At 38.7% G+C, this 72,089-nt stretch overlaps 1 pseudogene; it reads left to right on the forward strand.

Annotated features, from left to right (window-relative positions):
* Positions 1–23,694: 23,694 nt before the first annotated feature.
* LOC132421600 (nicotinamide phosphoribosyltransferase pseudogene) lies at positions 23,695–33,737 on the forward strand (annotated as a pseudogene).
* The last annotated feature ends 38,352 nt before the right edge of the window (positions 33,738–72,089 follow it).

A 72,089-nucleotide genomic window follows, 5' to 3' on the forward strand; every position in this document is an offset into this window, starting at 1 on the left:
GTGGTGCTCTGAACCTCCTCTCCTCACATAGCCTGAAACAATGGTCTCTTGACTCTTAGGCAGCTCCAGACTTTTTCCTGGACTCCCTCCCAGCTAGCTGTGTCACACTACCCCCCTTCAGGCTGTGTTCACGCAGCCAACCCCAGTCCTCTCCCTGGGATCTGACCTCCGAATCCTTGATTCTCCGCTCCCAGCCCCCATCCGCCCCAGCAGGTGAGCAGACATGCCTCTCAGGCTGATGAGTGCTGGTCGGCACTGACCCTCTGTGCAGGAATCTCTCCCCTTTGCCCTCTGCACCCCTGTCGCTCTTCTCTCCTCTGTGGCTCCGAAGCTTCCCCGTCCCCCCATGAAGGGGCTTCCTCGTGTGTGGAAACTTTTCCTCCTTCACAGCTACCTCCCAGAGGTGCAGGTCCCATCCTTATTCTTTTGTCTCTGTTTTTTCTTTTGGCCTACCCAGGTATGTGGGGAGTTTCTTGCTTTTGGGGAAGTCTGAGGTCTTCTGCCAGCCTTCAGTAAGTGTTCTGTGGGCATTGTTCCATATGTAGATGTATTTTTGATGCATTTGTAGGAAGGAAGGTGATCTACTCGTCTTACTCCTCTGCCATCTTGAAAGTCCTCTCAGGAATAATTTTCATAGAATCCATTACCGAGGAAAAAAATAGTTAAACAAAAAAAGGTATTCAAATTTTTTCTGGACAAGTAGATTAGAATGCAATAAAGACTTAACTGTAAATAAAGTAAAATCCAAACCATAAAACTTTCTTGAAAGAAAGGGAGTTTGTTTTACAGTTTAATTGATTTGAAGGTAGAAATTGCTGAGTGGGTTCTGATTAGCTTTCTGAAGATGCAAGCAATTGGCAACAATCATACCGATTACAAGCCATTTAGGCAACCTCAATTAAATTAGTGGTAATTCTAAACTACTTCATCTTGCGTAGAGATTGGTTTAATTTTTATGTAAATTCAAATTCTGGCTGTGCAAATCCTAATTGTCTAACAACAAATCAAGCTAGATTATTTTCAATTATCTTTGTGGAAATCTGAAAGCTGCATTCAAAGCTGTGGTAGGCATACACAGAGACAAATATCATCCCTGCAAGAAAATCTTATAAAGAAGACTCAAAGATCAAGCCCATTTTGTTGACTTAACGTGACAAATAGGCAGGCTGAATGAAATTAGAAAGTGACAGATTGAAGATCAGCAGCATTCAAGGGTACCATAGAAAAGAAAATGCACTGGACCAGGAGTTTATAGCTCTGACTTAATTCTGATTCTGCCTTCTACTTACTGTGTAATCTTGAGAAAGTCTCTTTCTATTAGTTAGCTATTACTGTGTGATAAAAAAAAGCCACACACTTTCAATGGATTAAAACAACAAGCATTTATTTCTTACTTAAGAACCTGCAGGTTGGCTGGGGTTTGGCTGATCTTGGCTGACCTCACCTGGGCTTGGCTCCAAGCTATCATCTGAGTCCAGGTCTGCTCCACATGTCACTCATCCTCCTTGGGCAGGTATTAACTAAGGCATGTCCTACCCATGGCTAAAGGCAGGAATGCAAAAGGGCAAGTTCAACCATGCAAGTACATTTCAAGTCCTGGTGTCATGTCTATCTGCCAAATAACTGGCCAAAGCAAAGTACAAGCCAAGCTTAAATTGAAGGGGGAGGGAAGTCTACTTCATCACTATGAGGCCATGACTAGGTGTGGATGACCAATAACTCAAGCTGTCATATTCTTCCCCTTTCCTTGAGCTTCCATATCCATAAACCAAGAAGGGTGGATTTCATAACTATCAGGACACTTACAGTTCTTAACATCATTCTGCAAACGTAGAAGCAATTCCATGAGATTCTATAGTACTATTGATAAACTACTGCCCTGCAGGCTGGATTCAAACATGGTTCAGCTTGTTTGCAGAGAATTTTAAAATAATCTTAACTGGTTGAAATTATTTTTAAAACCAGCGTATTTCACACAAAAATCCAGAATTGAGATGTTTCTTGTACGCCTATAATATTTGGCAATGGTGATACTGACTAACAGCTGCCTCCTTTCCAAAGGGCATGCCTCTCCAGATCATCACTGCCCCCCAACCTGTCCTCTACAGACACAATCCATTGTCTCTTATTTATATTACTTGCTCTAACCCTATGGTCATTTTGTGTTTCTATCTCAGGATTTCAAGTTTGAGCTCTTGCTCTCCTTCTATCACCAGCTACTCACATGCCTAGATAAGTTATTTAACATACCTGGATTATATTTTTCTCATTTGCATATAGAGAAGGGGAATTCTGGAAGTAAGACTTAAAGTAGGGGCTTTCCTGCTCTACTAGTCAAAGACTATAATATATGTGAAGATATGTCATGAGGAAAGGAAAATGATTTATTTCTAGAAGTGACTGAGTGGCTTTTCGAACGAAGATATGCAGACCGAGTTCTGGAAATTGAAAGCCAGCAGGGCAATCAGGAGTGGTGCTTTCACTGTGGGTCTCAAAGGAGCCCAAGAGAGAGAAGGGCAAATTAGAGAAAAACAGAAATTGTTGAGTTGGGCTGAATATCAGCAAGGTTTTCCTAATAGGCAAGTCTTTAAACTGGCATGCTTTCCCAGGAGAAGTGGCAGAAAGTTCTTTAAAATAGGGCTGAACAAAGCATTTCAATAACCCACTGTAAACAAAATTCTCACTTAAACCAGGGTTATTGACTCAAGGATAGGTTGTTTCTTTCAGTCATTTTGTAAGTTGATTTAGGCTAAAATTGAAGAAATAATGAAAAAGATCACATGCTGGGATGGGGCTGGGAGACTGATAAATCCATTCTACACTCACATACATTCTTCAGACCTAATGCAGGTGGTTAAGACATCTCCAAAATGATGATCTATTTTGCACCAGCAATGTGTGTTAAAATGCACATGTACAAAGCATGAATGTAGACATACTGTTTTGTACATTGTTATGAATGTAAGGTCTCAGGCTGTCACCCAGTTTCCCCTATAGAAGGCAGAGATTTTTGTTTTTTTCCTTATCTGCTGCACATATTTTTTGGAGGTATTTTGGGATAATAGTGCTTGTTATTCAATTATTTAAGACACAGTGTTTGCTGACAACTCAATATTCTATTTTTTCCCTCTCTTCTCTTTGAATAGGAAAGCGCAAAATGGGTAAAGGGAAATAACTGGCTTGGCTTGGGAATGGGTGAAGAAGACAAACAAACAAACTAAAAGCAGGGAAGCAAAGCCCCCCATCGCCACCACCCATGCCCATCTCATCAGCCGAAGTATTAAGGGTGACCAAGGAAAAAGCTTACAGAAACACTTTGAAGTGCTATCACAAATACATGCTCTCCTAGAGGATTAACATAATGAGAGCAAGCAGGACCCTGGAATCAGCTCATTGTCATAAAGGGCAAATTTGATTAGCGGCATACAAGAATGTGACCTGATTACATTTATAATAATCCGTTATCCAAAGCTGTACCATATTCATTTATTGAACAAACATTTACTATGCATCAGAGTTATTCTCCTAAAAACTGAAAAGATAGCAAAGGTTGTTTTCTATGCACCCCCACCTCTCCCAGTCCGTTTCTAGCACTTTAAATGCACTAATTCCTCTGGCATTTTTGTGCTGCCAGGTAATCATCTGACATTCATGAAAGTTATCTGATAAATGTGTTGAGGATTAAACAAATTCCACCTTGTGGATCTAGAGAAGGAACTGATGAAAAACAATGATGTGACTCATTAATGAGGACTATAATGGAGAGAATCTAGGTGGGAGGAAGAGGACTATTTCACAGGCGGAGAGTACTTCCGAAGTTTCAAGTCTTCTCTACAGAAAGGTTATCAAAGAATCAGTCCAGGGAATTCATAGAAAAAGGAGACACAAACCACCAAAAAGTGTAAGAAAAGAGGTACACCTCACAAATCTTCCAGAAAGTACAAAATAACAAAACACAATTTTAATTTAGTTAATTGGAGAAAACACTATGAAGCATATGAGGAGCTGGGAGGAAATACGTCCTACCACACATGCTGGTAGACCGTAGATTAGTTCACCACTTTGGAGGCAATTTGGTCACATCTATTATAATGTTAAATGCCTATTTCCCAGGATCTAACAGTTTGACATCCCAGAGTCTACTCTAGAGACACTGATTGGCCCTTAATAGAAGCATGATCAAGCACTTTATATTAGCAAAAATTTGGAAACAACTTAAATATCCATCAATAAGGGAATAGTTCAATTTGGATATCTGTATGTAATCTCCAATTTAAAAATATTTTAAACTAATTTAAATGTATAACAACAAATAAACATGCATGCATATAATAAGCAAATCACCATACAGATCAAACAAAACGTGGCTCTAGGCAAAATTCAGCCCAAGGACCCCCAATATACAACCTCTGCTTCAATAATCATTCAGATCTTTTATACTCTTTAATTCAAAATGCACCTTCTAAAGTGAGTAATACTAAGTAATATAAATTTTTTGAGTATCTGTTAGGTGTAAGTTACTATGTCTAGTGTTTTATAAATATATTTTCTTTTCCTTGCAGAAACCATGCACAACAGCTACTTTTCCAATGGTACAGTTGGGGATTGTTTGGGAATTTCCATTCACAAAGGACAAGCTTTGTCACCAGTCTAATCTTGAAATAGTCTCAGCCAGAGTGGGGCTGAGTTTATGTCCCCAGAGAACAGGATCCACTTTAAATAGCTTTACAACTGAGCAAATCCAGAAAGATGCTAAAGCCATGTATGTGGCTTCTTTCGTTGCGCACACGAAGACTGTGCCTGGGGGAAATGTTAGGTGCATCTCTTATTGGTTGACAAAGATGGCCTTAACATTCCCCTCAGCTTCATCAAACTCGGACAGGCTTTTTCTTTTCTTGACTCTAGGCACTGACCTCCCTTTTCTTGAATAATTTTTTTAAAGAAAAGTTGTAATTAGAAATTCTTTCTCTGCTCCTTCCAGATACAAGTCTTTCTAAAAGCCTCTTGCCACTGGAGACTGTCTTTCTCAAAGACTTGAGAGGCTTTGAGATGTAAACTTTAAGGGAGATAGCACCCCTGTCTCCTAGATTGCATGGTAGGGCAGGAGCCTAACTTTGGTGTACCACTTGTTCCAAGTTGTAAAACTACCTCTTGTCATGCAGATACAAGAAAGTTTACTTTTCCTCCTGGTAAGACCAGTTAGCAAAACCAGATGGCCTATAACTAGCCCCCATCTCTCCCTCACCTACCGCCTTCCCCAGCTCTTAAAAACTCTCTGGTCATTTGCTTCAGTAAAGTTGATTTCAGACTCATTTCTGGCCTCTCTCCCCTACTGTAATCTTCTTCAAAAAAGCTGCCCTTGGGGGCTTCCCTGGTGGCGCAGTGGTTGAGAATCTGCCTGCCAATGTAGGGGACACGGGTTCGAGCCCTGGTCTAGGAGGATCCCACATGCCGCGGAGCGACTAGGCCCATGAGCCACAACTACTGAGCTTGTGCATCTGGAGCCTGTGCTCCGCAACGGGAGGGGCCGCGACAGTGAGAGGCCCGCGCACTGCGATGAAGAGTGGCCATGCTCGGCGCAACTGGAGAAAGCCCTCGTACAGAAACAAGACCCAACACAGCCAAAAATAAATCAATAAATTAAAAAAAAAAAAGCTGCCCTTGCCTGTTTAAGTTTGGTGCAGTATTTTCTTTGACATGATCTATTTTGTATTTTTCAAGTGACTGGGGAAAGCTGAGGGACGTATCAAGGAAAAGCGCTTAAGGGAAAAGGATAGAAGAATTTATTCAATATACAGAAGGCAGCAGCCCCTCGTACCTCTTGTGTCAAGAAAACAAACAAACTTCCCGAAACATATATTAAAGCCAAGTCTGGCAGGTTATATCAAAAGCCACCTTACATTTATTTAGCATTTAATATTATTTAGGTACTTTTGCATTTCGCTGGTCTTTGTTTGACTGTCCAAGTATCACCCATTTTATAAAATCTCTCTTCCAGTTAAGACGTGTTCTTTGAAAGTGACAGAAGAGCTAACTCAAATGGGCTTAAGCATAAACGGAGTTTGTTGTATCAATAATTTAAAAGTGTAGGAGTATTCAGGCTGCTGGGATCTAGGTGCTCAGCAATATCTTCAGTGATTGTTCTCTCTGTTTAGGCCCTGACTTCCTTCCTGCCTCCATTTTTAAGCTGCAGCTCCCTTTGAGGCTACAGTTGCTGCCAACTTCAGGGTTATAGCATATCCAGTGGAAGAAGAGGACGCTTCTCATGTAGTTCCATCCAAAGATTTAGAATTGGCTTATAATTAAACAACCTGGTATCATTTGATCTTCTCTGACCTTGTCAATGAAGAATACAAATGTTGGAAATGGCCTGACCTGAGTCAAATGCTACTCCACTAAAGTCACGAGCATTAAAAGTGAGGAAGAGTAGGTCTGCGTCTTTATTCCAGGAATTTATTCCTACTAGAGGATGGACTTGAGGACCTACTAGAGGATGGACTTGAGGACACGGGGAGGGGGAAGGGTAGGATGTGACAAAGTGAGAGGGTGGCATGGACATATATACGCTACCAAATGTAAAATAGATAGCTAGTGGGAAGCAGCCCCATAGCACAGAGAGATCAGCTCGGTGCTTTGTGACCACCTAGAGGGGTGGGATAGGGAGGGTGGGAGGGAGGGAGAGGCAAGACGGAGGGGCTATGGGGATATATGTATATGTGTAGCTGATTCACTTTGTTATAAAGCAGAAACTAACACACTATTGTAAAGCAATTATACTCCAATAAAGATGTTAAAAAATAATAATAAAATAAAATAAAAATAAAAAAAGTGAGGAAGAGAATTCTTCCAGAAGAAAAGCAGGGTCTTTTGCCCAACAAAAAAGAAATGAAAACTATACTCATCAGGTTACACCAACAAATTTCCACTGCAGATGGTTACAGTCAACTCCACTGATGAACAAAATGTTCTGCTTCCACTCAATGAACATGATATTTTAACTGTACTTCCTTCAAAACATGTGGCTTCATATTACAACTCATTGTGGCTTCCTCAAAACAAAATAAGTTTTATCTTTTTATCCCCAACTCCTGCTACATGTTTGCAGTAGGCAAAGGGTAAATGGACCTTGATAAGTTTCTCAATCTTCCTAAGCCCCAATATTTTCATCCTCCCTGAGAGCAATCATATTCATTTCTATTCAAATATTGATTTATTCATTCAAAACTATTTATTATTTCCAATAACTAAAACTACAACCATGACACCACTAGCAACTAACATTTATTGAGTGTTTACTATGTGTCAGTCAGGATTTGAATTACCTTCTAGCCCCTCTTCTCTCTCCCACCTTATTGCCTATAATACAAAATTGCCTATAATTTCCCTCTTGCTTTTATACTCTTGCTACGCTGGCTTTCTTGTTGTCCCCAGGCAACCAAAGCTCATTCCTATGGCAGAGGCTTACTGAACCCTCTCACCAGAGCATTCTCCCCTCAGTTTTTCACATGGATACATAGTTCCTTTTTGCCGTTCAAATATCGGCTTGAGGATTAGGTCTACAGAGAGGCCATGGTGAACACTCAGTGTACATTATCACCTACTTGAACCCACTTACTCTTCACACATTAACCTTTTTCTTCTTCTTCCTCCTCTTTTTCTTTTCAGTTTCACTTACCACTTCTTAACTTCTCTTGTGAACTTGGTTCTTTTTTCCCCTTTGTTCACCCTCTCCTTGTAATATAAATTCATGAGAGCAAGGATCTCATCTGTCTTGTTTACAGCCATATCCCTAGTACCTAGAAACATGCTTGGCACGTAGCTGCCAACACTCTGTTTTACAAATGCATCTCTTTTAACCCTCATAATGATTCTATAAGGTAGGTACTATTAACCATCCCAACTTTATAGAAGAGAAAACTAAAGCCAGAAAGCTAAGTGCCTTGCCCTAAGTCACACAGTTAGTAAGTGCCAAAGCTAATATTGAACTGGGGAATTCTGCCTCTGGCCCTCAGCTTCGAAGCCAGGGTCCTAAACGTCTGTGGCCAGACTCTGTGCAGAGTGCTTAGCATAGAGGGGTGAACAAAGCAGACAGTGCCCCGTCATTCATGAGCTTACAATCTGGAGGTATCTAGACTTCAACAAGTAATCCAACAAATAACTACAAAATTGCAATTGGATAATAAGTGGGGGAAGGAAAAGCACAGGATTCAATGGGGAACACATAAAAACAAGACCTAATCTATGAGGGAGTCAGGGAATTTAAGACTTTAAGGGTGAGTAGCTTTCAGGCAGGGGGAAGAAAGTGAAAAGGCAGACTACAGATGAGTGGAATGGCACTGGGAAATCCCTGAGGCATTTACCTAGTTCCAGGCAGGAGATAAGAACTGGGGATACAACTGGGGATACCGTTTTCACCCTTGAGGTACGTTAGTTGATTACGTAAAAAAAGAAAACAGATATCAACAGGTATATGAAGCATGATATTAGGAGGACACTTCAAAAGGCCTTTCAATTTTTAAAAGATCAAATAGTCCATAAATAATTGGAAAATAGAGAAATAAAACAATTAATTAAGTCAATTTATAGTTATATATTGAATTTCTCTAGCTACAAACTCAGAATAGACCCTCTTTTAAGGATCCACTGAATATTTGCAAAACATTGCCTTGTATTATTCCAGAACCATACTTTCAGGCAATAAATCAAGAACCAAGTAATGTTACAGTCAACATTCTCCATAATCAATGTCATAAAGCTATAAACTAGTAACACCAGCATAAACAAGTCAATTCAAATAACTTGGAAATTAGAATAATAATAGCTCACATTTACTGAATGTTTACTACATACCTTCAGAGTGCTGAGATTTGCCTTAACCAGCTCATTTAATCTGCACAAAATCTTTATAGATATTGCTATTGTTACCATTTCACAAGTGAATAAGTTTATAACAAGAGAGAGATGATGTAACATGAGCCCAGTTATTCAGCTAGTAACTTATATATGAGGGATTTAAACCTAGCAGCCTAATTACAATGTGTGTGTGTGTGTGTGTGTGTGTGTGTGTGTGTGTGTGTAGCCACTTTGCTATTCTGTCTCTCCAAAGTAGCTTTGGGATTAAAGAAGGAATTTAGGCCACAATGGTATTTAGAGGAGAAAATAATGATAATATAAGCAAAGTAAGAAAAGCAAGAATAATTACTTATGAGCAAAACATGTTGATAATTCTTGAAGGCATATAAGGGGTACATAAGGGTTTATTGTGCTGCTTGTCTATTTATGTATCTATTTGAAAGTTTCCATGATATAAAGTTGTAAATAAAAGAGCAGAGATTAATCAACTAAAAATTATCACTCTTAGCACCAACGATACTTCAAGCTCAACTTTCTCATTGTTCACTCCTTTTTATTATGAATAGTTTTATTATCCAAATCTCTTGTGTAAATAGTTACTCTTTATTAAATACTTACTACTACTGATTCCATATATTATTGTATTTAATTCTCATGACAACATTATGGAATACATATTACTGTCTCCATTTCACAGATGATGGAAAGGGGGCTCAAAAAGTTTCAGGAACTTGCCTAAAAGGCCTCAGTTAGGAATGGAAAAATAGAAATTTGAGCCTGAATTTTTTTTTTTTATCCTGAAGTCTTTACTCTGTATACTATACCACATGACCACAATTATGGAATTATAAACCTTTCGATAGTAGGGCACTTTTTTTTTTTTTTTTTGCGGTACGCGGGCCTCTCACTGTTGTGGCCTCTCCCGTTGCGGAGCACAGGCTCCGGACGCGCAGGCTCGGTGGCATGGCTCACGGGCCTAGCTGCTCCGCGGCATGTGGGATCCTCCCGGACCGGGGCACGAACCCGTGTCCCCTGCATCGGCAGGCGGACTCTCAACCACTGCGCCACCAGGGAAGCCCCAATAGGCACTTTTAAAACTTATTTTTTAAAAATTCCTATAGCATCTAGCTGGCTTTTCATGAATACATACTTCTTGATAGGAATGAGGGAGAGGAAAAATGAAGAAGAGCAGAGTATCTTACTTTACCTTTATATAAACAGTATCAGTAAAAATTTAATCTTTTTTCCAAGATAAACAATTAGTTAATTTGCCCAGAGTTGAACAGTTTATTTTTGATGGGTTTAAAACTTTAGTCCCGTTATTTCAAATTATGTGCAATATCTGGAAGGAACTGTTTCATTCATTGAATGTGACTGCATGATGGCAGCAAAATGACTCTGATCACAATAGAAAACTCTGTAAGATTTCAAGTTTATGATTTTTTAAATTTCTATTAATGTTTCATATTAATCTGAAAAAGTTTTGATTCTCTACTTATTTGTCCTCCCTAGTGCTGAGTCATCTGAAAAACATAGAGTTCGCCCAAGTAACTGATAAAAACTTTATAAGGAAAAACCATTAAGGAATGACCTTAGAGACATTCTTCTAAAGAATTATAGAACACTGGTAATTCACACATCATCTTACCCACAGCCAGAGCAAGAATGACTTTGTCCAAATTTTTAGCTGATTTTTCTGCTAGACTATGTTGATGAAATTCATATCATTTGCAAGTTTGGAAAAACAACTTGAAAATCAGACTGTTAATAAGGTATGATTGGTTCAGAGCAGATCTCCATGGGTATCTAGTGCGTACTGGTGTCTTTTCTGTACACTCACAAGCCTAGCAGTAAATAAGCTACTTGTGACTTTTTCTTTGTGATCGGAATCAGGTTTGTTTGTTTATAAATTTTGAAATTTTTTTTTTAAAAGAAAACTGGCACAATATTAATCTACATTCAAATTCTGATAACTTGTCTATTTTGTAATATGTCTCATGCATTCTGAAATGTATTTCAGTATTTGTGAGAATTAAAGAAAACAAAGCCACCTATCAAAATAGAATTCATTTTTCCTTGCAACCTTCTCATACCATATTCATCTTATGAGTATCATAAAGACTGACTAGAGTCACGTTTTTGCCTTAAATTCCAAAAATATATGCCTTGAATGCTTCCATTTTTCCTACATCCACTGTCATGTCTACTTCATCTGATGGTAAATGTCATTGAAATATCTCATTTTGACACATTTCTCTCTTTCAAGATATATCCTGCAAATATGTGCTTAAACTTTTGCTGTGATGTGGGCAAAGAACACTCTGGCCTTTAAGATATGTACTAGCATTTAAGTGGCTTTAAGATGTTTTAAATGCTATCTGTTCATTATTAATATAAAAAGAATTATAATACCAACCCAGCTAAAAATCCTTTACTAATTCTGTTTAAAGATTAGAAACATTGGCAACCATTCTCTAGCACGTAGCGTCTATTTATTTGTGATTGCTAGAAATTTGAAACAGTCTTAATGTCCAGCACTATAATGTTTAAAATTATAGTTTATTAAAGTAGTGGAACACTGTGTAGAATTTAAGAATAATGAGTTCGCTGTATAAAAATCTCTAGCTCATATTGTTGAACCAAATTGAATCAGGTGAAAATTAAAAATACATATTTACATGCCTGTATGTATATATGTGAGTATACATTTAAATATATCTGAAAGAATAACCCCAAATCATGGGGGTATAAAATTACGAGAAGGGTTTGCTTTCTACCATATTAACTTTTTGTCATTCTACATTTTACCACAAGCATATATTAACCTTATAATTAGAAAACAATATAATTGACTTTTCCTACTTTGGGAAAATGTTATAGATTATTTTTGAATAATTTCACTTCCTACTGAAAGTGTTCTGTTTTCATAGATAATTTGGTATTGTTGACACCGCAGAATTATTTTCTTCTCACAGAAGGACTTTACAAGCCTACGATAATGATAATGGCAAAGAAAATCAACAATTGTAATACTTGATTGACTTAGTATATGCTAAGCCCTCTGTAAGTTATCACATTCAATGCAAAGCATGTTACTTTAGGGAAAATGTTATTATCCATATTTTACAAATAGGGCACAGCTGAGATTCAAACCTTAATCTATCTGATGTCAAAGCTCATGGCCTCACCTCTACTATCCTATTAAACCAAGTCCAATATAAAGTTAACAAGTGCCAAACCAAGAAAAATTTTCCAGAATTCAAGTAAATTTCTTTTACTTCTTTTGGATAAACTTGGTAGAGTTACCAAATAGTCAGAATGAGAAGCATGCTTAATAGAGAAGGGATAAGAATTCCTGTTTGTTCAGGTCTGCAGCCGTCAGATCTGTTTTCTTGATGGAAATGATGAAGCTACAGAGCATCATATCTGCACAAGGCATCCCATTCTCCTCCCAGGGGCCTGGGGAGGCTGAACTGTACTGCACTGTCACATTCTCAGACCAGACCACCCTTTGACTTTCACTCTCTTTAGGAACACCGAAGTCCTTAAGGAAGTCCATTTTCTGTAACCGGTTGGGAGCCTCTAAAGAAAGGTTTGATTTTAAGCAGCTAAGTCATGAGTCTTCTCCTTGACCCCCAATTCCAATATAGCTTATTTATGTAGACAATGCCAAGTTGAAAAGGAGTCTGCCTAGGCATACAGCCATTTAGAATGAATGGTGGAGCCCAGGTTAGTTTACAGGGCTCTGGAATGTAAGGAAATGTGGATGAGTACCACCTGACAACCTTCGAATGAAGCTCTCCCAGATTGGTCTATTTTAATGTCTAGTATTTCTATAGTAGATCTTCTCGGTTACTCCTTATACTCCTTTGAGTTGGGAATCACAATATTTGTCAAGTATGAAGACAGAGTCTTTCTAAAGCTTGGCAAAATGAGACACAGTGTCTAAAAGTGCCAAGAATGTGCTGCAATGACAATTGCATTCTGACTGATAGTACTATTCTTTTGCCAATATATTGTTTATAGTAAAGAGAATATCTTCTCTATACAAGTGGTCCAAAAAATATTTCCCCTGTATAGTTCCTCTCTAAAAACCACATTCCTTGCTACTCTTCTGAATGCCTTCAGCAGAGAGAGAAATGAGAAATTTAGTATCACATAGTGCTTTACATCAGAATTTTAAGCTCCTATGATTGGTCACTTTGGGGTTTGCTCTCTGAAATATTGAGTATCTTTGTTACCAACTGAGCATTCCTTATATAAGTGTAGTCTACATAGACTGGTTAGTTTAAATTCAAAGTCAGACTTTACTGGTCTCTTTGTAACTCTCCTTTGGTCATTTTACTGACTATATCCCAAGGATGATGAGTTAAAATAGAAAATGGTTTAAGAACTTCTTTAAGTTGTCTAGTTAGAAAGGTATTCAGTCATAAAAACATGTACATGGAAATTTGCAGAATATCTGCTTATGAAAGCTGTATTCCTCTGTCCATTAATATTCATCATTTCTTTGAAATAAGCTTAGTGTTTGTTTTTCAAGTATGGTATGACAAAATTCCTTCTATTGGGCCTCAGTCCTCCAACTGGTCTAAAAAAGACTAAAGGGTTACATGTTTGTACTGAAGAAACACAAGACAATTCTAAATATTTTCCTAGATTAGACACTTGCACATTGATGATTTCTAAGATGCAAACAACAAAAATAAAACTGGCTGACAATGAGACTTTGATTATAAATAACTATTGTTTAAGTTGTCTAGCTTATTCTCAGTCTAACGATTTTGAAAAAGCAAAAATGCATGCGTGGGAAGTTATAAGCTATTCTACACTTCTCAGGAGACAATCTTATAAATACACGCTTGGTGCACTTCTTTGAAAACTACCCAGAGTGGAAATAAATAGTATAACTTACGTGGCTCTTGAATGCAAATAAGCACGTTGGTTTAATTTTTAAAACAAATAAAAGAGATTGAAATTGGATAATGTATCACTGGAAAAGCTGTCTAACCTCTGAGAAGATGTGTGTGTGTGTGTATTTCTTTGTGTGTGTTTGTGTGTGCATGCACAGCATATGAGTAAGGGTAGGGGTGTACAACAAAAGTGTAGGTGTATATGTGCCTCTACACACGTAAGCACCAGAATTATGCTTTTGAGAACTTCAACATAAAGACTTTTCCTGCACTTGGACAGCTATGCATTAAAGTGTGAGAAGTGTTTTTTAATATTTTTAAAGATCTGAGATTTGCTTATTTTGCAAGTAAGAGTTTGTTGTGATGCATAAAGCTCTTTTAATCCCATGCAAAGTTGATCAATAAAGAAATAACTATCTCTCTTATCACCCTAGTCTCTTAAACAAGTGAAAATTAAGGCAATTAGAAGTTGATTAATTTGCCAGTAGTCAATTTCCAACTAAAGTTTCTTCACCACTCAGAATAGTTGTATAAAAACACTGTTTAGTCAAATAATTCAGACTGGGGTTTGGTTTGGGGCGTGAGGTGCAGGGAAATGAAGTAGGTTACACTTTAACAAGCTATTGAACTGAAGTGGCTAAATGTCTTCTCTTTAAATCTTAACACTTTCTAGGAATAAAATTCTCAGCTCACAGCTGCCCACCAAGGAGTTATTTCACACCTCTAGTTCTCAGCATCAGGAACTCCCTCCCCAAAGCCTCCATGGTTCCTGAGGTCTGAGCTGGTTGCCTGACCTGACATTTAAGGTCAGCTCTATGGTACCTTGAAAGCCTTCCCGTGGAGGCTTTCAAGAAAAAGCATTCTGACAGAAACATGTAAGAGGGGACTTTTCACATCTTGCACCTAAGATCAATTTCACTGAATTCTTTATGTTCGTTCCCTTTGGACCCTGGAGATAAATTTATCCATTCTACAGCAGCAAGACATTTCACACCTGCTATATGCTTGGCATTTATAGAATATTTACTGGGTGGTTCTGGTTACTCTGCTGCGTAGCAAACAACCCTAAAACTGAATGTCTGAAAACAACCATGTATTATTATCTCTCACAGTCCTGAGAGCTGACTAAGCTCAGCTGGGCAGTTCTCACCAAAGGTCTCTCACAAGGTTGCAGTCACATAGCAGCGGGGGCTGGAGCCACCGCGAGGCTCATCTAGGCTGGGATCCAAGAAGGATTCTTCCCTCACAGATCTGTCCCCCCAGGGTTCCTTGTCCTCCTTCCTTCTCTCCACATGGTCTCACCTCTTCTATGGGCCTCTCCACATGGCTTGGTCTTCTGACACCATGGTGATCTTAGGATAGTCACACTTCTTCCACGGTGTTTGACTTCCAAGAGAAAAGAATGAAAACTGCTGGGCCAGTTGAAAGTTCCCCTCAAAACTGGCACAGTGTCGATTTGGCTGTATTCTATCATTAAAAGGAGTCCCAGGGTCTGCTCAGATTCAAGGGTGCAGAGTGGTAGACTCTGTTTTTTTGTGGGGGAGTGACAAAACCACACTGCCGAAGAGTGTTGGGATGGGAGCTATTGCAATTATCTTTGGAAAAGGCAATATGCCACATTTGGTGTCTCAGGCATGGAGAACAACAGTTCTACTCTATTCATATTCCAGATTGTGTTTTCAAATCCTTAAAGCCTTTGGGAATGGTGTTTCTTCTCTGTTTCTGCCATTTCCCCTCCCTGTTTCTCTTCCATCAAAATTTATTGAGTTTCCACAAAGGGACAGTCTCTCTGTTACAGTCACATCCTTGAATTCAGATAATGGTCTCAGTCACACTTTGTTGTACTAAAAAATTCTATTTTAATGTATCCCTACTCTTTTTTTCTAGAAAAAGGAGAAAACATTATGGTGAATATGGAAGAGAATAAATAATACAGGAATAACCCAGCCATGTTAAGGAGCTAGTCCCTGCTCCTGGTAATGTTGGCTACATGAATGCTAAGAAGCAACCATTGGTCTATTTATTTATTAATGGCTCTGATACTGCTTAGGACTGGAAACACATTGGAGGACAAAACAGACATGGTACATGTGATAGGTTGAGTTACTTCCCCCCCCAATTTATATGGTGAAGTCCTAATCCTCAGTCCATCAGAATGTGACCTTATTTGGAAATAGGGTCATTGCATATGTAATTAGTTAAGATGAGGTCATAAGGATGAGCCTTAACCCAAGATGACAGGTATCCCTATACTATAAAGAGGAGAAATGTGGACACAGACAGATATGCACAGAGGGAAGATGATGTGAAGAGACACGGAGAAGACGGCCGACTACAGGCCAAGGAGCAAGGCCTAGAACAGATTCTTCCTTCACAGTCCTCAAAAGGAACCAACCCTGCCGACACCTGGATTTCAGACTTCTAGCCTCCAGAACGGTGAGACAGTACATTTCTGTTGTTTAAGCCACTGATTTTGTGGTACCCCTAGTAAACTAACATAGTCCCTATGCATAGAGCTTATCAGCCAGACATTAATCAAATAATTCCAAATAAGAGGGATATAATTATAAAATTGAACTAAGGAATATGAAGCAAAGCAATACAATTCTGTGAGAGCAGAGACTAAAGGAATCTCTCCTAGGCTGGTGGGTCACAGAAAGTGTCCATAAGAAAATGATGCTTGAGGTGAGCAATGACGAGTGATGATGAGTAAAGAGGATGAAAAGGAAGACAAGCACGTCCCAAGTCGGGGGGAGGCTGTGGGGTGGGGACAGCATGTGCAAAGGCCTTTGTCAGCTGACACGAAATGCAACTGAGAAACCGAAACAAAGGAAGTGTGCTTTTAGCACAGGGAATGGGAGGGGCAGTAGTGCAAAATGAGGCTGGTAAACTAGGCAGAACACCACACCTTTGCAGGCCTTGTTCAAGACATCTTTCAGTATCACGATCACTGAGAACCCCTTAAAGAGTTATAAGCTGCAGGTGAGATAATCATATTTGAGTTGTAAAAAGACTACTCTCACTCTTTTTGGGAGAACATGTTGGAAAGTGCTCAGACCAGGGACAGGGGAGGAAGATCTGGACTCAAGGAGACTGAGTGCAACGGCGTGTAGGGAGCAGGCTCAGATAGGTGGAAGAGAAGGCCAGCTGAATCCAGAAAAGGGTCAGGGAAGTAGAAAAGGATACCTGTGAGACATATTTAGGAAGAGAAGAGGATGAGATTTGCTGATGGAAGAGATATGGGAACATATGTATATGTATAACTGATGCACTTTATTATAAAGCAGAAACTAACACACCATTGTAAAGCAATTATACTCCAATAAAGATGTAAAAAAAAATCAATATACATGATTATGATGAGAAAATCAGAAAATATAATAAAAAAGTAGAACAATAAAAAAAAAAAAAGATTTGCTGATGGGAGGATTAGAGGTGACCGTGGCTACTTCTTTTTGCCTTCACTCAGGGTAGCTAGAAGAAGATCCATTCTGAGGGAGATGTTTATGGATTTCAGACTGCTCATGTTTTATGGGCATTGCGGAGCTGCAAGCTGAGAAATCAAGAAGGCAATTGAATGTATAGGGAGCTCAAAAAGTGAAGTCTGAGACATAAATTTGAGGGTCTTTAGCAAATAAATGGTGATTACAGCTTTGCATGTGGTTGAGATTGCTACAAAAAAGGGTACGAAGTAGGGAGAGACAAAGGCCTGGAATGGAGAGCTAATTAACTACATTTATTTGATTTTTTTAATTTTCCTATTATTTTTATAAGGAAATGATACTAGAGTTTGTAGCCAATTTCTCTTGACAAATCACTTTTTTAAAACATTGAGGCCTGTGAAACAAACCACACATCTCCAAGTTACAGTACAACCTTGGGCAATTGTTAATCATATGTGTTTTCATTAAAAAAAAAAAAGCAATTGCAGTTTGGTTTTTTCACTTCAGATTACAGAAGGGGAAAATTTTTTTCTTAAGTATTTTAGATAAGAAGAAAGCAAGAATTGATCTTGCTTTTCATAGCTTAAAAAAAAAAAAGCAGGTGGTTTTGTATCTTTAAAAACAACCTACTGTCCATAGGGAGAAAGAGGCCTTATCTGATTACAACAATGATTGGATTTTTTTGTACATACTGACATTTGGTACAGGCACTATCTTTGAATCATTCCAATTCTAGCACCATCACATTATTTGTACGTGTTTATTGCCTCTGTTAAAATAGAAAGATACATGCATGTGCTGTTTCCTTTATAAAGGAAACCCACTGGGTTGTGTCATTGCGTTGGCCCTTAGAAATTGTTAAATTATGTCTTTGTTAGTGTGGAGAGAAAATATATAAGCATGCTTACTTCACCACGCTCTTATGGTTCTCTTATCAAGCTTTCAGATGTTCATAGCTGTTAACTCTAGCTATGAAATGGGCATAGCTGGAAACAAAATAGGGGACTAGAATAATTTTTCAAAAGAGTAAGCAATGATATCCCATCATTGGGCTGGGTTGTTCATACATTTAAGTGAAATATGTGCTGCAATTCTGTATGTGTACTCCATTGCTTTTAATAATGATACCAGTGATAGTGAGAGTAGGGGAAAGTGCTGATTCTCTTTAAATTTGATAATAACTCTCTGTAACTTTATTAATATATCATTATAGCTCAAAATTTGCATACAGTTTGATCCAGCAATTTTATTTCTAGAACTTTAAGAAATTAATCATGAAACTCTGAAACATTTAATCCACAAGAATGTTAATCTCTATTTGGCTCTGAGAAGCAAAAACTTAGAACCATAGAACACAGGTTAAAAATGGTAAGGTCCATCTATATGATGAAATAACTTGCAGCTATTAAAATCAGGATGTCAAAATATAATGAAATGGAAATAGTCACTATATAAGAACATTTTGTAAATACATATATGGAATACCACTTCTGTGCATGCATGTGAAAATGACTATTAAAAAGTTTGAAATTGTATGCACTGAATACTTAATAAGACAAGTCTTAAGTCTGAGTGTTAAATATACAGGTGATACATTTTCATTTTTGTGGCTTTTTTGTATATTCCAATTTTTTCTCAATGAATGTGACTTTTCCATAGATATAGCAAAGAACTAATTTAAAAATATGATTACAGTAACGAAAGAGATACCTATTCCTTTGTCCCTCATCTACTTGCTAATATGTGGCATCCTAAAACTAGGGATTTATTTCTCTTCAATCCTGCAAAAATATTTCCTTGAGAAGAGAATTTACAAAGCAATAATAGTCATTTACATTTCAGTTTAAATAAGCTCATTGGCTCCTTCCAGAAACCTAAGTTTTATGGGTACAAATGAGGCTGCATCACAGGACAACAGGACCCCCAAGAGGAAGGTGAGTTCACTCCCGAAGGCTTACCCTACCTGTGGGAACCTGTGTCTTTTCATATTTTACCAATCTAAGGAGAAGTTGATGTAATTTAGTAATCTTAGAACTCTGCTCAAGGTCTTGGCATTTAACACTTTTAACAATGGATAAAAATGTTTGCAGTTTATTATTTGTTTTTAATCAGATTCAGATGGACGCTTTATCACCTACTACCCTAAATGTGTAATAATAAATACGGATCTAAGATCCATTCCTATATTGCCTAGGCTCTGGCATGTTAATTCTGTTTGTCTTCATTATATGTTTAAAATAACTTGGACTATTCTGAATCTCTTCCTTCTTCTTAGAGTTTTTCACCATTTATTCATTTCCATTGGGAAAATTCATTTTTGAGTAGGATGTCATTCAAACAACCTAAATGTTAGGTTTAGACAGCAGATTAAACTAGAATTAGGCTACATCATTCAAAAACACCCTATTCCTTCTAATACTTTTATTACCACTAATGCTACTATGAAGGAGAAAGCATTTATTGATCTTCTATGATTCAGGTACTTTACCTAATTAGATTACATATTAAATAGTTCACATATATTTATATAAATTAATGTAATTATATAAGCAACCCTTTAAGGTCAGTGATTTATTCTTGTGTGATAGATGAGAAAACTGAAATTTAAAGATTCCAAACAACTTGTCCAACATCACACAGCTAGGAAGTACCAAATTGGATTCAAACCTTGTTCTCATTCAACTCTAAGTTTCCACTTTCATCCAGTGTGCTATGCTAACTATCTAGATTTTTAGAAGAAAAAAAACAGCGACCCTCCACACCACTACTAACATTGGAATCACTACCACTATCACCACCAACTAGAATGTGATGTTGAGGGCCATTTTCAATAATAGGACGCATCACTGTAGCCAAGCTAACTGTTTGCCACTCTCAATACATTTTAATGACAACAGCTTAAAGTCAGTCACAGAGCGTGAGGTTCCTAGCCGACCTGTGCTCTCTAAAGCACTCACGTAGCCCAAAAACCTCTTCGAATTCTCTGACAGCCATCTCCATGTTTCTTGACATATCTGTCACGTCACACTTGAGTTTATTTCCACTATCTATCCTCAGAATCTTTGCAATCAAGTTATTTTAGACAATTGATGACAAACTACCACTCAAGTCACCATTTTGGATGAGTTGAGGCACTTATTTATTTTATCTCTTGGTAGACTTTTTCAGCAGCCTGTAAGTTGATACATATAAATGACAACCTGGGTTGAGTATATTTTCACTGCACTTGACAAGCTCACTGGACCGAAAGACCTCTAGCCCAGGTGGGAATAAGCATGCTGAAAGGTCTAAATTACTTAAACATATTTCCTCTCAATCAGAAATTTGAGTTCTCACCAGGCTTGTTGAATGCAATTGGCCATTTTAGTTAAGGCCCATTGGAAGGAAAGGGAAAATAACATTTTAAAGAATAGATGAATAATCTCATTGATCTCATACCTGTTCCCTCAGACAGGCATTCTCTATTATAGATTTGGTGGGACTGAGAAAGAAGCAATAAGGAGACTAGGGTATAGCCAAAGAAAAAATATAGTTTTATGCACAGTATGTTATATATTTACATATACATATTATATTTTTGTACGTATGTGTGTGTGTATATATATATATGTATGTATATATGAAATTGGGAAATGACTTAGTTGCTCTCTCAAAATACCAATAATACCATGCACTGCTTAAGGAATATTTAAAAGCATAAAGTATATGACCAGCACTTTATTAATAACCACAGCCAACATTTATTAAGCACTTACTATGTACCAGACACATTGTGCTACACAGATGCACACCACTATATGTGTATAACTCTCACAATAGCCCAGTGAGTTCCCATTTCACACGTAGGATAACTGACACTCAGAGAGGGCTAAATAATGAACTCATTCAAATGTACATTGTTAGTAAGTGGCAAAGCCGAGATTATACATACAGGTCTTTTGGCTCTGCAGTGATGATGCTAATCTATATACTATACATTCTCTCTAATGATCCCTGACAGATACCAGAATTTCTCAAGTTGTGGCCTGATGCTATCTCTATCAGATTTACCTGGTATGTGCTAAAACACAATTTCTTTGCTCTTTTATTCACTTTCCAAATTAGAATCTCTGGAAAGCAGGTCCCAAAGATCTACATTTTTTATTTGCTCCAAGAGTGACTTTTCAAAAATGCCAGTATTTGAGATCAAGTGTGGCTAACAGGAGGCTCATGACTGTGAGAATAATACAGTAGAAAGACCGTGGTATCAGAAGTCAGATGACCTGGGTCTTAATTCCACCCTGCAAGTAATAAGTTCTGTGACTCTGGACAAGTTACTTCACCTTTCTGGGCCTGTATTATCCCATCTGTAAAGCAGTGATATTAGATCAGATGCCTACTATAACATTTTGCAAATACTTTAAACAGACCCCCACAATATGGGAAATATTCGTTCTGTTAGGCTCTGCATTGATCAGTCTACTCATAAGTCCTGTTTGCAGGGCCGGCCACTGTATTTCAGAGAGACTTTCACTCTCTGGAGTAGAGTCAAGACTGGCCAGCACCACAGCCAGGCAAGAGCATGTGGGTCCTTCCCTGGCCTTCAACACTCTTCTAGGTTTAATTAAAGATGGGTGAGTGAGGGCTGCCATTCCAAACATGCCAGGGTTGACGCACAGAAGTAGATTTCTTCGGACCAGCAGCATATTTTCATGGAAAACAAGTGATATTTTCTATTTGAGAAAGCAGGGACTTTTAGAACTCACAGCAACAGCTCCCTAATCTATTTGAGCTAAGAGGTAATCATTTCCAACCTCCGAAACCATTCCTGCAAATCCAACAGCATGCATGTCATTTGTGGCTCACACAAATGTACTGGCCTTTAAAAGAGAAGTAAATATGTCCTCAGTGGCTGCTTTGTATTGGCAATTAACTGATCTGCTGCCAGAATCTGGCTTCTGCATATGCAAATGCACGTTCAGCAGCACACCGTAGAATGCAGGGACACATTTCATTTTGCATGCATATTTTGGGAGCCTGGAAGAAAACGTGGTCTTTATTTTAATCTGCAGTGGCTTGTCCAGTGTTTTCCATACAAACATGTTTACTAGATCGGTGTTTGATATTTAGGTCCCAAAATAAACAGTTAATGAATATTGATGTATGTTGAATGCAATCAGAGAAAAGAGCCAATAGACTGTCAGAGTGCATACTCCTACACCCCACCTGTAACAATTAGGATAACAGGACTACACTGCCCCTAGCAAGGCACAGAATCGTTCATTCAACAAACAGCTATCATTGCACATTACGTATGCACCACTGAAATAAACAATGGAGGCTTTTTTTTTTAATTTCAAGGAGGAAAAATTACCCGAAAGTAGAGAATAATGGTTTAAGAGCGTTTATTCAATAAATATTTATTGAGTACATACTTCATGTGTATGAGATACTAATAGAGGCACTGAAGCTTCAAGCAATGAATTTTTTTTTAAAAAGTGTTAAAAATTATTTCTCTTGCAGAGTTCATGTTTAGTCTGAGGAAGACAAAGATTAAATGAATATGAAGTATGATAGACAGTGATGAGTACTATGAAAGAAAGAAAGAGAGAGAAAAAGAAAGAAAGGAAGGGAGAAGGGAACAGAGGTACTGGTGAAAGGTGATTGACTTAAATAAGGTCAGGAAAGTCCAACCGAGAAGATACAATCTGAATGTAGATTTGATGAAGATAAAGAAGTGAGCCATGGGGGTATCAGTGCAAAGAGCGTTGTAGGCAGAGAAAATTTTAAGTGCAGTATTTCTGAAGCAGGTGAATGCCCAGTAAGTTAGAAGAATGGATGGCTAACATAGAGGAAACAAATGTTAAGAAAGGAGTCAGAGAGATAAGAGGATGCCCGATCATCTAAGTCTTTGTAAACCATAAAAAGTTTGACTTTGACTCTGACTGAGATAGGAAGCCATTGGGATTTGAGCAGAGGATGACATCACTGAACTTGTATTTTAAAAGAAAGACATTAGCCATTGAGCTGAAAGTAGACTATAGCAGACAAGAGCAGAAGAAGGAAGTCTGGTGGGTTGGGTTTTGCTATTAACAAGTTTATGAATGATGGAGGCATGGATCAGAGTAGTAGTGGTGAAGTTTGTGGTAACCGGCTGGATTTTGAAAGTCTGTGGAGCTAATATGATTCCTTGGACCATCTAATTTTCATTTTGAAATATCATATACATGTAGAAAAGTATGAAAAACATCAATGTAAAATTTACCAAATAATGTAAAGCAAACATCAAGTATCCCCCAGCCAGGTTAAGAAATAGAACGTTGCCAGCACTCCAGATACTCCACAGAGTTAGCACATTTGAAGAAAGACTGGATGTGCTAAGTAGAAGCATGGAAGGTAAAAAAAAAAGAGCCAAATCAAACTTATAAAGATGAGAATTACAAGAGCTTAAATAAAAAATTCACTAGATAGGATGAACAGCAGAATAGACATTGCAGAATAAAAGATTAATGAACTTTCCAGATGATGTCTTTCATGAAAAGGGATAGAACTACGTTCTTGAGAAATATGATGGACATCTTCCAATAGAAATAAAAACTGCTCCTGCAGGCTCTGTCATTCTCAGAGAAAGTTTCTCTTCACAGTAGAAAACTCAGATTCACAGTGTTACTTGCTAACAAACTGGATTGAGACTCTTCTTGTTCAGTCCTAATATCCAATAACAGTGGTCACAAATGCTAGAGAGCAGAAGAAAATATTGGCCAAATATTTATTAGAAATTTCCAATAACCTAGATGGTCCTGTATGTAAGTTACATGATTTTGGCTACAGAGGAGTCTCTTTTTAAGAGACTGCTGGCATTGGAGCCTCTGCTGACTTGGTTAATTTCAAAGGAAAAGATAGAGTAGCAGGGATTGGTTTAATTACAAATACTATGGAGGGGGGACCTTCAAGATGGCACAGGAGTAAGACGTGGAGATCACTATCTTCCCCACAAATATATCAAAATTACATCTACATGGGGAACAACTCCTACAGAACACCTACTGAATGCTGGCAGAAGACCTCAGATTTCCCAAAAAAGCAACAAACTCCCCACATACCTGGGTAGGGCAAAAGAAAAAAGGAAACACAGAGACAAAAGAATAGGGATGGGACCTGCACCTCTGGGAGGGAGCTGTGAAGGAGGAAAAGTTTCCACACACTAGGAAGCCCCTTCACTGGTGGAGATGGGGCTGGGTGGGGAGGGGAAGCTTCGGAGGCACGGAGGAGAGCACAGCAACAGGGGTGCAGAGGGCAAAGCAGAGAGATTCCCACAAAGAGGATCAGTGCCAACCAGCACTCACCAGCCCAAGGGGCTTGTCTGCTCACCCGCCAGAGCGGGCGGGGGCTGGGAGCTGAGGCTCAGGTTTCAGAGGTCGGATTCCAGGGAAAGGTCTGGGGTTGGCTGCATGAACACAGTCTGAAGGGGGCTAGTGTGCCACGGCTAGCCAGGAGGGAGTCCAGGAAAAAGTCTGGAACTGCCTAAGAGACAAGAGAACATTGTTCCGGAGTGCTAGAGGAGAGGGGATTCAGAGCACCCCCTAAATGAGCTCCAGAAACGGGCGTGAGCCGCGGCTATCAGCACAGACACCAGAGACGGGCATGAACAGCTAAGGCTGCTGCTGCAGCCACCAAGAAGCCTGTGTACAAGCACAGGTCACTATCAACACCTCCCCACCAGGGAGCCTGTGCAGCCCACCACTGCCAGGGTCCCGTGATCCATGGACAACTTCCCTGGGAGAACACAAGGCACACCTCAGGCTGTTGCAATATCACGTCAGCCTCTGCCACTGCAGGCTCGCCCCGCATTCTGTACCCCTCCTTCCCCAAGCCTGAGTGAGCCAGAGCCCCCTAAGGAGCTGCTCCTTTAACCCCCTCCTGTCTGGGCAAAGAAGAAACCCCAGAGGGTGACCTACATGCAGAGGCGGGGCCAAATCCAAAGCTGAACCCCAGGAGCTGTGCGAACAAAGAAGAGAAAGGGAAATCTCTCCCAGCAGCCTCAGGAGCAGCGGATTAAATCTCCACAACCAACCTGATGTACCCTGCATCTGTGGAATAACTGAATAGACAAGGAATCGTCCCAAAATTGAGGTGGTGGACTTTGGGAGCAAATGTAGACTTGGGGGTTGCTTTCTGCATCTAATTTGTTTCTGCTTTTATGTTTATCTTAGTTTAGTATTTAGAGCTTATTATCACTGGTACATTTATTGATTTCGTTGCTCTCTTTCTTTTTTTAAATATATCTATATATTTTTTTCTTTCATTTTTCACCTTTTGTGTGTGTATGTGTATGCTTCTTTGTGTGATTTTGTCTGTATACCTTTGCTTTTACCAATTACCTAGGGTTCTATCTTTTCTTTTTTTTTTTGGCATAGTTTTTAGTGCTTGTATCACTGGTGAATTTGTTTTTTGGATTGGTTGCTCTCTTTTCTTTCCTTTTTTTCTATTACCTTTTAATTTTTTTATTTTTAATATTCTTAATTTTAATAACTTTTATTTTATTTCATTTTACTTTTCTTCTTTTTTCTTTCTTTCTTTTTTTTTCCCTTTCATTCTCAGCTGTGTGGCTCACAAGGTCTTGGTGCACCAGCCAGGTGTCAGGCCTGAGCCTCTGAGATGGGAGAGCTGAGTTCAGGACATTGCTCCACCAGAGACTTCCTGGCCCCATGTAGTATCAAACGGCAAAAGCTCTCCCAAGATCTCCATCTCAGGGAAAAGACCCAGCTCCACTCAATGAGCAGCAAGGTACAGTGCTGGACACCGTACGTCAAACAACTAGCAAGACAGGAACACAATCCCACCCATTAGGAGAGAGGCTGCCTAAAATCATAATAAGGCCACAGACACCCCAAAACACACCATGGGATGTGGTCCTGCCCACTAGAAACCCAAGATCCACCCTCATCGACCAGAACACAGGCACTAGTCCCCTCCACCAGGAAGCCAACACAACCCACTGAACCAAACTTAGCCACTGGCGGCAGACACCTAAAACAACTGGAAAAGCTGAGGTTGAGGAAGATGGCAGAAGAGTAAGACGCGGAGATCACCATCCTCCCCACAGATACATCAGAAATACATCAACACGTGGAACAACTCCTACAGAACACCTACTGAACGCTGGCAGAAGACCTCAGACCTCCCAAAAGGCAAGAAACTCCCAACGTACCTGGGTAGGGCAAAAGAAAAAAGAATAAATAGAGACAAAAGGATAGGGACGGGACCTGCACCAGTGGGAGGGAGCTGTGAAGGAGGAAAGGTTTCCACACACTAGGAAGCCCCTTCATGGGCAGAGACGGCGGGTGGCAGAAGGGGGAAGCTTCGGAGCCACAGAGGAGGGCGCAGCAACAGGGGTGCAGAGGTCAAAGCAGAGAGATTCCCGCACAGAGGATTGGTGCTGACCAGCACTCACCAGCCTGAGAGGCTTGTCTGCTCACCCGCCGGGGCGGGCGGGGGCTGGGAGCTGAGGCTCAGGCTTCAGAGGTCGGATCGCAGGGAGAGGACTGGGGTTGGCGGCGGGAACACAGCCTGCAGGCGGTTAGTGCACCAGGGCTAGCCGAGAGGGAATCCGGGGAAAAGTCTGGACCTGCCGAAGAGGCAAGAGACTTTTTCTTGCCTCTTTGTTTCCTGGTGCGCCACGCAGAGGGGATTAAGACGGCCGCTTAAAGGAACTCCAGAGATGGGTGCAATCTGCGGCTATCAGCGCAGACCCCAGAGACGGGCATGAGACGCTAAGATTGCTGCTGCCGCCACCAAGAAGCATGTGTGCAAACACAGGTCACTATCCACACCTCCCCTCCCAGGAGCCAGTGCAGCCCACCACTGCCAGGGTCCCGTGTTCCAGGGACAACTTCCCCGGGAAAACGCATAGCGCACCTCAGGCTGCTGCAACGTCATGCGGGCCTCTGCCGCCACATTCTCACCCCACATCTATACTCCTCCCTCCCCACGGCCTGAGTGAGCCAGAGCCCCCGAATCAGCTGCTCCTTTAACTCCGTCCTGTCTGAGCAAAGAACAGACGCCCTCAGGCGACCTACACGCAGAGGCGGGGCCAAATCCAAAGCTGAACCGCAGGAGCCCTGTGAACAAAGAAGAGAAAGGGAAATCCCTCCCAGCAGCCTCAGGAGCAGCAGATGAAATCTCCACAATCAACTTGATGTACCCTGCATCTGTGGAATACCTGAATACACAACGAATCATCCCAAATAGAGGAGATGGACTTTGGGAGAAAGACATATTACTTTTTCCCCTTTTCCTCTTTTCGTGAATGTGTATGTGTATGCTTCTGTGAGAGATTTTGTCTGTATAGCTTTGCATTGACCATTTGTCCTAGGGTTCTGTCCGTCCGTGTTTTTTTTTTTTTACTCAAAAAAAATTTTTTTTCTTAATAATTATTTTTTATTTTAGTAACTTTATTTTATCCTCTTTCTTTCTTTCCTTCTATTTTTTCTCCCTTTTATTCTGAGCTGTGCACATGAAAGGCTCCTGGTGCTCCAGCCAGGAGCCAGTGCTGTGCCTCTGAGGTGGGAGAGCCAACATCAGGACACTGTTCGACAAGAGACCTCCAAGCTCAATGTAATATCAAATGGTGAAAATCTCCTGGAGATCACCACGCAACACCAAGACCCTGCTTCACTCAATGACCAGCAAGCTACAGTGCTGGACACCCTAAGCCAAACAACTAGCAAGACAGGAACACAACCCAACCCATTAGGAGAGAGGCTGTCTAAAATCATAATAAGGCCACAGACACCCCAAGACACACCACCAGACGTGAACCAGCCCACCAGAAAGAAAAGATCCACCCTCATCCACCAGAACACAGGCACTAGTCCCATTCACCAGGAAGCCTACACAACCCAGTGAACCAACATTAGCCACTGGGTACAGACACCAAAAACAACGGGAACTACGAACCTGCAGCATGCAAAAAGGAGACCCCAAACACAGTAAGATAAGCAAAATGAGAAGACAGAAAAACACACAACAGATGAAGGATCAAGGTAAAAACCCACCAGACCTAACAAATGAAGAGGAAATAGGCAGTCTACCTGAAAAAGAATTCAGAATAATGAGAGAAAAGAAAATCCAAAATCTTTGAAACAGAATACAGAAAACGCAAGAAACATTTAACAAGGACCTAGAAGAACTAAAGAGGAAACAAGCAACAATGAACAACACAATAAATGAAAACAAAAATACTCTACAAGGGATCAATAACAGAATAACTAAGGCAGAAGAACGGATAAGTGACCGGGAAGATAAAATAGTGGAAATAACTACTGCAGAGCAGAATAAAGAAAAACGAATGAAAAGAACGGAGGACAGTCTCAGAGACCTCGGGGACAACATTAAATGCACCGATATTTGAATTACAGTGATCTCAGAAGAAGAGGAGAAAAAGAAAGGGACTGAGAAAATATTTGAAGACATTATAGTTGAAAACTTCCCTAATATGGGAAAGGAAATAGTCAATCAAGTCCAGGAAGCACAGAGAGGCCTATACAGGATAAATCCAAGGAGAAACACGCCAAGACACATATTAATCGAACTATCAAAAATTAAATTCAAAGAAAACATATTAAAAGCAGCAAGGGAAAAACAACAAATAACACCCAAGGGAATTCCCATAAGGTTAACAGCTAATCTGACAGCAGAAACTCTGCAAGCCAGAAGGGACTGGCAGAGCATATTTAAAGTGACGAAGGAGAAAAACTTACAACCAAGATTACTCTACCCAGCAAGGATCGCATTCAGATTTGATGGAGAAATTAAAACCTTTACAGACAAGCAAAAGCTGAGAGAGTTCAGCACCACCAAACCCGCTTTATAACAAATGCTAAAGGAACTTCTCTAGGCAAGAAACAAAAGGGAAGGAAAAGACATATAATAACAAACCCCAAACAATTAACAAAATGGGAATAGGAACATACATATCGATAATTATCTTAAATGTAAATGGTTTAAATGCTCCCACCAAAAGACACAGACTGGCTGAATGGATACAAAAACAAGACCCATATATATGCTGTCTACAAGAGACTAACTTCAGACCTAGGGACACATACACAGTGAAAGTGAGGGGATGGAAAAGATATTCCATGCAAATGGGAATCAAAAGTAAGCTGGTGTAGCAATCCTCATATCACACAAAATACACTTTAAAAAAAGACTATTACAAGAGATAAAGAAAGATATTACATAATGATCATGGGACCAATCCAAAAAGAAGATATAACAATTGTAAATATTTATGCACCCAACATAGCAGAACCTCAATACATAAGGCAAATACTAACAGCCATAAAAGGGGAAATCGACAGTAACACAAACATAGTAGGGGACTTTAACACCACACTTTCACCAATGGACAGATCATCCGAAATGAAACTAAATAAGGAAACACAAGCTTTAAATGATACATTAAACAAGATGGACTTCATTGATATTTATAGGACATTCCATCCAAAAAGAACAGAATACACATTTTCCTCAAGTGCTCATGAAACATTCTCCAGGATAGATCATATCTTGGGTCACAAATCAAGCATTGGTAAATTTAAGAAAACTGAAATCGTAACAAGTATCTTTTCCGACCACAACGCTATGAGACTAGATATCAATTACAGGAAAAGATCTGTAAATAATACAAACACATGGAGGCTAAACAATACACTACTTAATAATGAAGTGATCACTGAAGAAATCAAAGAGGAAATCAAAAAATACCTAGAAACAAATGACAATGGAGACACCACGGCCCAAAAACCTATGGGATGCAGCAAAAGCAGTTCTAAGAGGGAAGTTTATAGCAATAAATCCGACCTGAAGAAACAGGAAACATCTCACATAAACAACGTAACTTTGCACCTCAAGCAATTAGAGAAAGAAGAATTTAAAAAAACCCAAAGTTAACAGAAGGAAAGAAATCATAAAGATCAGATCACAAACAAATGAAAAAGAAAGGAAGGAAATGATAGCAAAGATCAGTAAAACTAAACACTGGTTCTTTGAGAAGATAAACAAAATTGATAAACCATTAGCCAGACTCATGAAGAAAAAAAGGGAGAAGACTCAAATCAATAGAATTAGAAATGAAAAAGGAGAAGTAATAACTGACACTGCAGAAATACAAAGGATCACGAGAGATTACTATAAGCAACTCTATGCCAATAAAATGGACAACCTGGAAGAAAGGGACAAATTCTTAGAAATGCACAATCTTCCGAGACTGAACCAGGAAGAAACAGAAAATATGAAAAGACCAATCACAAGCACTGAAATTGAAACTGTGATTAAAAGTCTTCCAACAAACAAAAGCCCAGGGCCGGATGGCTTCACAGGCGAATTCTATCAAACATTTAGAGAAGAGTTAACACCTATCCTTCCTAAACTCTTCCAAAATATAGCAGAGGGAGGAACACTCCCAAACTCATTCTACAAGGCCACCATCACCTTGATACCAAAACCAAACAAAGATGTCACAAAGAAAGCAAACTACAGACCAGTATCACTGACGAACATAGATGCAAAAATTCTCAAGAAAATACTAGCAAACAGAATCCAACAACACATTAAAAGGATCATTCACCATGATCAAGTAGGGTTTATTCCAGGAATGCAAGGATTCTTCAATATATGCAAACCAATCAACATGATACACCATACTAACAAATTGAAGGAGAAAAACCTATGATCATCTCAATAGATGCAGAGAAAGCTTTCGACAAAATTCAACACCCATTTATATAAAAAACCTGCAGAAGTAGGCATAGAGGGAACTTACCTCAACATAATAAAGCCCATATTTGACAAACCCACAGCCATTATCATCCTCAATGGTGAAAAAGTGTAACCATTTTCACTAAGATAAGGAACAAGGCAAGGTTGCCAACTCTCACCACTAGTATTCAACATAGTTTTGGAAGTTTTAGCCACAGCAATCAGAGAAGAAAAAGAAATAAAAGCAACCAAATCGGAAAAGAAGAAATAAAGCTGTCACTATTTGCAGATGACATGATACTATACATAGAGAATCCTAAAGATGCTAACAGAAAACTACTAGAGCTAATCAATGAATGTGGTAAAGTAGCAGGATATAAAATTAATGCACAGAAATCTCTTGCATTGCTATACACTAATGATGAAAAATCTGAAAGTGAAATTAAGAAACATTCCCAGTTACCATTGCAACAAAAAGAATAAAACGTAGGAATAAACCTACCTAAGGAGACAAAAGACCTGTATGCAGAAAATTATAAGACACTGATTAAAGAAATTAAAGATGATACAAATAGATGGAAAGATATACCATGTTCTTGGATTGGAAGAATCAACATTGTGAAAATGACTCTACTACCCAAAGCAATCTACAGATTCAATGCAATCCCTATCAAACAACCACTGGCATTTTTCACAGAACTAGAACAAAAAATTTCACAATTTGTATGGAAAGACAAAAGACCCTGAATAGCAAAAGCAATCTTGAGAAAGAAAAATGGAGCTATAGGAATCAGGCTCCCTGACTTCAGACTATACTACCAAGCTACGGTAATCAAGACAGTATTGTACTGGCACAGAAACAGAAATATTGATCAGTGGATCAGGGTAGAAAGCCCAGAGATAAACTCATGCACATATGGTCACCTTATCTTTGATAAAGGAGGCAAGAATACACAGTGGAGAAAAGACAGCCTCTTCAATAAGTGGTGCTGGGAAAACTGGACAGGTACATATAAAACTATGTATTAGAACACTCCCTAACACCATAAACAAAAATAAACTCAAAATGGATTAAAGACCTGAACGTAAGGCGAAACACTATCAAACTCTTAGAGGAAAACATAGGGAGAACGCTCTATGACATAAATCACAGCAAGATCCTTTTTGACCCACCTCCAAGAGAAATGGAAATAAAAACAAAAATAAACAAATGGGACCTCATGAAACTTCAAAGCTTCTGCACAGCAAAGGAAACCATAAACAAGACAAAAAGACAACCCTCATAATGGGAGAAAATATTTGCAAATGAAGCAACTGACAAAGGATTAATCTCCAAATTTATAAGCAGCTTATGCAGCTCAATAACAAACAAACAACCCAATCCAAAAATGGCCAGATGACCTAAATAGACATTTCTCCAAAGAAGATATACAGATTGCCAACAAACACATAAAAGAATGCTCAACATCACTAATCATTAGAGAAATGCAAATCAAAACTACAATAAGGTATCATCTCACACCAGTCAGAATGGCCATCATCAAAAAATATACAAACAATAAATGCTGGAGAGGGTGTGGAGAAAAGGGAACACTCTTGCACTGTTGGTGGGAATCTAAATTGATACAGCCACTATGGAGAACAGTATGGAGATTCCTTTAAAAACTAAAAATAGAACTACCATACGACCCAGCAATCCACTACTGGGCATATACCCTGAGAAAACCATAATTCAAAAAGAGTCTTGTACCAAAATCTTCATTGCAGCTCTAATTACAATAGCCAGTACATGGAAGCAACCTAAGTGTCCACTGACATATGAATGCATAAAGAAGATGTGGCATGTATGTACAATGGAATATTACTCAGCCATAAAAAGAAATGAAATTGAGTTATTTGTTTTGAGGTGAATGGACCTAGAGACTGTCATACAGAGTGATGTTAAGTCAGAAAGACAAAAAAACTGTATGCTAATACATATATATTGAATCTAAAAAAAAAAAAGGTTCTGAAGAACCGAGGGGCAGGACAGGAATAAGGACACAGACGTAGAGAATGGACTTGAGGACATGGAGAGGGGGAATGGTAAGCTGGGATGAAGTGAGAGAGTGACATGGACATATATACACCACCAAATGTAAAATAGTTAGCTAACGGGAAGCAGCTGCACAGCACAGGGAGCTCAGCTCATTGCTTTGTGTCCACCTAGAGGGATGGGATATGGAGGGTGGGAGGGAGAGATATGGGGATATATGTATATGTATATCTGATTCACTTTGTTATAAAGCAGAAACTAACACAGCATTGTAAAGTAATTAGTCTCCAATAAAGATGTTTAAAAAGAAAATGCTATGGAACAAAAGATCCTGTTCTAGTCTATTCTGTTCTAGTGGCAGAACACAGTACCATAACAGCTTGAGGTGAAGACCATAAAAAAGATGTTTCTGAACATAAAGAAACAGTTTTTTATCAGCACCTGGATTTGTAGTCTACAATAACTATAACATTTATAATGTGTGAGAGATAATAGAGGGTAAGGATCTAAGACATTTAATGTTTCCAAAGTATGCAGAGGCACCACTAATAATCATAGCTGTTTCTTGAAATCTTCTTAATATTGTATTAAAGACTATGATATTTTAGGTACGAATTTCCCTGCTACTGAGAACTCAATGAGCTGCAAGTTGCTGCCCCCTTACCCTAGAGTTAGTCAAGGGGATGTTGCAGATGTAGCACCTTTAAAGAGACTGTGGAAGGTGTGAAGCAAAAAACAAAAATGGAGCGTTGAAAATGTTTCTTTTGGTTCTGGTGGAAGCTTTGCTACAGCAATTAACAAGGCATCTCTTGAACGTTTCCGTCAAGTATAGTCATGTTGTAATTACTGGACTTGGGATTAATGTCTTTAAGGACTTTGTTGCTGATCCCAACAAAAGGCCCAGGTAGGGCTGATTATCTTTACATAGGATACCAGCAGGGAATTTTGTTGCATTTCAAAAATACTTTGAAGAATAACGTCATGATTTTCTCCAGACAGTGTTCAAGAATGGGACGACAGGGCTTCCCTGGTGGCACAGTGGTTGAGAGTCCGCCTGCCGATGCAGGGGACACGGGTTCGTGCACTGGTCCGGGAAGATCCCACATGCCGCGGAGCGGCTGGGCCCGTGAGCCATGGCCACTGAGCCTGCACGTCTGGAACCTGTGCTCCGCAATGGGAGAGGCCACAACAGTGAGAGGCCCGCGTACCGCAAAAAAAAAAAAAGAATGGGATGATGACAAAAAGCTATTTATTTGATGTAGTAAGAAAAAATGCAAAACTGGATATGGAATGTCTCCAGCTGGATATGGCAGAATCTTAATAGGCTTTGTTTTATGACTGGATATGTGTGTGTGAGTATATACACACGCATGCATGCATAGATCTCTGTGTGAATATGTAATGCACCATGTTTTTCATACAGGCATATGGTGGTTCTTTGTGTTTTATGGTACATTTCAGTGAAATTATTTGCTGGTTTATGAATATACTGCCCTTTCATTTTTTTTTCTTTTTTTCCCCAATGTTTAGGTGATCTCAAAGTAGGAAATACATTTAATCATGTAAAAGATTAATGCTAAAATAAGCTTTTTGGGCCTTTTGCCAGTAGATAGTAATTCAGTCTGGTATTGATCTTTTCACGAGTAACAGAACTGAGAAATTTTATATATAACTGAAGATCATAAAATAGATTTGCATAAAATTATCATGATTGCTTCATGTTTATATTTAACTTATAATTTTGTATAAACAAGATTGTGTAGGGCTTCCCTGGTGGCGCAGTGGTTGAGAGTCCGCCTGCTGACGCAGGGGACACGGGTTCATGCCCCAGTCCAGGAAGATCCCACATGCCGCGGAGCAGCTGGGCCCGTAGCCATGGCTGCTGAGCCTGCGCTCCGCAACGGGAGAGGCCACAACAGTGAGAGGCCTGTGTACCGCAAAAAAAAAAAAGATTGTGTAAGATATATTTAAAGTTTTAATGATTTAACAATCTTTCCAACTTTTCATGATTTTTTGGAATGCAGACTTTTAAGAAAATGAAATTACACTCCCTTTTTCTCCATTAATCAGCAAATAAAATATGGCCTTAACAAAGTTGTTTGTGGTATTATAGAGTTTGAAAATTATGTCACGATATACCCTATATAATTACTAACCTCAATGCCCCTTGTAGAGTATATATTAATCATTCTACATTAAAGAAAATAATGGTTGTTAATGGAATGCCAAGGCACTATACAGTGATTATACTGTATACACTATACAGTGATTATATATGTTAGTTGTGGTATCATAGCAGTGAAATGTCAAATTTGAAAGGCCTGTACTACAATTTTACATGAAAGAAACTACTCGTGGCTCTAATATGCACCTTGCGAGTTTAAGGAGATAATGTTTTTTAGAGAGAAACTCTGCTTCCACTATAGATTAGGTACATAAGTATAAACTTTGACAAAAGTGGAAGGAGTGCATTCTGAAGTAATTGCACTTCTGAATTTATTTTTCATATCCTATATTTGATATTTCATATCCTATATTTGATCCTATATTTGATGACTAAATGAATTACTGGAACGATTAGTAAGTGTACTTAATTTAAATGTTTTGATCCTGTTATACTTTTCATTAAGTTTAAAAAAAGTTAAATTAGATACAAAATTGTAAAAAAAAAAAAAAAGATTAGTGAGCTTGAAGGTGTAGCAATAGAAATTATTCAAAATAAAATAGAGAAAAGTACTGGGAAAAAAATGAAAGCATCAGTGAGCAGTGAGACAACTTGATGTGGCTTCATCTATAAACATTTAGAATTACTCTCCCCAGAGGAGAAGAAAGGGGGAAATATACATATATTTAAAAAAATTGGCTGAAAATCTTGTAAAGTTCATGACAACTATACACCCACAGATTCAAAAAGCTCAACAAACCCCAAGCATGAGAAACATGAAAGAACCTGTCTTTGTTCCCCTGTATATACCATGTCTATTTGCATTGGCTGATTTGAAGATTTTCTTTCTTCACTAGTTTCAAGCAATTTGATTAAAATGTACCTTGGTTTAGGTTCTTTTGTATTTCTTGTTTGTTATAAGTATTTCACATAATGAGTTTTTATTGTGATTGTTATAGGTAAAATTTTGTCCCCCCAGAATAGACACTTTGAAGTCCTAACCCTCAGTAATTCAGAATGTGACCTTATTTGGAAATAAGACCTTTACAGAGGTAATAATTAAAATGAGGTGGGCCCTAATCCAATATGACTGATATCTTTGTAAAGAGGAGAAATCTGGACACAGAGACAAGTATGCACAGAGGGAAGACAATGTGAAGACATACAGGGAGAACACCATGGGATACAGAGGATTGGAGTGGCGCATCTATAAGCCAAGGATTGTCAAAGACGGCCAGAAAACCATCAAAAGGTAGGAAGGGCAAGGAAGGATTCTCCTACGTGTTTCAGGGGACGCATGGCCTTGCTGACACCTCTTCATTCTTAATAGCCTCCAGGCATTTAGAGTATGAGAGATCCTGTAAGTGCTCTGAAACAAGCGAGACCAAAGATGGTTCTTCAGGCAGCCCCCAGGAAAGTTGGACCATTGGATGTTCTCTCCAATTCTTGCTGTTGTTGTTTTTTGCAGTACGCGGGCCTCTCACTGTTGTGGCCTCTCCTGTTGCGGAGCACAGGCTCCGGACGTGCAGGCTCAGCGGCCATGGCTCACGGGCCTAGCCGCTCCGCAGCATGTGGGATCCTCCCGGACCGGGGCATGAACCCGTGTCCCCTGCATCGGCAGGCAGACTCTCAACCACTGCGCCACCAGGGGAGCCCTCTCTCCAATTCTTTACCTCTCCAGGGAGAAGCTGGGAACTGAGGCCTTTCACCTATTTTCTCTGTGCTAAACCAGGAGAAGGGCTGCAGTGATGAGCTACATACTAGATCAAACCACTGTCTTTGTTCTTACTAGTCCTCAGGTGGCTAGAATATGCTGGGTTCTGTTAGCACACTGAGACAAACAAGACAAAAGCCAGTCCTTGAGCAGCTCTTCTAAAAGTTGGTGCATTTGCCATGTGGTCCAACTCTCTTTCCCTCCCCAGGGAGAAGCTGAGAGCTGGAGTTTTTCATGCCTTCACTTTGTGTTAAGCCAGGAAGAGGGGTTATGCAGAGTGCCAGCCCAAACCACCATCTTGGTTTCCTTCTGGTGTCTAGAGGACCTCAGGTCCCAGAAGTGTTACATGACCAGCGAAACAGAAGCTAGTCCTTTGGGGAGCTCCTGGAAAAGTTGAAGCAATGGACTGCAGTCTAACTCTTTCCTTCTCCAGTGAGAAGCTAGGAGCAGCAGTGTTTCCTTCTGATCATACGGCACTATACCAGAGGTAGGGATTCTGGCAAGAAGGTGTCTTGAATTTCCCTACTGGTTTCAATGTGTCTGGTTTCACACTTGCCCAAAGTGTAGGAGCCTCTCAACTAGCTTCTGGATGTCTCACCAAGGGAATTTTTCTCTGAATTGTTGTTGAATCAGTATGTTTATGGGTGAAGGGGAATCCAAAGCTTCTTACTTATTCTGCCATCTAGCTGACATCATCCTGCAAGAGCCAACTAGCTCTTAAGCAGGTCTAATTCACCACATAGAGTTTCTAAAAATACTTAAGGAAACTATGCAATGTTCTAAATATCCCGAGGAAGTATTCACAGGAGTATTGGAGTATAGATGATTATTGCCAGTTTGATTCCATTTATTCTCCCTAAGGAGGAGGCAGTGATGTGCTGATGTGTGTGCATTCTTCCCAAGTTCACCTTCAGTGACATCACATTGATAGTTTGAAATCAGTCATGATGCAGGCATTACACCATGGAAATTGGCAAATGCTATAGATCAGCATTTGTGGAAGTCTGGAGAAAATTAGGTTGAAAACCTGTAACATGTGGGTACTGTTGGGAAAGGGATTAGTAAGGCAGGCTCATTGATTAAATTCTAGTTATGTAGCATTTTATTGTACTGTAGTTGGCAAACACGCTTTACAAAAATGACTTCATTCTCCCTAAGGAGGAGGCAGTGATGTGCTGATGTGTGTGCATTCTTCCCAACTTCACTTTCAGTGACATCATATTGATAGCTTGAAATCAGTCATGATGCGGGCATGACACCATGGAAACTGGCAAATGCTATAGATCAGGGATTTTTTTCTTTTGGAAAATCAGCTGTTAAAGATTTACCAGTACAACATCTGGAGGATTATGAGTCCAAAACACTATGCACTGTGGATGTTGAGCTAGAATTTGGTTTGGGTCCCAGGGAGACAGACTGAGATGAAGATTTTTATGTGGAAGTTCTATTAACCATGTCTTTAATTTTTTGTATTTTGATGCTTTGACATCTGGAGCCTTGCCAACACCGGAGGGGCCACCCAATTCTTAAAGATAGTAAACAATTTGCTCACCAGTATGCTTTTAAATGCAAACCTAACGATCCAGAACCCATAACCCCAGCCACGTGTCTTAACCACCCCAGCCAGGGTCAGGCACCAGACAACTAAGGTCAGCCTCTAGGCCCCAGAGCCCAGAGGAATTATCACAAGATAGCCAATACTAACCCTGTAGGTAACGAACTATCTTTCCAATGGCAATCAATTCCTGATTGTTGGCCTTACCATACATAAATCATAATAAAACCTATCTTAAAACAGCAGTTCTTTGGGAGTTCCTTGGTGGCCTAGTGGTTAGGTTTCCAGGCTTTCACTGCCGTGGCCCTGGGTTCAATCCCTGGTTGGGGAACTGAGATTCCGCAAGTCGCACCGTGTGGCAAAACACACACACACACAAACAACAACAAAACAGCAGTTCTTTGAGGAATGCTCTCAAGATAAACACATTTGAAGAAGAGATGGAAATAGAGTTGGGAAGAGAGAAGATTTACCTATGATTTAGTCTCAAGAAAGGCCTCAATCAACCCCACAGAAATGGGAAGAAGTGTGATGACCCTTCCATGTGATTCCCTTTGAGTCAAGGGGCCCAGCTTTCATAACCCTGTATTGATCAGGGTAGGGTGTATCCAGACCCTAGATAGAGGGCTTATCCTTGGGCTTTGAAGAAACTCTTTGGCTGAGAGCATTACCTAGAGAGGGGTTCTGCTAAGTGCTGTTAGGCACCACTATTCTCAGCAGCTGCGGGAAGCTCTTTAGTTCTGAGAGAGGGCTGGGGACATGAACCCCTGCACGTACTACAAAACAGGAAGATAAACTCAACTACCAAACGCTGTCTACCTTAGATGATTCATGAGCTTTCTGATGGAGTCAACATCATTGAGGAGAATAAATGCTGTAGTTGAAAAGGTACTAAAAATTCATGTTAAGAGTCAGGTATGTCCTTTCAACCTTGGCAGAAAAATAAATGTAAAATAAATTAGCCATTTACAACTTTGCAAAACCTAACATGCTGTGAAGATTTATCAGCTGGACCATGAAAAAAAAATGACTCTATTCAACAAAGCAATTAAAAAATGAAAACTGCTGCAACTGAAGTCCAAATAAAATAAGCTTCAAGAGTAGAAGAAATGTGGAAATAAAAATTTGTTGGATCTCTCTCTCTCTCTCCCCCTCTCCCCTTTATTTGGTTTTAGAATTTCATACAATTTTATAAAGCTGGTGGCTGCCAGAACAGGATAGGGCAATTGGCAAGGGCTGAGAAATCTCCTCACCCCCAAGAACAGTGAACACAAGGGCATGTAGCCAGTGTGGACTCTGAGTGGCAGCCGGGTGATTCTAAGGAAATTTTCTATTTGTTCCTAGTTGTCTTCTTTCTAGTAACTAGAGAATAAAGATTGTACAATCCACACTTACCATTCTTTCATTATTCTAATAACCCATGATAAAAATATTTTAAAATGTTAAAAAGATATCATAGTTGAGCCCCAAAGTTCTATGGATTACTCTGTCAAATGAATGGGAAACAAGCAAATGAGAATGGGCTTTATTCAAAGAAAGTCAGCAAATTTATATAGAAAAGGCAAACACCCAGAGATTTCATAAGAGTTCAAAGAAAGTACTGCAGAGAAGGAGACGAAGCCAGTCAAGGGGGCAGCAAGAAGTGAAGACACTTCACCATGAAGAGGTGAGTATGATGTGGAGTTTTCTCTAGAGACACAGCTTCTTTAAAACATGTTGTTTTCGTACAGTGGCTTAGTTGCTTCTTACTGCTTTCCTTCCACACTATTTCAAATATCTGTATACCTACAGGGTCCCTTACTTGGTTCTGGACAATCCAGCATATATTTATTGTTCTAGTCTTATCCTTGAAGCAGGTGAGGATACAAGATTCACTATTCAAGACAGCTAACATATTTTGAGCATTTCCTATAAACCAGACTTTACATAAATCTCTTTAAACACTCACCACAGTCCTTTGATGAGGAGCTTACTATTATTTCCATTTATGGATGAAAAAGGTGAAGTTCAGGAACATTAAGTAATGTGCCCAAGGGTATGAGTCTGTAAGCTGGTAAAAAAAGATCAGAAGCATAGACAATTTGACTGCAGAGTTTGAACTTTAAATCATTTTGCTGTCTATTGTCTAGCCTACAAGGAGAGATTCATTATTACTAATAGAATCCAGGAAGAAGGAGAAATTGATTTTGTCCTTGAAGAATTAGTTGGAATTAGGGAGTTAAAAATGGTAGTTTTATGGAGGGAGAAATGTTTGTACAAAGATACAGATTCAGAATATTGTAGGACATCTTTGGAGAACACAAGATGATACTGTATCAGGAATTAGTAGAAGATAGGTTAGAGCAAATTATTCAAGCTTAAGATAGTCACCTTTCCCTTTGTTTAGTTACTGGATTTTCTAACCGGAGAAAAGCACTTGGCTTGTAGCCCTTAAGCATGTCCCTAAGAGAAGAGTTGTTTCAGAGGAGATAAGAAATAAGGTAAATTATTCCCTGAGAAATTACTAATCCATAAGGTTATCTCTCCTCACCTGAATCTCCCAAATTATTCTCAGGCATGCTGGTGCCACTCTGCAGAGTCAGGAAGCAGTTTCTCTATCACCCTAGCCAATCTCTGACTTAATTACCCACCCAAAGCATACAATGGATAAAAACAGCTGGGGGTCATTTTGAGTGGGGGTAACTAGCTAGCCTGAGTCATACAAAGGGACTTTTGGAGTCTTGACCAGGGTCAGGAAGTAGATCAGGATATCATTCTGCTAGTGGAGACCTAACTTTTTTTTCTTTTGGCCATGCCCCACAGCTTGTGTGATCCTAGTTCCCCATAAGGGATTGAACCCGGCCCCAGCAGTGAAAGCAGTCAGTCCTAACCACTGGACTGCCAGGGAAATCCCAAGATCTGACTTATGATTTCCTTTCTGAGCTGACTTCTGGAGGATCACATATCCATAGAACAGACCATGCAACAGGGCGAGAGAAAAGGGAACATTTGAGGGAGCTCAAAATTCAGACTAGAAAGTAGCAGAATGAATTTTACTCCATACAGAGCCTTTGCTATACTTTATATCCTCAGAAAAAATACAAAATAATCAAGTCTAATGCCCTCTGTCTCTCTAACAGTTAAAATGGTTAAAATTGTTCTCAGCAAACCACAAAGAGCAACTTAGATGAGAAGTGAAAAAGACATTTTTTTGGTGCTTCTCCATCATTTATCTCCCCAACAGCACCAGTTCTTGTTTTATTTTAACATCTTTATTGGAGTATAATTCCTTTACAATGATGTGTTAGTTTCTGCTTTATAACAAAGTGAATCAGCTATACACATACATATATCCCAATATCTCCTCCCTCTTGTGTCTCCCTACCACCCTCCCTATCCCACCCCTCTAGGTGGTCACAAAGCACCAAGCTGATCTCCCTGTGCTATGCGGCTGCTTCCCACTAGCTATCTATTTTACGTTTGGTAGTGTATATATGTCCATGCCACTCTCTCACTTCGTCCCAGCTTACCCTCACCCCTCCCCGTGTCCTCAAGTCCATTATCTGTCTGTGTCTTTATTCCTGCCCTGCCCCTAGGTTCTTCAGAACCATTTTTGCTTTCTGCTTTTTGTTTTTAATTCCATAAATGTATGTTAGCATACGGTATTCGTTTTTCTTTTTCTGACTAACTTCAGTCTGTATGACAGTCTCATCCATCTCACTACAAATAACTCAATTTCGTTTCTTTTTATGGCCGAGTAATATTCCATTGTATATATGTGCCATATCTTCTTTATCCATTCATCTGTCGATGGACACTTAGGTTGCTTCCGTGTCCTGGCTATTGTAAATAGTGCTGCAATGAACATTGTGGTACATGACTCTTTTTGAATTATGGTTTTCTCAGGGTGTATGAGTAGTGGGAGTGCTGGGTCGAATGGTAGTTCTATTTTTAGTTTTTTAAGGAACCTCCATACTGTTGCCCATAGGGGCTGTATCAATTTACATTCCCACCAACAGTGCAAGACTGTTTTTCTTTTCTCCACACCCCCTCCAGCATTTATGCTTTGTAGATTTTTTGATGATGGCCATTCTGACTGGTGTGATGTGATACCACATTGTAGTTTTGATTTGCATTTCTCTAATGATCAGTGATGTTGAGCATCCTTTCATGTCTTTGTTGTCAATCAGTATATCTTTCTGGACAAGTGTCTATTTAGATCTTCTGCCCATTTTTGGGTTGGGTTGTTTGTTTTTTTATATTGAGCTGCTTGTAAGTTCTGGAGAGTAATCCGTTGTCAGTTGCTTCATTTGCAAATATTTTCTCCTATTCTGTGGGTTGTGTTTTCATCTTGTATACGGTTTCCTTTGCTGTGCAAGGCTTTTAAGTTTCATTAGGTCCCATTTGTTTATTTTTCTCTTTATTTCCATTTCTCTAGGAGGTGGGTAAAAAAGGATCTTGCTGTGATTTATGTCATAGAGTGTTCCGCCTATGTTTTCCTCTAAGAGTTTTATAGTGTCTGGCCTTCACATTTATGTCTTTAATCCATTTTGAGTTTATTTTTGTGTATGGTGTTAGGGAGTGTTCCAATTTCATTCTTTTACATGTAACTGTCCAGTTTTCCCAGCACCACTTATTGAAGAGGCTGTCTTTTCTCAATTGTATATTCTTGCTTCCTTTATTAAAAATAAGGTTACCATAGGTGCGTGGGTTTATCTCTGGGCTTTCTATACTGTTCCATTGATCTATATTTCTGTTTTCGTGCCGGTACCATAATGTCTTGATTACTATAGCTTTGTAGTATACTCTTAAGTCCAGGAGTCTGATTCCTCCAGCTCCATTTTTCTATCTCAAGAGTGTTTTGGCTATTCGGAGTCTTTTGCGTTTCCATACAAATTGTGGAATTTTTTGTTCTAGTTCTGTGAAAAATGCCAGTGGTTGTTTGATAGGGATTGCATTGAATCTGTAGAGTGCTTTGGGTTGTATAGTAATTATGAAAATGATGATTCTTCCAATCCAAGAACATGTTATATCTCTCCATCTGTTTGTATCATCTTTAATTTCTTTTATCAGTATCGTATAGTTTTCTGCATGCAGGTCTTTTTTCTCCTTAGGTAGGTTTATTCCTAGGTATTTTATTCTATTTGTTGCAATGGAAAATGGAAGAGTTTCCTTAATTTCTCTTTCAGATTTTCCATCATTAGTGTATAGGAATGCAAGAGATTTCTGTGCATTAGTTTTGTATTGTACTACTTTACCAATTTTATTGATTAGCTCTAGTAGTTTTCTGGTAGCATCTTTAGGATTCTCTATGTATAGTATCATGCCATCTGCAAACAGTGACAGCTTTACTTCTTCTTTTACGATTTGGATTCCTTTCATTTCTTTTATTCTCTGATTGCTGTGGCTAAAACTTTCAAAACTATGTTGAATAATAGTGGTGAGAGTGGACAACCTTGTCTGGTTCCTGATCCTAGAGGAAATGTTTTCTGTTTTTCACCATTGAGAATGATGTTGGCTCTGGGTTTGTCCTATATGGCCTTTATTATGTTGAGGTAAGTTCCCTCTATGCCTACTTTCTGCAGGGCTTTTATCATAAATGGTGTTGAATTTTGTCAAAAGCTTTTTCTACATCTATTGAGATAATCATATGGTTTCTCTCCTTTAATTTGTTAATATGGTTTACCACATTGATTGATTTGCATATATTGAAGAAGTCCTGCCTTCTGGGATAAACCTCACTTGATCATGGTGTACGATCCTCTTAATGTGCCGTTGGATCCTGTTTGCTAGTATTTTGTTGAGGATTTTTGCATCTATGTTCATCAGTGATATTGGCCTGATATTGGCCTGTGACATCTTTGTCTGGTTTTGGTATCAGGGTGATGGTGGCCTCGTAGAATGAGTTTGGGAGTGTTCCCCCCTCTGCTATATTTTGGAAGAGTTTGAGAAGGATAGGTTAGCTCTTCTCTAAATGCTTGATAGAATTCAACTGTGAAGCCATCTGGTCCTGGGTTTTTGTTTGTTGGAAGATTTTTAATCACAGTCTCAAATTCAGTGCTTGTGATTGGTCTATTTATATTTTCTGTTTCTTCCCAGTTCAGTCTCAGAATGTTGTGTTTTTCTAAGAATTTGTCCATTTCTTCCAGGTTGTCTGTTTTATTGGCGTATAGTTGCTTGTAGTAATCTCTCATGATCCTTTGTATTTCTGCACTGTCAGTTGCTACTTCTCCTTTTTCATTCTAATTCTATTGATTGGAATCATCTCCCTTTTTTTCTTGATGAGTGTGGCTAATGGTTTATCAATTTTGTTTATGTTCTCAAAGAACCAGCTTTAGTTTTATTTTTCTTTGCTGTCATTTCCTTCATTTCTTTTTCATTTATTTCTAATCTGATCTTTATAAGGTCTTTCCTTCTGCTGATTTGGGTTTTTTTTGTTCTTCTTTCTCTAATTGCTTTGAGTGTTAGGTTAGGTTGTTTCTTTGAGATGTTTTTTGTTTCTTGAGGTAGGATTGTATTGCTATGAAGTTCCCTCTTAAAACTGCTTTTGTTGCATCCCACAGGTTTTGGGTTGTCATGTTTTCATTGTCATTTGTTTCTACGAATTTTTTGATTTCCTCTTTGATTTCTTCAGTGATCTCTTTTTTTATTCAGTAATGTACTGTTTAGCCTCCCATGTGTTTGTATTTTTTACAGATTTTTTCCTGTAACTGATAACTAATCTCATAGTGTTGTGGTCGGAAAAGGTACTTGATACGATTTCAATTTTCTTAAATTTACCAAGGCTTGATTTGTGACCCAAGATATGATCTATCCTGGAGAACGTTCCATGAGTGCTGGAGAAGAAAGTGTATTCTATTGTTTTTGGATGGAGTGTCCGATAAATATCAATTAAGTCCATCTTGTTTAGTGTATCATTTAAAGCTTGTGTTTCCTTATTTATTTCCATTTTGGATGATCTGTCCATTGGTGAAAGTGGGGTGTTAATGTCCCCTCTATGATTGTGTTACTGTCAATTTCCCCTTTTATGGCTGTTAGCATTTGCCTTATGTACTGAGGTGCTCCTATGTTGGGTGCATAAATATTTACAATTGTTATATCTTCTTCTTGGATCAATCCCTTGATCATTATGTAGTGTCCTTTTTTGTCTCTTGTAATAGTCTTTATTTTAAAGTCTATTTTCTCTGATATGAGAATTGCTACTCCAGCTTTCTCTTGATTTCCGTTTGCAAGGAATATCTTTTTCCATCCCCTCACTTTCAGTCTGTATGTGTCCCTAGGTCTGAAGTGGGTATCTTGTAGACAGCATATATATGGGTCTTGTTTTTGTATCCATTCAGGCAGTCTATGTCTTTCGGTTGGAGCATTTAATCCATTTACATTAAAGGTAGTTATCGATATGTATGTTCCTATTACCATTTTCTTAATTGTTTTCTGTTTGTTTTTGTAGGTCTTTTCCTTCTCTTGTGTTTCCTGCCTAGAGAAGTTCCTTTGGCATTTGTTGTAAAGCTTGTTTGGTGGTGTGGAATTCTCTTAGCTTTTGCTTGCCTGTAAAGCTTTTAATTTCTCTGTCAAATCTGAATGAGGGCCTTGCTGGGTAGAATAATCTTGTTTGTAGGCTTTTCGCTTTCACCACTTTAAATATGTCCTGCCACTCCCTTCTGGCTTGCAGAGTTTCTACTGAAAGTTCAGTTGTTAACCTTATGGGGATTCCCTTGTATGTTATTTTTTGTCTTTCCCTTGCTGCATTTAATATTTTTTCTTTGTATTTAATTTTTGAGAGTTTAATATGTGTCTTGGTGTGTTTCTCCTTGTATTTATCCTGTATGGGACTCTGAGCTTCCTGGACTTGATTGACTATTTCCTTTCCCATATTAGGGAAGTTTTCAACTATACCCTCTTCAAATATTTTCTCAGTGCGTTTCTTTTTCTCTTCCTCTTCTGGGACCCCTATAATTCAAATGTTGGTGCGTTTCATGTCGTCCCAGAGGTCTCTAAGACTGTCCTCAATTCTTTTTTCTTTATTCTGCTCTGTGGTAATTATATCCACTATTTTATCTTCCAGGTCACTTATCTGTTTTTCTGCCTCAGTTATTCTGCTATTGATTCCTTCTAGAGAATTTTTAATTTCATTTATTTTGTGGTTCATCATTGTTTGTTTGCTCTTTATTTCTTCTAGGTCCTTGTTAAACGTTTCTCATATTTTCTCCATTCTATTTCCACGATTTTGGATTACCTTTATTAACATTACTCTGAATTCTTTTTCAGGTAGACTGCCTATTTCCTCTTCATTTGTTTGGTTTGGTGGGTTTTTACCTTGCTCCTTCATCTGCTGCGTGTTTCTCTGTCTTCTCATTTTTCTTAACTTACTGTGTTTGGGGGTATCCTTTTCGCACACTGCAGGTTCGTAGCTCTGGTTGTTTTGGTGTCTGCCCCCAGTGGCTAAGTTTGGTTCAGTGGGTTGTGTAGGCTTCCTGGTGGAGGGGATTAGTTCCTGTGTTCTGGTAGATGAGGCTGGATCTTGTCTTTCTGGTGGGCCCGACCACGTCTCGTGTTGTGTTTTGGGGTGTCTGTGACCTTAGTTTGATTTTAGGCAGCCTCTCTGCTAATGAGTGGGGTTGTGTTCCTATCTTGCTCATTGTTTGGCATAGGGTGTCCAGCACTGTGGCTTGCTGGTTGTTGTGAAGCTTGTTCTTGGCATTGAGATGGTGATATCTGGGAGAGCTTTCGCTGTTTGATATTACATGGAGCCGAGAGGTCTCTGGTGGACCAATGTCCTGAACTCAGCTCTCCCACCTCAGAGGCACAGGCCTGACACCCAGTCAGAGCACCAAAACCCTGTCACCCACATGGCTTTACAGGTCAATGTGTTTTCATTTTTTCCTCATGTAAATCCTCCTCTAAGCAAGATGAACGTCTGCCAGCAGACAGTTTTTGGACTCTAAATGCAGCTCATCCCTGGTTCTCCAGCTTCCCAGCCGGCCTTGCTGAATTTGGATTTACCAAGACTCTGCAATTCCACTGCCAATTTTTTTTTTTTTTTAGTAAATCTCTCTCCTCTCCCGTCCTCCCCTCACCTCTGGTCTTCTCTCTCTACTTTTCTCCTGCTTCCACCTCCCCTTGTCCTTCTCACACCAGTTTTATAGTTGTTTACTCTTTTCCTGTTTTCAGCCATGGGGCTTGAATGAAACTGACATCATTCTTAAGGCAATCGTTCTATGGCAATCCACTGGTCACACTAATTGTTTAATGGATTAGTATGGAACACCCTCAAAACAATTACCAAAGAAACACTAATTTCTAGAAGAAAACATAGGAAAAAACCTTTTTGACTTTGGTCTTTGAGATGACTTTTTGGATATGACACCAAAAGCAACAAAAGCAAAAATAAAGTGGGACTACATTGAACTAAAAAGCTTCCAGCAGCAAAAGAACTAATCAATAAAATGAAAAGGCAATCTACAGAATGAGTGAAAATATTTGCAAATCATATCTCTGATAAGGTTTCAATATCCAAAATATACAAGGAACTTATACAACTCAATATTGAAAAACCAACTAATCTAATTAAAAAATGGGCAAAGAATCTGAATAGACATTTTCCCAAAGTATACAACTGGCCAACAGGCACATGAGAAGGTGCTCAACATCACTAATCATCAGGGAAATGCAAGTCAAAACTACAATGAGATACACATCACACATAGCAGAATGATTATTATCAAAAAATAAGATCTAATAAATGTTGGTGAGGATGTGGAGAAAAGAAAATCCTTGTGCACTGTTGGTGGGGGTGTAAATTGGTACAACCATTATGGAAATAGGATGGAGTTTCCTCAAAAATTATAAACAGAACTACCATATGATCCAACAATTCCAATTCTAAGTATATATCCAAAGGAAATGAAATCACTATCTCAAAGAGATAGCTTACCCTCATGTTCACTGAAGTATCATTTACAATAGCAAGATATGGAAACAACCTAAGTGTCCATCAACACATGAATGGGTATGTGATACACACACATACATACACAAACAGAAATATTCAGCCATAAACATGAAGAAATTCCTGCTATTTGTGACAATATGAATAAACATGGAAGACATTATAATCTCACTTATATGTGGCATCAAAGAAACTGAACTTATAGAAACAGAGAGTAGATTGGTGGCTGCTAGAGATGGGAGGTGAGGATGGGGTAGAGAAGGAAAATGGGTAAATGTGGTCAAAGCATACAAATTATTAGTTATAAGATGAATAAATTCTTATAAGGTACAGCATGGTGACTACAGTTACTTGACTACTTGAAAGTTCCCAGGAGAGTAGATCTTAAAATTTCTCAACACACACACACAAAAGGTAATTATGTGAGATGACAGATGTGTTAACAAACCTTATTATGGTAAATATATCTTATATCTCTATATATCACATTGCACATCTTAAACTTATACAGTGTTATACTTCAGATATATCTCAATAAAGCTGAAGAAGAATAATAAAGAAGAAACACTGAGAATTCTGGGAAAGGAAAATTTCTTCTCTGTCACTTAGGGGTTACAAAAGACAAGCTTCTCTATATTCCTCAGGGTTTAGTGGAAGAATAATGGAAGGTTTGACACTGCTACTGTTCTTTTCCTACCACATTGATAAAGCCATGTTAGAGAGAACATAGTTGAGATATGGTAGTAAAGTCTGAGTTTGGAATCAAGCAATACCTAAAACCAGCTTGTAAGTTTTTCAATTAGGTGTGCAAATAAAGACTTTTTAAAAGGCTCATTGGGTACATTTTTCTGTCTTTTGCCATGGTAAGTGACCATGGTAGGCCCCAGCCTGGTCTGCCATATTCAGCCCTTCCCAGGCCTTGTGAGAAACTTACGGCATCTGTTTACAGTCTGTTACAACGTAATTGAATCAATGTCAAAAATATGCTTGTGGCTCCGAACAAAACTTTACCAAGAACCCAACTGTTACATCTAATTAATATCGTGCAAAAGGTGAGTTACAAAATAAGGTAATCATGCCTGAATTTCAGGGATGTGTGACCATGAGTTTAAGAGGCTTGGTAAGTCCCTCTTAGAGCCTCCTTTGACCTGGCAACACTTCACCCTAGACTGGAAGAATATCAAGAGCATCTTCCATGAGGAACTGGGAAGCTCCAAAAACCTTTCCTACTCGTTGCCCTGATGTTCTATGCCACGCTCTGGTGAGAATGCGTCGTCTTAAGTTATCACAATAAACCATAAGTTCTATTTGATTTGTGTATCAGAGGGATCATTTGGAACCAGGGTCTAAAGCACTCAACTGTGAGATGCACTCAAGTGCTTCAGGATACGTAGGTCCAAGAGGAAGGCACATAGATTAAAAATACTTTTACTGATTGTTTAACTGTGTTGCCTAAATGTCAACTCAGGTCACAAAGACAGAACTGCCATACCAGGTAAATTCTCATGGGGAATCAGCTCAACTGTCCTTTTTAAAAATCGGAGCTCCTTTGGCATCCATGGATGTGGTCTGTGTTTTCCCTGGCCTGCTATCTGCACCAGGGAGTATGAGTCCTCTCCTTTGTTCACACGTCACAGAAAAGGGGGATTTGAGGAGATGTGTTCATATTGATTCCTTCCAAGGCAACCCCCTTTCTGACCTGTAGTTCATCACTTGTACTCGTGAACCACCCTAATGTCTTCTCACCTTTCCTTTTAACTTCTTGCTCTTATGTAGCCTCTGCTTTTGCTTAGTTCTAGAGCTCAAAAGGATTTCCCTCTCCTTAGGCTCTTCGTAATACCTGGACTATTCTCTACATTCCATACCTTGTTAAATCTTCCTTATTTCTTTTTGTCTGCATTAAAATGACATATCCTCAGCTAGATCAGCTATCCCCACAATAATCAATCATTGCACCCTATACTTTCTATTCAGAGGCCATATCATATTTTGTGTTTATTTATACATACACAGATATAATTGTGTGATGCCTTGCCTATGACACTAAAATAAGCTTATCAAGGGCAAGAACTTCACATATTTATTTATTTTTATGTCCCCAGTGCTTAGCATGGTGCCTGGCACTTAGTAGACATTGAGTAAAAGACTTGTTTTCAATGAAATGACTACATATTTCCTATATTCTGAAATATATGAAATAACTCTCTCTATATTCCTTACATACTCTAGAGGAAGGCAGGATTAAGAACAATGTGAATATCAACTAGAGTTTTAATAGCCGTTGAGTGCACACTTTTCACAGACATTCTGGGTACACCCAGCAGCCTCACTTTTTTCCACTTGCATTCTGGCTACCCAGCCTGCAGAGCTCTGAAAGAGGCTGCTGGGGCAGAATGGGAGGATCTACCAACCCATGAGCCCTGCCCTTGGCCTTTCTGCTGTTGCTTTCTGAAGCTGACTAATGTGCTCAGGGTAAATGAATTATTCTCCTCCTGTCCGAGCACTTTTAGAAAGAACAGCTGCAAAGCCTGATGAGTCCTGGAAGATCAAAACAAACCAGGATACTGTTGTCAGCTTGTCAGGCCCCATTGCAGAGCTTCCTAAATGCTGGCAGCTTTGGCATTTGATTACTTTCACACAACCCCCGAGGAAGCATTATCTCAGATGTTATTTTAAAAACAAATTCTTTTAAATAAAACTTGCTGGCTTCAGCCCTTCTCTTCCTTGCCTTTCATTATGAATAAATCCAGTCAGTCTTTGGCTAACCTATCCCTCACTGTTCTGGTCAAATGCCACCACTGGTTCCAAAAGAACGACTCTCAAATACTGCTACTGATAGACAAGTCTGAACAGAAACTGCCCTTTTTCTTCTTTCTTCCCTCGGGAGCAATAAATCATCTAATCATCCCAGGTGATTGCCACAGACAGTCCACTTAGAGCAGTATTTCATGATTTAACAGGTATAATGTTTTTTCAACAGACCATTTCTAACCATTCTCCCTGCATTCCCGGGACAACTCAACTTTTTTTCAAAGCACCTAAGGGCCCACTGAATAAACGTCTTAGGAATATGGTCTGTGACATGTTGTGGATATTTTCCCCAGTCTCTCCTTTGCAGGAAGAGTAAAGAAAATAGCCACACTGGACGTGAACCAGAACTGCTGACTGAGGCGCAATCTGCAAATGAGACAACCTGTGGTTTTAGGAAGAAATCATGGCTGCTCTCATTTTTTTTGCCCTTTAATTTTCACAATATCTGCTAAGTGAAATTTGACTTTAGATTAAAAAAGAGGCTTAAATGGATTTGTCCTTGAATCTCAGCTATTTAAAAATATCTTACTATGTCCATTGACTTTAAGGAAAAGTAATTTCTGCAATTTAGCATGAGGGGATTTTACTTTTACTTTTCTAATAAATTACACAAACAGCTTAAAGTATGCTAGGGAGGCTTTACATGAGGAGTATACTCAATAGGCATGCACAACAAAATGTATTCTGCTGTTTGCCTAATCTTCTGGTTTTATGTTAAAACCTTTAATTTAATTTTCCCATTAATATCCAAAGCTCAACTGGGCACAAAATAACAGTATTAAGGGTGACTTTTACGGTATTTAAATTCCATTTACACTCCTCTTTTGCCCGTTCATATTAAGGAAAAATTTTCAAATTAAGTAAAATACAATATTTAGGCATAAATGAGACAGGAGACCAAAACCAAAGCAGTGTCACCTGTTCCAGACTCCAACATTCTATTAGCACATTGCAATTTATCCTCACTGATTTTGGAGACGAGGGAATTGAATGTTGCAAAGGTAATTGTCATCACATGTGCCAAAGAAGGCTTCTTCCAATTTATTACATTTGTGCCAGGCTCCCCTTTTTGCACTGTCTTAAATTTCATTCTATGAACTAAAAAAATCTTTGTCAGTGTGAAGGTCGTTAATTTTAATTAAATGGAAATCATTTTTTTACACTTGCAAGAAAACGAGGATTCGTCTCAACAACTTTCATTAAATAAATAGAGCAAATTAAGATTTATAATGTATCTCTAGATGGATCTAAAACGGTCTCATCAAAAGCCTATTAGTTGACAAGGAGCGAAGTGTCTCAGTGGGTTATGGTAACAAATGAACCCAGAATGCAGAAAACAGGATCTGTTTGCTAAACTACTGTTTGCAGTTGATTTTACCTCAACGCTATATTACACTTCCATTGTAACATTATAGTAGGGAGGTAAAGACAACATCAACTTTATAGGCTTTGGTTAAAATAACTAATTTATTGCAATCACAACCTGTATTTCTATAGCTTTTGGCAGCTTATAAAGCACTTTTACATGCTACCTATTTTTGAGTGATTTATTAGAAGTAGTCTATGCTTTAAACATAAAAGTGCTGGATCACAATTCTATCTTAAACACTTACTAGCTCCCACAACAGGAAAACAACTTCAACTCTCTGAACCTCAGTTGTCTTACCTTTGAAGTGAGGATAATAATTCAAATCTTGCAGGGATATTGTGAGATGGAAATAGAAATAATATATGGAAAACGTATGAGCCAGAACCTGGCTCATAATAAAGTGCTAAATAAATACAATCAGCTAATATCCTTCCTGTAACTAACTTTCCAGGGCTACCTAGTCTTAAGAGTCTGAGGTCACGCAGTCGATTAATTGGGGAGCTGATGCTGGAATTCTTGTTCATTCCTCTTTTAGTACCCCTTGGCTCCTCGTTCTATACTACTCTCGAATATATGCACAAGGAAAACTATTTGACAAATGGGATTTTATTAATTACTGAAACTCTTCAACTCTTCTCCCTTTTGCAGAGAATTAGCAGTACTATCACAAACAAACAAACAAAAAAGCATAATGAACATGTTATTTTACCATGAACATAAAAATTGCTCATTTATAATTCAGTATTTCTAAAACACTTGATATTTACAGGGCAATAGAGAAGATTCCAGAGTAAGTTATATGAGACTTCTCTTTTCTGGTCTAATTTTTCTAAAAGTGAAAAGAAGTCAAGATTTGAAAAGGTTAAGTCACTTACCCAAGACTGTAATGGAAAAATCTGTTTCCAGGTCTATACATATGAAAAGATAGCTTTCTGTATCCAACTTTTTGCTCTGGATTGTTTTAAATGACTACTTTGCAGAATTAAAATAGGGTGAAAATGTTACTGAGAATATAAATATCAGAAGTAGGTAGGATGTATTTGGTTTGGCAAACTCTTCCTTCTCTTCCCCTCCCTCTCTCCCTCCTCCCTCCCTCCCTCCTTCCTTCTTTCCTGTTTTATTCATCATGGGGAACCAATTTTCATGACAGGGCTCACAGACACTGCTGGTTCAGCCTTCTCTCCCAGGGCTTTAAATGTGAACTGTCTTTTGGTCATCTGATCAAAAGGCACATGAAAAAATGCACAACACTGCTAATTATTAGAGAAATGCAAATCAAAACAATAATGAGGTATCACTTCACACCAGTCAGAATGGCCATCATTAAGAAGTCTACAAATAATAAATGATGGAAAGGGTGTGGAAAAAGAGACACCCCCCCCCCATACTTCTGGTAGGAATTTAAGTTGGGGCAGCCACTATGGAGAACAGTATGGAGGTTCCTTAAAAAACTAAAAATAGAACTACCATATGATCCAGCAATCCCACTCCTGGGCATATAACTGGAGAAAACCATAATTCAACAAGATAGATGTACCTCAATGTTCATTGCAGCACTATTTACAATAGCCAAGACATGGAAGCAACCTAAATATCCATGATGAATGGATAAAGAAGATGTGGTACATTTATACAATAAAATATTAGCCATAAAAAAAGAATGAAATAATTCCATTTGCAGCAACATGGATGGACCTAGAGATTATCATACTAAGTGATGTAAGCCAGTCAGAGAAAGACAAATGTCATATGCTATCATATGTGGAATCTAAAAAAAAATACAAATGAACTTATATACAAAACAGAAATAGGTCCACAGACATAGAAAACAAACTTATGGTTACAAAAGGGGGAAGGGGCAGGGAGGGATAAATTAGGAGATTGGGAGTAACATATACATACTACTATATATAAAATAGATAACCAATAAGGACCTACTGTATAGCACAGGGAACTATACTCAGTATTTTGTAATAACCTATAAGAGAAAAGAATCTGAAAAAAATATATATATATAAATGCATAATTGAATCACTTTGCTGTACACCTGAAACTAACACAACATTGTAAGCCAACTATACTTCAATTAAAAAAAAGAAGTGGACTGTCTTTAATGCTTTCTCCTGAATTTCTCCTCTTATTACTCCTAACTCTTTTCCTAGGTGTTACCACTCATGAGCTTGGCTTCATTTCTAAGGACATTTCTCACATAGATGTCTCCAGAAGAGTCCCTTTCTATGGGTTACATCCCATCCATCCAACTTCCTATCCACCATCAGCACTGGGTGTCACCCAGTTACTTCTCATGCATCACATCTCAACTTGACTTCATGATCGTCCCCCACAAAATTGGCTCCCCTCCTTTCCTAACTCATGAGTACTACTCTGTATTAAAAAAAAAAAAATCTGCTCTCATTTGTAATACCAATATTTATAGCTGACTGGGACCACATTTTATTTCTGGGCCCAGATATATTTCTCAGTAGCTACTAGATTCAGCATATTATAATGTTTGAAAGCAGGGACTTTGGGAAATGGAAAAATATCCCATGCTTTTGAATTGGAAGAATTAATATTGTTAAAATGGCCATACTACACAAAGCAATCTAAGATTTAATGCAATCCCTATCAAATTATCCATGACATTTTTCACAGAACTAGAACATATAATCCTAAATTTCTATGGAACCATAAAAGACCCAGAATTGACAAAAGAGTCCTGAGGAAAAAGAACAAAGCAGGAGGCAAAACCCTCCCAGACTTCAGAGAATTCTACAAAGCTACAGTAATCAAAACAGCATGGTACTGGCACAAAAACAGATATACAGATCAATGGAACAGAATAGAGAGCCCAGAAATAAACCCACACACCTACAGTCAATTAATCTTTGACAAAGGAGGCAAGAATGTACAATGGAGAAAAGACAGTCTCTTCAACAAGTAGTGTTGGGAAAGCTGGACAGCCACATGTAAATCAACAAAGTTAGAATACACCCTCACACCATACACAAAAATAAACTCAAAATGGCTTAAAGACAAATATAAGACAAGACACTATAAAACTCCTACAACAGAACATAAGCAAAACATTCTCTGACATAAATTGTACCAATGTTTTCTTAGGTCAGTCTCCCAAAGCAATAGAAATAAAAGCAAAAGTAAACAAATGGGACCTAATCAAGCATTTGCACAGCAAAGGAAACCATAAACAAATCAAAAAAACAACCTACAGACTGGGAGAAAATATTTGCAAATGATGTGACTGATAAGGGCTTAATTTCCAAAATATACAAACAGCTTATACAATTTAGTAACAGAAAAACAAATAACCAAATTGAAAAACGGGCAGAAGACCCAAATAAACATTTCGCCAAAGAAAACATACAGATGGCAAGAGGCACGTGAAAAGGTGCCCATCACCACTAATTATTAGAGAAATGCAAATCAAATCTACAATGAGGTACCACATAACAGTGGTCAGGATGACCATTATTAAAAATTCTACAAATAATAAATGTTGGAGAGGGTGTGGCGAAAAGGGAACCCTCTTACACACTGTTGGTGGGAATGTAAATTGGTTCAGGCACCATGGAAAACAGTATGAGGGTTTTCAAAAAACTAAAAAGAAAGTTGCCATATGATCCAGCAATTCCACTCCTGAGCATATACCCAGACAAAACTATAATTTGGAAAGATACCATGACATGGAAACAACTTAAATGTCCATTGGCAGATGAATGGATAAAGAAAACATGGTATATTTATACAATGGAATATTACTAAGCAATTAAAAAGAATTAAATAATGCTATTTGCAGCAACATGGCTGGACCTAGAGGTTATCATACTAAGTGAAGTCAGAAAGAAAAATACAAATACCATATGATATCACTTATATGTGGAATGTAAAATACGACACAAATGAACATATCTACAAAACAGAAACAGACTCACAGACATAGATAACAGACTTGTGGTCGCCAAGGGGGAGGGATAGTTGGGGAGGGAAGTATTGGGAGTCTGAGATTAGTAGATACAAACTATTATATACATATATTATATAATATAATATATATATTAGGACAGATAAACAACAAGGTCCTATCGTATAGCACAGGAACTATAATCAATATCCTGTGCAAACCATAATGGAAAAGAATATGAAAAAGAAAATATACATGTATAATTGAGTCACTCTGCTGTACAGCAGAAATTAACACAACATTGTAAATTAACTATACCTCAATAAAATTAAAAAGAAAGAAAGCAGGGACTTTGTCATCTGACTGCCCAAGTTCAAATACCCACTACTGCTTATCAGACATATAAGATTAGGCAAGCTAGTTAATCTCTTTGAGTTTCAGCTTGTAAGAATATAAAACTGGGAGAATAATGTGACTTTTCTTGAGTTATCATAGTGATAACTAAATAAGTCAATTCATATAAAGCATCTTACCTCTGTGCCGAGCACATACTAAGTATTCAGTACATACACCTCTTTACTAATTTCAGAAAGGTGTGGGGCTGTGTCTAGCTTTTGCACTTAGGAGCAGTCAGACGTTGAAAACATTACCTGATCATTCTTTTTTCTTTATTTTAAAAATAGAACTTGAAAAGAGAATCCACCTAATAGGGCTGTTGTGATGACTAAAATGACATCATACTGGAACATGGCAAGGTTTTACCACCTATCAGTATGGTCTTCCACATTTCATTGCTTAAAGAAAGCTCAGTTTGTGAGTTTAATGAAAGGAATTAAAATGTTACTAGTGAAAGAGCAACATTAACAAGTTCAGCTACTATAATCTCTTTTACAAAATATTTGAGGAATTCTGCAAGCAAAATGAAAAATTAGATTATGAAATGAATCCAGTACACTATCATATTAAATGATATTTAAGGTAGAAGTGAAAGTGTTTTAAAATTCAATACTCAGGCATAACTGATTTATTAAGTTCTAGTTGAGACCCCAATTTTTTTTTTTTTACCATTACTTTTGAAGCTAGTATGCCTGAAGATTTTGGTTTTTAGGCACATTTTGGGTTCATACACTGGAGTTAAAAGTGGCTGAGCTTCTATTTACAATAGTCAAGGCATTTACAATAGCCAATAGCAACGTAAGTGTCCATCGACAGATGAATGGATCAAGAACATGTGGCACATATATACAATGGAATATTACTCAGCCATGAAAAGAAACGAAATTGAGTTATTTGTAGTGAGGTGGATGGACCTAGAGACTGTTATACAGAGTGAAGTAAATCAAAAAGAGAAAAACAAATACTGTATGCTAACACATATATATGGAATCTAAAAAAAAAAAAGGTTCTGAAGAACCTAGGGGCAGGACAGGAATAAAGACACAGACATAGAGAATGGACTTGAGGACACGGGGAGGGGTAAGGGTAAGCTGGGATGAAGTAAGAGAGTGGCATGGACATATATACACTACCAAATGTAAAATCAATAACTAGTGGGAAGCAGCCACATAGCACAGGGAGATCAGCTTGGTGCTGTGTGTCCACCTAGAGGGATGGGATAGGGAGGGTGGGAGGGAGACGCAAGAGGGAGGAGATATGGGGATATATGTATATGTATAACTGATTCACTATGTTATAAAGCAGAAATTAACACACCATTGTAAGGCAATTATACTCCAATAAAGATGTTAAAAAAAAAGTGGCTGAGCTTCAGTGGATGAAAGGGTATTTCATCATAGCATCTTCTATAAAGTGTGTTTTGGAACTTTTGGGCCTTTGTAAATATGAAAGTTAAGGAATGATAGATATCTCATTGTAGTTTTAAGTTTCAATTTTATCTCATTGTGTACGAGGTTGAAATTTTTTCTTATGTTTAAAAAACTTATATTTTTTATGTAATTGGCTGACTTGAGGGTCTGTCTCACAAACTCTACAGTAAACACCTTAAGGGAAAGGGCTGTGTTTTATGCATCTCAGTTTCCCCAGTGGCTAGCATAATCCCTGGGCATATAATATGTTTAAATGATGTATTAAATAAAGGAACGAGTGAGTGACTGTAGGAAAAAAAAGTGGCTGAGCTTTATTGATCTTCTTGGTTTGTAAATGTTCATCTCTGGCTCTTACATGTGTAAACTCCAGGTTAGATTTGTTTGGAATAAAAACTAACATGAACTGTGATGTGAGATCCAAAAAGCTAGACATTTTATTTGTTTCTTTACTGCTGAAATCTGTGTCTAGAATTCTGGCACGTAGGAGGTACTTAATAAATATGTGTTAAGTGAAAGGATTTATGGAGTGTATCCTGCCTTCTAGGTCTATAAAACCCATGATCACAGCTTACTATAATAAGGGATTTAAATCTAACCTGAGCCAAACAGGGTCTCCCTATTTGAACACATACATATGCACAAACACATGAGCACACACATACATTATAAAACCACCAAAAGGAGAACAGCTAATGTGGGCTTTTGTGCTATTGCTTTATAACGCAGTCCCAACTTCCCTCTCTCTGTTGAGCAGTGTCTTGCGCAAAGTTGATGCTCACATAGTATTTATCAAACAACTGAAGGAATGAAAACTAGGCATCAAAACTCACTACATCCTAAAGCATTCACCAAGGCCATATAGGCAAGGGGACTTTTCTTAGGAACTGTAAAAAGCAGTTCAAACCCCCTCTTTAAGAATTTTTAAATTAAAATTTTCACAAGGACACAAGTCGAGAGACAGCAGTACACACTTCATAGGTTGGCTTTAAGACATAATTGCTATTTGATCACTTAACGCCTCTGTTGCTTAATCTTTAGATGGGAGAGCAATACCTACACGGTTCCCACAAGTGAAATAAATGCTAAGGGACAAAGAAGGGTAAAATAAAGCCTCGTGTGTAAATAAGCTTTTAGGAAGAGCTATTTTCTTCTTACGTAGGACATTTTTCATCTATATTTTAAATAATAAACTAAAGCCATTAAGTAAGTGAGGGTTTCTGTTCCCCCCCAGATTATAGCATTCAGCAGGCAGAGGACATGGCTCTCTGGTAGTTCTAAGGAGACAATGGTTTTGGAACCTGTGGGTTGGAGAGGTCCTGGGTAAACAACTCAGTTAGTAGAAGGACATGGGCTTCCTGGTTTAGAAAGAACCTAGAGAAGCGACTAATTTCTCCCCAGCATGATACCATATGCATATCCTAAATAAAATAAATCAAATTGTGTCAAATAGATGGACAGTATAAATGATCTAGGTTAGTGACTGGAGTTAGCCCCTGCTCTTTCCTCATGGCTCTGATCTCCCCTTATTTCAACACTGAAATTTAAAAAATTGGCTTCTGCTCTGATGTGAATTTCCTTTTTTCATCAACATTGCCCCTAACTTCTTTTATGTAGTCAATAGATAACAAAAACAATATGACCACACAATTCAGTTTTCACAATTAAGTATATATTCATGGTGAACTTCTCACACAGTTTTCCAAAATGTGTGTGTGTGTGCGTGTGCATGCACGTGTGTGTATTAACAGTTTAAATTATTTTAAACAATAAATAGAAATTAAGAGTTATTTTGATGTCTTCCCCTTCCCTCCTTTCTTTTGTTTCTATAATGTCAAAAACAAAAATAAAACGAAATATAACCTAGTTTAATCAATTTTGTGAAGAGAAATTGTCTAAGCTGTTGCTTGAATTGGAAATAAAATCCAGTGGTTTTGTTTCTTTTATCAATGTTTGCTTTGGAGTTTTAAATATACAGCTTCTATGTTGGTGAGAAGCAACACAGTATGTTGCCTTGTGGAACAGATAGAAAATTACACTTTAAATAAATAACCTGATCTTCTTGAGTAGTTCACTTTTATGTCAGAAGTTTTCTGTATTACAGCATCTATTTCAGGAAGATGAAAAAGAACCTGTTGTCACCTTTGCTGCATATCACATCACAAGATAATTTTGATTTTATCCCTTTCCTATAGGAGCACTCCTAACTCTGAATTAGAAAGGTAGATCAGGCACCCTACTGATCAGAAATTTACCTATGAGCAGAGCCAATGAGTGTGATGGTCTCATGGTTTGAGAAGAATTTTTGCTTTACATAATAATGCATATCCCTCTGCTTATACCCTGTGGTATATATGTTGCTAGACACTGTGTTTCCTTTTCTAATAACATCATTTTCCTGTTAACTTTACGTGGAAAGCAATAATAAGTTACATTCTAAACACTATACATGTGTGAATTCATTTAGTCCTCATAAAACCCCATGATATGAGTAGAATTATTAGCCTTACGTTAAAGATAAATAAATTAATCCAAGGTGTATTAAATAACTTACTGGTGAGAGTTGGCTAAGGAATGGCAGAACCACCATTTAAATCTGGGCTGTCCAGCTTTAGAGACACACATTTTAAATATCATGGTCAGGGAAGACCATATTGGTCAGGGAAGACCATATTGAGAAACTGACTTTTGAACGAAAACTTAAATGATGTAAAAAAGTGAAGCATGCAGATATCTTAGGAAATGGCATTCCAGGCAGAGGGGACAGCAAGTACAAGGACCCTGAGGCATGGGTGTGCTTATGTGAGAGAGAAAGGAGTGTGGGATGACTTCAAGTATTTGTGCCTGATAACTGGAAGAATAGCTCTTATCTAACATGGGGAAGATTTGGGTGATACAGTTTCGGTGGGACAATTAGGAGTTCAGTTTTGAATAGGTTAAGTTTGAGAAGTTTATTAGATTTTCAAGAGGAGACGTCAAATAGCCAGTTAGGTAACCAAGCCTAGGTTCAGAAGAGATAATGAACATGGGTGTGGTCAGGTTTATGGAGGCACTTACGTCCATGAGATGCACAGAGAACACCAAAGGAGGAAACGAAGATGAGAAAGTGGTCCAAGAGCTAAGCCCTCCAACATTTAGAGCCAAAAGATGAGGAGTTACCATGAAAGAAACTGAGGTGGAATGGCCAGTGAGGCCAGAGGAAAACCAGATGACTAGAAGCCAAGTAAAAAAAACCCTTTCAATGAGGAGGAGGTCATCAGATTTGTCAAACGGTGCAGGTAAGTCAGGTAGATGAGGAATGGGAATCGCGCATTGAATATATCAATGTGGTTGACATTAGTTACCTTGACAAGAGAATTTTCATTATAACGATCAAAGCAAAAATTTAATTAGAGTGGATTTATGAATGACTAAGAATTTTCCCCAAATCATACAACTAGGATTTGTCAAAGAACAAGTAATTTTTCTTATCCTTACGGATTACATTAAACAATGTGTGGTTCTACGGAAATAAACATTTTTAATAATGAATAATTTCTGAATACAATATAGAATTCAGTTAAAAAAAAGTGAGGATAGTGAAAAATGTGTAAAGAAATACTGAGTAAAAAGATGTAATAGAGAAGCGCATCTTGAAAGGATGGAATGAATACACGAATATGATTGAGTCATATTTGGAAATACCAAACTCACTTCAACACGACTTAGGAAAGAAAGTGGGGGAGATTTATTGGTTAACATAGCTGAAAAGTTCAGACAGAGCTGAGTCAGGTGCTCCATGCCATAGTCTGAACTGAGTCAAGCTGCATTTCCAGCACTGCTGTCCTTTGACTTCGCCTTCAGGCAAGCTCCCCAGTCACGCTGGTCACCAAGGGCTCCAGGCTTTTACCCTCATTGTCTAGCAATCCCTGTGGAAAGGGCTTCTCTTCCTTATTAGTTCCTGTAAACTGTGTGTATTGGTGTGATTAGATTGGCTTGTGCTACATACAGGTCAATAACCATTGACCGTGGCCATGGATTAGCTACGTTTAGGTCTCATCTCCGTCCCTTGGAGGTGGCTTAGTGAAGTCGGCTATTTCCAAACCAAGGTGTTAGCAATTAAGTAGAGAATTAGCCAGGGGAAAATTAAGGCTCTAATACAATAAAAATGAGGGAATGGATATTGGATGGCTTAAAAAAAGATGTCCATATGGGAGAGAAGGAAGATGACTTGAAAGAAAGAAGAATGGAGACAAGTAGTTACGTAGCATTTACTGTGTACTTTACCTAGGCTTGCTCACATTTTCTCAATAAATACACAGGACCACTTCAAGAGGTAAGTGCTTATGTTGGGGAAAGCTGCAAAAAGGGAGAGGATCACTAATAGTTATTTTAGGTAAAACTAAATGTGCCTCTAGTCCTAAAGTAAAAGCTAATATTTCAAACCTTAGAATATTTGTATTCATAACCATACACTGAAAAAACACACGTATGGCTCATCTATTGAGCATTATAATCAACAGTCATGAAAATAAATAAGTAAGTACAAGTACTAAATGTAATAGAACGGTGTAGTCATACAGTCTGGTACAGGTCTAGAGGTTCTCTGGTTCAATTTCCCCATCCAGTGAAACTCTCAGCAACTGAGGGTGAGCAAAGAGTGGCCACATAGGTGTGAGGAGTGGTGGGTGATGGGAGAGCTCTAACGTGGGGTGGGCTAGTGGGGCAACTAAATCTTACACAGTTTTCCAAACAGTCCTCTCAATTCAGCCTCACCTCTCTCCATTTACCTTAGAATTAATTACACAACAGTTCCAAATCCTGAACCTTTCTGAGATTCGGTGGCTAACTCTGGCTAGTTGCTAATTGGCTATTTCACTTTATGCAGGTAAATTTCAGCTTCATTTGCTCTTCGAGTCTGTTGCCATTCTTCCATCCATTTCCTTCCTTTGTATGCTACGCTATCTCTCATCTGGGGTCTTCTCTCTCATTCTTTTTCTTTGTAGACTTATATCTCTATTTTTTTCACTGTCATTTTTTTCCACTGGTGTTTTTGAGAAATAACAAACATAAACATGTACATTCAGTCTACTTCATTGGACCAGAGGTCTTTTCATCCATTTCTATATCATCTATTTACATGTGTAATAAATGATAATGTTAAGCATGCTATTATATCCCTGTCAATACTCTAAAGTCCCACCTCTCAATTTCAATAAATCCTCTCATACCCAACTTCTGCCATATTTCAAACCCTATGAACACCCATATATTTGAACACATTCCTTGGTCTAAGTCCTACCCCCCCATTTATCTGATAATCCTGTTTTTAGGTTGGTCCCAACTCTGAAGTATCACTATTATCAAACAGAATTTGTATTCTGATGACATTGCAGTTAAGATGGCAGGACACATGGCGATGTTTAGATTAGTATTTTTAACTGTTGTCACCTATGTTTTCAAGCACTTAGATAATGTGATTGATCAAAAATCAATTGTTCTCGTTCTACCTGGAGTCTTCTAACCTACTACTGCAAAGTTACATCCACAGTTGCCACATTTATGTAAAGCACAAATTAGACATAATGAAAGATCACGAAGACTGGAATAAAGTACTGAGATGAAAATGCCGTCATCTCTCCATGAGGCTTTAGTATCTCAAGAAGAATATACATTTGGGAAAGAAGAACACTGAATCGGAGAAGCAGAGAAAATTCAGCTCCAAGCAGACTATTTCTTTTATATGTCAGTGAATACTTGGTAGTTGGTTTGCTTTGTTTTATAGCTTTCTTTGTCTCTATAAAGTATCTTGACATACTGCCTAAGACCTCTGGCGTGTTATCTATTCCATATTTTTAGAGTAAGTGAGATGCCATTTTGAGAGGCACTGAGGCATCACTGTTAAATTACACCCACTGTATGTGCCGACAGCCATGGAGTGAGCTCACTCCTACTTACTCGTTCAGCTTTAATTTATGTCTAGCTTAGGAGAGCAGTGGTGATCACCAGGATATTATACACTTGATACTTAGATACATGAACGTTCTTCCTTATAAGTCTAATTATTACTCCATATCTTACAGGTCAACAGTTTTACTGGGCATTTAGGTATTCTATTCAAATGAAGAATATGCTGTAACCTGGAACACAGGTTAACCCCTTAGCATGTTGACTGGTATAGAGTTGCTCAGTAACTGTCAATCACTTCACCTCATTGAACATTCATTGCCTGTTCCCAAAATAAGACATTTGTCCTAAACACCGTTGTCCAAGATATTAAGGTCAGGGCTCTAGCATCAGCCTACTTGTGCCTTTCTCAGAGAAATTTCCTCTGGTCACTGCCTCTAGAGTTACCCTCTTCCTCTTTCACAGCACCGATTTTATTATTTTTTTGTACTTATCAAGGCTTGATATCTTCTTGATTATTAATTTGCTCATATACTAGAAAGAGCTAATTCTATTTTATCCTGTGTTTTGCCTCTAGTGCCTAGAAGAGTGCCTGGAATATAGTTGGCATACGCACGTCTCCATATTACTCAGAGAACAGGGCCTTGTGTTCACTGTGGTAGCTTGAACTCCTCGCACACGGTATGGCCTTCATTTGCAGTCAGTTAATGCATAAATGGCTTTCCTCTGCAGTTTAATGCCTGACCGCATCAGATTTTTTTAAGTATCAATAAAATTCCCCATTCCTGATATTTATCCAAGACAAATAAAAACTTACATTCACACACACACACAAACGAATGTTTTTAGAGGCTTTACTCAAAAGAGATGAACACTGGAAAAAAAAAAAATTCTGGTGAATGGAAAAAGAAAATGTGGCACATCCATTCAACAGCATACTATTCATCAATGAAAAGGAACAGATACCAAAACACACAACAACACGGATGCGTCTTAAATTCATAATGCTAAGTGAAAGAAGTCAGACTCAAAAGGCTACATACTCTATGATTCCTTTGATATGACATTCTGGAAAAGGTAATCCTAGAAAGACAAAACAGATGAAGCCACGGGGATGGGGGAGAGGTTTACATACCTCTGGTATGCTGCTGGTTTATACACCAGCAGCAGTATAAGGGAATTTTAAGGAGTGATGGAAGTTTCACATCATGCTTGTAGTAGTGGCCACATGACCGTATGTGCCTGTCCAAACTCACAGAACTCTACTCCAAAAACAGTGAATACTGCTTTATGCAAAGTATACCTCAATTTTTTAAAAAGTAAAATACATGAGACATTATCATCCACTATACGTCAAAGAATTAGTGAGCTGTTCTACAGATGTCTAGCTGTTTTCCTCTGAGTGACACTGTGAAAATGTCATATCACTTTACTCCTCCAACCTCTTCCCAGCTCAGTTTTCACAGTGATCTACAAGGCTCTACCTGAAACGCTAACCCATCACTTTGCTGACCTCATCTTCTACCCGCCTCTTCCTCTCTCACTCTGCTGCAGCTAGAGAAGCCACCCTACTGATCTTCAGACACATCGAGCGCATGAGGCCTCTGAAGCTGTTATTCTCTGCCAGGATGTTCACCCAAGCCCCCCATATTCACCTGCCTTGTTCCTTTACTTCCTTCAGCTCTCTCTGCAAAATCATCTGATCAGAGATGTTTTCCTTGGCCTTTCTATAGACGTAGTACCTCCACCCTTCTATACTGCTTTTCTTTTCTCTACAGAAAATTTTATTTTACTTTTTCTTTTTTTTTTTTTTTTTACGGTACGCGGGCCTCGCACTGTTGTGGCCTCTCCAGTTGTGGAGCACAGGCTCAGCGGCCATGGCTCACGGGCCCAGCTGCTCCGCAGCATGTGGGATCTTCCCGGACCGGGGCACGAACCCGTGTCCCCTGCATCGGCAGGAGGACTCTCAACCACTGCGCCACCAGGGAAGCCCTATTTTACTTTTTTAATCTGCATGCCATCATTAGGATATGTTTCATCAAGTTTGAGATTACGATTTTTTTTTAAATTGAAGTATAGTTGATTTACCATGTTTTGTTAGTTTCTGGTGTACAGCAGGGATTATGTTTTATTCACTATTGTTTCTCCTTTTTTTTTTTTTCTTTGGCGGTACACGGGCCTCTCACTGCTGTGGCCTCTCCCGTTGCGGAGCACAGGCTCCGGACGCGCAGGCTCAGCGGCCATGGCTCACGGGCCCAGCCGCTCCGCGGCATGTGGGATCTTCCCGGACCGAGGCACAAACCCGTTTCCCCTGCATCGGCAGGCGGACGCTCAACCACTGCGCCACCAGGGAAGCCCTGTTTCTCCATATTTTAGATAGTTCCCAGTTTTAGTAAGTGTTAATAAACAAAAAAATAAAGGAACTAATTAATCAACATATATGTTTTGGCAGAGACTGGCTAGATGCTGATAAAACCCATTTTCTCTTCCTGAGCGCACAGCTAATCCTCATTTCCCAAACTTCCTTTCATACAGAGATAAAATGACTAGCTTTCATCAATGGAATGTAAAGGGAAGAGATACTTTGCTGTTTGGTCCAAGAAGCTATGATCAATTTACCTTCCCTTTGATCTCTTCCTTCCCTTTTCCCTCTCCCTGCCAAATGGATGATAACCTATGTGATGTCAAATTTGTGAAGCCACTTACTGAAGGTGGAAGAGGCACAGCATGGAAAGAATCCATGTCACTGAAGGCTATGTAGCAGAACCACCCTCATTCCCTCCACGCACACCAGACTCTAACACTAATGAGAGAGAACCCTTTATTGTATAAATCCACCATGCTTTTGAGTTGTTTGGTACAGCAGCTATTGTTACTTACTCTGACTAAAACATATGAATTTAGGATCAAAAGATGTTTCTAATCTGAGGTTTGCTATACCTGGCCCTAATTTATGCTAGGCAACTAGTTCCAGAACTTGTACAGTGAGGATAGTGAACACGAACCACTTCATAGGATGAAAGTGCTCTACAAATCAAAAAAGCAGCATGGAAAATAATTTATATATTTTTAAAGAATTTCACAAATGCAAGTTTTATAAAGTGCAACTTCTCTTACTTTGCTGATTCAGGTTCTATTTTCCCAAACAGTCCTTTACTGACTTCCCTTCATGTTTATTCCCTCAATATTTAACATTTACGTAATTAGTACATTCTCTGTGCCAAGCACAGTACTGAACAAGAAGAACAATACCTGCCTTCACAGGAAATGAGTGGAGAAAACAGCAATGAAACAATCAATCGTGGTGTGAAAAGTACCTTCAGGGAAGGGTATACAGAGTGTTACGGGAACACACGGTAGGAAAGCCTGCCCTACACTTGAGACATTAGGGATGGTGTCCCAGAGGAAGTAACATTAAGTTGATACTTCAATTATTAGGATAAATTTGGGAGGTAAACTGAACTGTGGTATTTGAGGGAGAGTGTTCTTTAGAGTACGTGGCAGTATTAAGGAATTTAAGAAGTTAGAGTGAATAGAAGTTCACATGCTTGCAGAAAACTGGCAAGAGATATGCGTTGAGTGTGAGAACGAGACCAGGTTCTGAAGAGCTCTAAAGATTATGTAGGGTGTTTGTTTCCTATTAAAGGGAAGCGGAAACTACTAAAAGTTTTAAAAGTAGAATAGTATGATTATATTTGCTTTTTAGAAACAGTGATCAGGATGAATTATAGATAATAGATAATGGATTAGGGTTCATTTCCCTAATGAATCTGGAGATGATTTAATACTGAAGGCTGTTATTACCATGTTCAAGACAAAATAAGATGGAAATTCCAACTAGGGAGATTTAAATTGGTATTGTCAGGACATTGCTATTCTAATTAGTTATATGACTGAAACAAGAAGCGGCACGGATTACTCCTAGTTTTCTAATTTGGGCAAATTCTACAACTCTAAGGAATTCTTCAACGTCTTCTCCTTGGTTATCACTTTGTTTCTCTATGCGTTTTCTCCTTTAACATCACTGTCTCTAAGTGGGTCAGTTCTACCTCACTAGCTCTACACTCAGACAAGATCATCATCATCTCTCTCTATATAGCTATACATTTATTCTCTCTCTTTCCCCCTTCCCTTCCCCCACTCTCTTTTATATTTTTATAAATTTTCCTCTTGACTTATTGTTTTGTGTGAGGCATCCAATAAAACGTGGATGTAAGTAATGAGTATTGGCCACCTTGCTTGTTTTCACCAAGTATAATATTAAAGTCTGCTTTTTTGCATTGTCCTTTTCAAATTGTGGAAGTTCTTTCTATACCTAATTATCTGAGGTTTTCAAAAAATAACAATGGCTTAAATTTTCTTCAAAGCTTTTTGTCTATTATCCTCTTAATATAGTCAATTACATTGATTGATATTTGTATGTTAAACCAACCCTGCATTTTGGGGATAATGTTTCTTGGTCATGGTATAATATCCTCTGCATGTACTGATGAACTTGAGTTGCTAATATTTTTTAAAGTATTTCTGCATCTATGTTTATGAGTGATATTGATCTTAAGTTTTTTATCCTCCCACCATAAACAACTAGAAAAATGGACAACATATATGAAATAACTGTGCTAAAAAATTATGTTATCGGAAACTCCCTGAAAGAAGGCAAACACGTAAAGGACACCCTTTGAGCAAGTCAGATTTCTGCTTGGAAGCACTTTCCTGACCCTTGTGTAGGGAGAGGAATCTTAAGCAGAGCAGGGATATCTTGCTGAGTGAAGGACAAAAAGGCAAAACTTCAGAGAGGCTGAGGCTCCAAGGAGGAGATAACTATAAAAGGAAAGAACTGCATAACTCGGCATAGGAATGAATACCCTTGTGTCTTTTTCTGAATACGAAGACATGCAAGTCTAAAGTCCAGCTGAAAAATTGTTTTATGGATACGCTCTGCGTTCCTCTGCTTAAATAAGTGTTTGGCATAATGGTGATTCAACCCCGAGTTATAACTACTTGACCCAAAATGATGAGTTGAAGAGTATAAAATCATTTCAATTTGTTGACTGTTTTCATATGGTCAGCGAGTTTATTTTTCCACTGAATTGGTGGTTTCCTTTGTTCTGGAAGCAACAGAAGATTGGCCTCCAAAAACATGTTGTTTCAGCCAGTGGAAAGATGAAGTGATTAGGCATGGTAGGGTACTTTTCCATTTTTAATTTCAGTGATGATTGCCAGCAGAAGGCAAGCAATATGTAGCCTCCACCTCAGGTGTGCAAGCATATTGCAATTAAAGAAAGCTGCTCTTCGTCACCCAGGGGGAATGTGATTGATCAAAGTGTCAAATGATTTACTTCCAATGTAAACTACAATTTGCTGCCCAAAATACTACAATTTATTTAGTAAAAAGGTGGTATCATTAAAACCCTGACACATATTATTCACAAACTGTGGTCTAAGGAAATGTGAATGACATAATTATTCTCCAACAAGTAAACACACTCAGTAGCTTCCCCACATTCATTCTTATTATAAATAATTGTTCCCATTAGCGTTGTCCAAACGCTGTGCGAAGGCTTGGGTAAAGATGCAATTTAAAGCAATGTAAATAAGATTATTTTTTATACTCAGTGAAATAAATCCAAGTCAGGCAAGTAAGGGGCTCACAGCAAAGCAACAGAGATGCAGATAGCAAGCCAACTTGAAAATTCTAAAACCAAATTAGGGTGACAGGAAGAAGAGTATAATCTGGAGGCAAGTCTCTCTAATGATCATTATTGTCACCAATACTTAATATTGAGCAACAGTAAACAATAACCCAAGATTATAGTTAATTGGTTTGGAATCAATCCCAAGATGTGGGACTTCCTTGACTGCACAGAGTAGAAAAATAATAATCATGTAAGAAGGACCAGAGTGGGCTCCTTATATTGGCACCGTGTTTGATATCTTTTTCACACTGCATTTAATATCTAGTGTATCATTTTACCTTCACATTGACAGTATAATATTGTTTAAGAGCTTATGCTCCGGGGGCAGAATGCTTTGAGTTCTAGTGCTGACTCAAATATAACCTCTGTAAGCCTCAATTTTATCAGCTGTGAAGTGTGGGCTAATTAAAGGGCCTACTTCTTAGGGCTGTGGAAGTTTAGATAAGGTTCTTGGAGCTGGCTGGTGATGGAATCAGGATGCGAAACACGCAGCTGGCTTCTAGAGTCTGCATTATAACCACCACACAGACCGCTACTCTCCCTTTTCAGGGTTTTGTGACACTTTAGCAAAACCATGCACATGGGGCACTTAGTCTACCGTTTGCAGTGCAGTATTCAATGACCAATAGCTAGGAGGAGGGGCAGGGGTTAGAAGAAATGGAGGTGGAAGAGATTGCCGCTGTAACTAGATTAAGGCAGTGGTTTATAAAATTTTTACTGTAGAGGGTCAGATAAGTATTTTAGGTTTTACAGAATATACATTCTGTCTCAAGTACTCAATTCCACCATTGTAGCTAGAAAGCAGCCACACAAAATACATAAATGAATCGGCATGTCCCAATAAAATTTTACTTACAAAACGTGTTGGGCTGGGTTTGTCTCCCGGGCCGTAGTTTGGCATCTGGCTCCGAGAATCAGATTTGAATGCAGTCTTTCCTGTGTGTTTTCGGCTTTACTGAGGTGTAGTGGCCAAATAGTGAATGCAGTCTTTTGAGGAAGTCCAGCATTCTTTTCACTCTTTCCCAGCTGCCTCCCTCTGGCCTACTGTATCATTGAGAACAATGAGGGAATGAGACCCTATGATCTCTAGGCTGTTTCTAGAACTGATGGTCTAAGATTATTTGGTACCGTCCCAGTGTATAACCTGACGATGATTTAGTGACTGTCAACCAGAAAAAAACGAAAACAATTAAATACTAATTCCAGGTGCGGTGGGCATGGCTAGACCATGGCAAAACTATGCCTGTAGCCCTTCATTCTCTGCTCAAATCAGAATTATGTTATGTTCAAGGGGAAAATACATATTTGTACCTGGAATGCTTCATACGTTTCAGCCCCTGGCTGGCAGGTGATGATTGCAGCTAAGATGTCCTGTTTGCCTGTGAAGGCTCCAGCATATGCCCATTGTGTCTGTTTAATTATTATTAGCACTCTCTTTCACTCTTCTAAAAGTGTCCCAGTTTGGATGAAAAATTACACGGCCACCCTCTTGACAGAAGATAAACCCCAATTCTATAGATTTCTAATTTCTTTGGAAGCTACAAAATTCCCTCCAATAAGAGATAGAAGACAATTCCCATTTAATATTCCCTCTGTTTTAACAAACATTTATTGAGTACCTAATAGATACCCTGTACTGTGGAAGACATTAAAAGACAAAATGCTCCATCAGAAGTTTTCATTTTGAGAGAGATTGTCTGTGAAGGTTTATAGGAACTTATCCTCTGACTGAAATCTTTAAATTCCATAGGCACCAGCTGTCTTTTCATTGAGTCCCTCCACTGTTACGTGTTCCACATGAACCAAAGCTAGGGTACACAGTTTTACCCCCATCACCAGCATCTAGTCATGCTTGCTGTGTGCTAAGTGAGCCCTAAATAAATACTTGTGGAATGAATAACTCAGTACTAGTCAAAGGTTTCCTCATTAAGCTTAGATTTTTTTTTGTTCCCACCTTACACTGAGAAAGGGAAGTGAATTATCACACAGAATTTAAAAGCCTTCTATGAATAGCTGCAAATATTTGTCTTCATACTTTACACCAATTATTTATTCAGAGCATACTATATGCCAGGCCCTAAATTAAACTTTTATATACTGTATAGGACTTAATTCTCACAATCACCCTATGAGGTAGGAGCTATTATTTCCTCTATTTTGTGGAAAATAAAGCTACAGCTCAAAGAATTTAGGGAATTTACATAACGCAACATAGCTAGTAAGCAATGGAAGCAGGA

This window comes from Delphinus delphis, chromosome 3 (genome assembly GCF_949987515.2).
Source record: "Delphinus delphis chromosome 3, mDelDel1.2, whole genome shotgun sequence".
Lineage (NCBI taxonomy): Eukaryota > Metazoa > Chordata > Mammalia > Artiodactyla > Delphinidae > Delphinus > Delphinus delphis.